Genomic DNA, 72,089 nt, shown 5'->3' on the forward strand with positions numbered 1-72,089 from the left:
ACTGTATGGATATCAGTATCTGACTAACTCACTTCACACAAACTAGATGCAGATACAAAATTACACTGAGTTTGAAGACAGGACAGGGAGAAGCAGTAAGCTCTCTCTTCATCACTGAAGCCCCCGTCATTCTGATTTGTAACTCTGTGCTGTCTGGTCATCCAAGAGCAGACCATTATGGTATCAAAGCTGAATAACCATGACTTATCCAGCTCTAACAAAATCACATAAACAGCTAAGGGTGTTCTTGAGAAGATTACAACTCCTTCAACTGGATTAAAACCATCTTGCCTATACCTCAGCTTCTTGTAGTGGTTGGAGGAAAAACCCAAATCCCCCTCTGAGTAACCTTGCATCCTGCTTTTGTATAATTTCTTTGTAACTGTGATTGCCTGCACCCTCGTCCTCTGACCATCCTGACAAGTTCAGAGCTGGTCCCACTGGAAGGAACTGGTTTCATACATGTTTTTGATGTAAACAGCTTAGCTATTCTACTTGGATTTTTTAGAGGAAAAAAAAAAAAAGTTATTGTTTCAAACTGTTTGTTTCAAACAAAATAGCTGTCCCAGGAGCAAATGACTGAAGTCCTTGCAACTGCTTGCCAGTTTCTACTGAAATCCCACCAGTCTTCTTACTTCTTGATAGATGGGGGTAGCCAGTTCTTTGGCTTTCTCTGCTCCAGCCTCTAAAATCTTTATCAGATAGGTTTTGTCTTCCTGGAGTTTCTTGATTTCATTCCTGATAGGTGTAAATTTTTGAATAACTGACTCTGCTACCACCATTTTGTAGTGAGCGGTGTCAAGACCAGCAGCTTGGTGCAGCACTTCTTCTATGCTAAGTCCAGTTACCGCAGAGTGAATGGACACCAGGTTGGAGACACCAGGGCGACTGGATGGGTCATAAGTCACCTCAGAGGTAAAGTCAGTCACGGCCTTTCGGAATTTCAGCACTATCTCCTCAGGGCTGTCTGCTATGTTAATAGTAGCTAACTTCTGCGGGTCTGACTTAGACATCTTCACTGTTGGATCTCTGAGGGATTTTATTTTCTTTGTTGGACCTTAAAAAAAAAAAAAAAGTATTAATTATGCACATGTATAGACAATTGTTTATAATGACAATTGCTAAGGTTTGGTAGCAAAATGACAGACCTTTCTGTTACTGCTTAAAAAGGAGTTGTAAGCACAGTTATCAACCCTCCTATTTGCCTTCCCTATCTTTGTAAGTAATTTTTCTCCTCCACTAATTAAATCAAAACTTACTTCATTTTTTCTTCCACTCTACATGGAAACTTCTGTGAGGACACAGGAATTAGTTATCTTGAGAGCACGGAATGAACATTAATGAAAGACTCCCTAACAGTAGGGAAACAGGTTAAATTAATTGATAAAAAGAAGTCTAGAGGAGGTAATTACCTTATTTTAGGTAGGAAGCTTTATCACCCAAAATTTCTTGTCAATTCTCCCAAATATCAATAAACACACTAGTTTTCCCTAACCAAACAATAATCAGCTTCATTACAGGGAAGGCACAGTATAGATAAAACAAGTGTAGGGATTGTACAAATTCCTAAGATACACAAAATTAAATAATGACATTAAGGGAATATTAAAAAGTCTTTTATTTAACAGAATCAGCCTAAACTGTTTCAATCTGTCACTAAGAAACATGATTCCTGAGGTACACAGAAGTACCTCTGAAAGTACTTATGCTAAATGTTTTTTAACATCTAATAAATTCAACTAAATTCACCACATACTCTTCATTGACTGATCATGTATCTACTTAAAGAATAATTCAGATGACCCTAGAAGGGGATCTGTTCTGATGCACCTTTTGGAGGAGTCTATCACTTCCCTGTAAATTTGAAGTAGCCCAGGCAATGTAGCTGTCTATAGCTAGTGAGTCTGAATAGCTTCCTAACCACTCCATTTATCCAGGACAGTTCTTTGGTTAGTACATACTTGCTCACTTATGCTTCTCATGAGGAAAGTGAAAAGTTCTTCCTACAGTTTGAGCTTTTTATTTTCTGGTAAACAGCCTCACCAGAAGCACAGACTACATTCATCTCCTCTTTACAGTATTTACTATTTAGCTGTTCATTAGAAACTGCAGAGCTTGCAAAACTCAGTATTTTATAAGACCCACTTTGGGTCTAACTGGATCTAACACCATTTTTGTCACAGAGGCTTGAAAACTGAGAAAGGTTTATTACTGTCTGTCTTTTCTAAGGTGAGTGCTCCTTGCCCTTTCGGGGCCGAAGGTCTCTGCTGTGCATTCCTCTACATTACTTACAACAAAGATGCAATGCTTCTTCCTTGCCCAATTTTTCACGTTTCTTAACAAACACACCATTTGTGCTATCTGACTCTCCGTCACCCCCCGGCCTATGACCTTGTAGCTCAAAAATTGCTGAGAAGATTTTACTTATAAGTTTTGCTGAGTCTAAGGTAAAAAATGGAAAGCCTGAGATCTGTAAGAGAGCCCTAGTGAAATACACAAGTATGAATTAAACACAATTAAAAGATTTTCATGCACCGCAGCAATAAATCAACATACTGTTTGGTATGCTTAATATAAATTACTACTCAGACAATGCAGAATTCTGCTTGCTGGAGATCTTTTGACTTGCTCCTTATACACCTCCTGAACTAGCAACTTGGAAGAGAGTCCCTCCCTAAAAGCTCTAGAACTTGAACAGCAGGACTGACTGACAGATCAGAGCATAACTGTCCCCCTAGACCAGAATAATAGATGCTGCATACATGTCTCTACCAGGAATTTGTAACGCCTTATGTCCATTTTGGGAGTACAATTTCACAGTCTCTTGTTTCTTGTCACTTTTTCGTTTTCTACTCTTTTAGAATCAGTCTTCTCTTTTCCTAGTCCTGGAAATTATTTCCACAATATTTAAATTTATCTTCAGACTTGAAGTGCAATTTAGGGAAAAAAAATAAACTGCAAAAAAACCCACAAAGATTGGCTTACTCAAAATGGCTTTAGGCACAGGAAAGAATTCTCCATATTTCTTGTTAAAATGTTGTGCTATATCTTGGGCTAGTTCCAGGTGCAGGACTTGATCTTCTCCAACGGGAACATGTGTCGACCTTTTAATAAAAGACAGATACAGGAAACTCAGCAAAGCTCTCTGGTCCTGCTGAAACGTTACTCTGCCATTACTAAGGGCCAGAATGAGCTGAATACTCAGCCAGCTAGGTAGAGGTGCTGTGTGAACAAGATCCTTAACTGATTGCTCATACTCATCCCAGTATGAATCTGCTTTTTTGTGGTGAACTGAAGCGTATCTCCAAGGGTAAAAATAACTTTTCTCAAAAACATGCCTGGTAAAGATATCAATAAGAGCAAATAATTAAACTCAGCTCAAAGAAAGGTTTTGGTCCTATCTCCTGCTGTCTCCTTGGAGATCAAAGAGCTTGTGTTAGATTTTGTGAACAAAGCAAATAAGATCTGCCAGGCATAATGTCCTAACTTGCCTTGTCATGTCCCAGCAAGATGTAACTATTGTTGAGAAGTTAGTATTGTGGATTTACCAACGGAAGAAGAGAGTGGCTCTTTCTCATGGTTCACAATTGCATAAATATAACGTGGGCCAGCGTTTCTACCCACGAGTACTATCTTTCCTAGATTAGGATTGTTAGGATCAAAGGATCATTTGATCTTCTGTACTAAGCTCTACAGTATGAATACAGTTCTGGAGGAAAATACAATCTGCATCTGAGGACATGAGGAGGTGAAGATTCCATTACTTCCCCTGGTGATTCTTTCCCACACTTAATCATACTTGCTAAAAATATATGATTCTTTTAGATTAAGCTGACTTGAAGTTTTGCCAGCTTTTGATTACTCTCCCCTCCCTCCAAGCAGATTTTTCCTTCCTAAAGCTTGCAGGGTATTCAGCTCTGAATCTTGGACACGTTCCAGGGCAAAGAACTTCACTGTGCATCTTCTATGTTCCCAGAAAATTTTTGGTCAACATGGTACTTCTTCCTTTGAACTCTAAATTATTGGGTAGACATCCAGAAATCAATTTGTCCACCTTTATCCCCCATCAAATAGTCAGCAAGGCAACCTAAAAAGTTACAGTAGCCAATAGGAAATCACAGTGGCCTACAACTAACAGAAAGAAAATAAGGTACCATAATCAATATACTTTAAGCAGGTCAAAAGAAATGTTTCCATATGACAAAATGGTTCCACATTCACAAAGTTTGCCACTAAACAGAAAACATATTGTTTTTATAAATGTCTCTGCTGCTTTTTTAAAAAATATTTCTGTCCTGTTGCTATTTTTGTTCCTTTCTGTCACATATTTACCTTCTGCCCATTTTCCTTTTTCTTTGATCCTTGGTTCATCTGAATTCTTACTGTTTTCCCCTCCTCCTGCTCTTAATTCTTCTTTGTGACTACTCTTCCCTTCCTGCGTTTCCATTTCTCCCTGATTCCTGTTCCCTATATTATGTTTTTACATTTAAACACTTCTTATTAAAGATACTATGTGAAATTTCTTCAAAGAGATATTGTTTCTCTTTCACTTCCTTGTTTTGTGCTCTGTTTGGACAACCTCCTGTTAATACACATAGTAGCAAACAAACCACAGGCTTCACTAAAGAAGGCTGAATCAAATGATCTTATTAGAGACAGAAGAGACATACAGGGTTGAATTCAATCACCCAAAGCAGGGTAATTTCCAATAAAGTTGTCTACTTAAAATACTGCTTTATAATCAAATAAGCCTTGTTATTCAAAAGATCATTTTGATGTTCAGACTCTTCCTTTTGCTTGCTTATTTTTTTTATCTATTGTTTTTAGATAAAATTCACATAAATTAGAAGTATCATGTACTAGTCTTCCCACATTACTGTCCTCTCCTACTAATGAGCACTGAGGATTAGATACATCTTTGGGGGGTTAACAACTTGCAAATCTTGATCTGTGTTACTTTGGTGTCCCAACAAGCATTCACAACTTCATTTCAAAAAATTCCACCAAGTACATACACTTGGAATATAAAAATAACTAATACACAGTACACTGCCTCTGATACTTATTGAGGCAGTCTACAATGTATCATGAAATACAACAGGGTACGCTACAAGATCTATCAGCTGGGGTGTATACAGCCAGCTCAAGAATCTCTACAGTAATACTGCGTGAAATAAAGTATACTTCATTAAAAAAAAACAAAACAACTTAGGTACAAATGTTTACCCATATGCAATATATACCATTAAAATCAGTGTGCTGTAATTCTCTGAGAGTTGCTCTGAGGTGACCTCCTTTTTCTGTTTACAGCCATGTGAGTTGCTTTTAACCCAGGCTAGATTTCAACCAGCCACTGGAAAGGTAAAAAGCTGTCATCCATTTCCAATTTTCTTATTTAATCACACCCAGCTCCCCCACTTAGTAAGTTGGCATGTTGACCTGATGAATATTCACTTTAAGGCGGCTGAATAGACATTGCCCACGGGCTCACATTCTGCCTCTTACTTGTACAGCAAAATATCTGCTGCTTGAAGAACAGGGTAAGTCAACAAACCGACATTTCCATCATTATTCTGGCTGGCACATTTCATCTGTTTGGAAAAGAAAAAGAGAAAGAAATCACACTTCTGGCTAACAGTGTCAAAGTCCATGACTTTACTTAGTTAGAGCTCTAACTAATTTGAGTGTAGGTTCAGCTACTCTGTTCATTCATCACGTAATTCTAGAGAAAAGCGTGCTACATAGAATCTGCTTCTTGTGAATTTTGCTTCTTTGTTTTATATTCTATATTTATGTATTTTCTTACACTGTTCTAATACAGTAGCAGTGAGAAAACATAAGCTTATGTTTTCTTCCTCTTTGTAATCTTACTAACCAGAACGATTACAAATACAAAATAGTCAGGCTGGGTTATTATAATGATAAAACCTACTTCTAAAATAGTATTTTTTAAAACTGGATTATTATAATGATAATCTCTACCTCTAAAATAGTATTTTTGGCAGTAAGTTTCTGAAACACTTTATAATCAAGATTTAGAAAGGCATTAGCACTTCGTATTTCATTGACAAGAGATCAAGACATAGTGATCACAGTCACCAAAATGGTCATTGACAACCAGGGGGAGAATCCAGAATTGCAGAGGCAGGGTCCAGCATTCTCTCCATTAGTTCTCACTGTCCTCCCAGTCTACTCACTGCCCTGAAGTCCTTTACCATCACAGGGTATGGATCACTTAAATCAAGATATTCTAGCTACAGATAATTTAGTCTGTTCTAGCAACAATATAACTACTTTTTAACAATAGTTAACTACAATAAAACTCTTAAAATCTATGATAGTTCATTACGATTATACAAATACCTTTCAATTTTTCTCACCCAATCATAGAGATCCTGTCTTCTCTCTATATCCCAAGTGCCTGGGCTCAGGGAACCTACTGTGCAAAGCCTAGCACCTGTAACACTTACTTACAGATTTGGAAAGTCAATCCAGTCAAAGTAGGATTTAAGAGCTTAACTTTAGAACCTTGGGTTTGAAAAGGTTGGCTTTAATTTATGCCATGCATTAACACTGGTTGCTGTATTTAAGTTTTACTGTTTTTATTTAATTAAGAAGAAAAACAGGAAAAAAGAAAACATCTGGATGTATTTAAGACTGCTCTGAACTCTGCAAGCCCAACTGCTCTTAAGGATTTTTTTCCCCTTTTTTGATACTTCTCTCTCCTGCCTTTTGTTTTTTTCTGCTTACTAAATGCCAAATAAAATCCAAGGAAATGAAATGTATCTACGCAGTTGATGCGGTAATGCTGATACAGTACCAAGATTAAGATGAGCATGAAACTTATAAAAGCAAACAATCAAGGTTCATTAACTTTATAATTGAGAACAATTTTAATTCTATACTCCTCCTCTAACATACATTTCTTGTGCTGTTTCTTTTTCACCCTATTCTGTAAGATTTACAGAATAGCCACTTTCCTTTATGGAACTCCTTAATCAGCATGGCTCGAAGTTTCCACTACAATATCTTGTAGTTTTATGCATTATTGAATAAGAATTAAAATAACTCCAAACATGCTGAGAAAATCAGTTTAATAAAGTAAATTAAACACTTCTTCCCATTTTGGTACAGTCTACTGCAAGTTTCTGCCCAAGAAGATGTATTTTCTTCTTTTACTGTTGGACTAAAGAATTCTTACCCTTGAACCAAGGATAACTAACATTCAGTTTATACTCAACAAGTAACAAGTATTTCAAGGACAACAATTATAATGAATTCCCATATACTTCATTTTAACTTACTAAACTGTTCATTACCTTCCACTGGGGCAAACGTAGTAACCGTGGCACATTAGTTAAACATCCAAGAATCCAGGCAAGTTCTGTGTGCTCAGGAACCTGAAAGCACAAAGTCAGAACATATTTTAAACTTCTGCATTTTTATGTCTGTTTTCTCTAAATCAATACAGATAATATCTGAGATCAGGAAATCATTTATTTGTGTGTGTATATGTATATATATATATATATATATATATTTTTTTTTTTTTGGTATAGTAAGGCCAGCAATGACAAACTAACAGAAAGTTTTGGATGCAGCACAGACTGAGCAGCAGAGCAAGGCTCTAGATCCTGACAATTCACATTGTAATAAAGAAATAAACTGCTTTAACAATAGTAATAGAACTGAACTTGCATAAAAATTAACTGCATGTTACTATCTATGCCAGAGCTTCCTCGCATCTTCAGATAATCAAAGTCTTTTTCTCATTTCCAGTGTGTATATACTGTAAAAGCCAAAAGTCACCCAAACTAAATTTCTTCTGCACCACAGTCCTGCTTGTACTTGTTTCCCTTACTTGTCCTGGCTAGTCTCAGTAGTGCCCTCCAACGATGGGCCCAGAAGCCCCATTTAAAGTCAGACCTCCAAGTCTCTAACTGAACTATGTTATACTTCAGCATGTCTGAAATTATAATATCAGATAAGCAAGTATAACATGTAGATCCAAACCTCCTGCCATGGAAAGGTTGCCACTCACTAGATCAGGCTGCCCAGGGCCACAGTCAACATGGCTTCAAACAGCTCAAGGGATGGGGCATTCATAGCTTCCCTGGGAAGCCTGTGCCAGTGCCTCACTGCCACCCGGGTAAAGAGTTTCTTCCTAATACCTAACCAAAATCTCCTCTCTTTTAGTATAAAGCTATTCCATTTCTCCTGTTACTATCAGGCCTGGTTGAAAAAAACAAGCAAACAAACAAACAAAAAGCCCTCAAGTACCGGAAGGCTGCAATGAGGCCTCCCCAGAGCCTTCTCTTCTGCAAGCTTAACAAACCCATCTCCAACAGCCTTTCCTCACAGGACAGGTGCTCCAGCCCTCTGATCATCTCCGTGGGCCTTCACTGGACCCACTCCAACAGCTCCACATCTTTCTCGTGCTGGAGGCTCCAGGTGTGGATGCAGGGTACTGCAGGCAAGGCCTCCCAAGGGCAGAGGACAGGGGGACAATCACCTTCCTCTCCCTGCTGGCGTCCCTCTTTTCAAGCAGCCCAGGATATAGTTGACCTTCCAGGATGCAAGTACACACCACTAGCTCACGACAAGCTTTTGTTCCACCAGGACCCACAAGTCCTTTCCACAGGGCTGCTCTCCATGTGTTTTGCTCTCAGTCTGTACACATATCTGGGATTGCCCTGGCCCAAGAGCGACATCTTGTACTTGGCCTTGTTGAATCTCAGTAGGTTCATGTGGGCCCACTTTTCAAGCTTGTTGAGGTCCCTCTGGAAGGCATCCCTTCCTTCTACTGGGTCAACTGCCTACTTCCTTCTACTGTGTCACCTTGGTGTCATCAGCAAACCTACTGAGGGTGTACTCCATCCCACTGTGTCACTCATGAAGATGGTGGAGAGTATTGATAGCCAGATGGAACCTACCTATCACTCACCTGCCTCCACTTGGACACAGAACCACTGGTCACAATCCAGTGGTTGCAACATCCAATTCTTTATCCACAAACAGTCCAGCTTTCAAATCCAGGGGACCATACCAAAGGTTTTGCAGAAATACAGTTAGACAACTTCAGTTGCCCTTCCCCTGCCCACCAATGCTGTCATAGAAAGTCCTGAAGTTGGTGAAGCACTATCTGCCCTTGGTGTGCTGGCTGTCACAGATCACCTCCTTGCTTTGTAAGTGCTTTAACTTATCTTCCGAATCATCAAAGACCATCTCCATGGTCTTCCCAGGTATAGACATGTGCCTGTAATTCCCCACGTTACTCAAGAGCTTCTAGTTTCCCAGGTAGTTTCCCTCTCTCCTTTTTTTGAGAATGGGAGTGATGTTTCCCTTTTTCCAGTCATGAAGGACTTCACCTGACAGCCATGAGTTTTCAGATATGACAGAGATTGGCTTGGCAGTTCTGCAGTCCTACCAGAATGAATGCTCATCTGAAAGTGAATGGTGAAGGATCAGGCCTCAGGCCTCCACTTTCTGCAAGGGTGGTTTTAAAACCACCCTTGTTGGTGACCCTGCCCATTGCAGGAGTGTTGAAACTAGATAATCTTTGAGGTCCTTTTCAATCCAGGCCATTCTATAATTCTTTGATGAAAAGATGAGAGAAGAAGATTACCTAATGTAATCCTGTATAACAAAAAATCCTGTATAACTCTTCATTTAACATTCATTCTGGAGAAAACATCACAACAAATGATTTAATTGTTTCTGAATCCCATTAGATAGATATTCCCCTCTTCCTGACATGAGGAAGGCTTCTTACAGGGCAAGACAAGAAATATGCCATGAAACAATCTTGATGTACTATTTAGCTTTTCCACTATTCATTTCAAAGTTAGTGAAACAGGCAAGCATTGCTGAGGTATACTCTGTTTTTTAATTTACTTTTCCCCCTTTTGTTCTATTGCTAATTAGCTATATATGACATAATCATTGAAAGAACAAGGTGGTCTACATTCTGCTCCTTTGCTTACATACTCTATTCCCTCCTTTCAATATTGGCAGGTTTGGATGTTTAAGAGCATGCTAACAGCCTAAAAATGTTCAAATCATCATGCTTGCTCCAGATGGAAGGCAGTAAGAAGTGTTTGCTAACAAGTAAAAATTAGCATTATTAATGGCAATTCCTTTGTTGTCACATTTTATATTTAGTCATTTCCTGGCTAAAAGTCATTAGACTATTTTGGTTGCCAATGTTGCATAAAGCTATCTGACATCAAGACAAAAGCTCAGTGATTTTTTTAATATAAATTTCCCCATGCATATAAGACTTGCTATTTTCTGTGTACAAGATAAAGTGCATCAAGATGCACCAAATGTGTATTTCACAAAGAAGTAAACTGTGCCGAATTGGAAATACTAACCTCAGACCTCCATTTCTCTTAGGAGGAATCACCATCTGGTTCAAAGTGGTTTCTGATTCCTTTCTTCTAGTCACGGATAGAGAGGAGATGGTGCTCTGTTGCACTTGTGTTGACAAGGACTCCCTTTAAAAACTATGCTGTCATTGATCCCTCTCTGGCAGTTGTTGCTTCCCCAGCCAAAACTGCATGTGTATTTCATTGCTTTAGTGGCTTTGACATTACACCAGTTACCAAAACACCAAGTGATCTAAACAACATTTGTTCAGTCAAATCTGCAGTTCTGTGTTCAAGCAAGTTATACTCACTTCTAATCTTTAAACACAACACAGTCCTTTCCTAAGCAAGGCTAGAAGCGTGCTGATTACTGTGAAGAAAAGGACTAATAAAAAGGGGAGAAAACACAAAAGAGTGCTCAGAAAGGGAAAAGATTTCAGCTGGAAAAAAATTCAGTACTGAAGCCTAATGGGCTAACATTCATCACCCAAACTGCAGTAACTGAATGTGTGTCAGTCTGTGAATCAAGAGGTATTAGGCTTAAACAACAAATCATTTGTCAGGCTAAATCATGGTTTAAGCTGCTGTGTTTTACTTGGCAAAAGGGACAGGCAATTGGTGTGTTTGGTCAGTTACTGTGCATCAGTTTAAATGTGGTTATTCGAGCAACAGAACCACACCAGTTTGATTTGGATAACTCTGTATACCAAGAAACTGGAAGAAGTGAATATGAATACGATACAAATAAATTAAAGCCCCAGCTAACCCTTCCTTTCTGGCACTAAGTAATAGCACTGCATTACAATTACAACAAACAACTGTTTTGGACAAACTCAGCCTCCTGCTACCCCTAATTCAATTTAAAATTCTGAGTGAAGGACTTGATAAAGCAATGGAAACACAGGAATATAAAAAATACCGTACTGGATCACAGCAGAGCACAGCAACAGTTGTGCTTTAGAGTAACATGAGACCACAATTTCCTGAAGAGCCTTCCCTTCACAGTCCACCAGCATCCATAATAGCTGGAAATATCAGAAGATATTATACCTGGCTCAGTCCTCTTAGTATCCATACTTCCTATAAATGTATATAATCATATTTTGAACCATGTGATACTGCCTCAGACTTCTTCTCTTCAAACCAAAGCATTCTATACATTTCCACAAACCCTGCCCTGTAGGTTTTGCTAAACGTGCAGAATGCAAAGCAGGCACTGTGTGAAGCAAGTCTGCTCCACGGAATAACGGGTGCATGGAAGCTGCTCTATCTCTCTGCTGCACTAAATTCCCTTCTCTCTATCACCTCACATTCACCGCATGCTTCTCGAGGAGTACACTCTAAACCTCTACTCAGTATTCAAGATGCAAACACACTGAAGTTCTGTGTAGTGACAAAATGACACCTTTGTCTTGTTCTCAATATCCTTCCTGATATTATGATGATACATTTCTGGCTTTTTTGAACAATACCTATGATGAGTGGATGATTTCAGAGAACTGTAAGCCTTTATTGAGCTGACTCAGCTAAATAATGCGTAAAGAAGGTTTACACTACTTTTAGCTAAATGCTTTACGTTGCATTCCACCACTAATGAGCCTAACCAATGTTGTTCTATTAGTTCTTTTGGTATCCCTTTCCCTTGCCACAACACTTGGCTATTCAAAAGAGCTTAGCACGGCTCACAGACTTGGGCTATCCCTTTCCCGAGAGATATGGATTTTCTAGACCACTGTGTCCTTTCTAGTGATGCCACTGTTCAATACGTTCTCCACATCACAAATGATCAATACATTGATCCAGAACTGCGCCCAGCATGAAATCCTGAAGGATATAAATACTGCTTGTGCCACTCCAAAAAAGTGATCACTATACATTGCCAGACTCTCCAATCTTCAGCCAGCTACAGGTCTACTGAAGAACATTTCCTCCCATGTCATTTTTTTTTCCAGAAAAAATGACTAACATTCTCCTTTGTGGCCAAACAAACCTCATTCTGCATAGTCAGGTTTTTTTCCTCTTTCTTTATTTTTTAATTTTTAATTGTTATTTTTTCAGAAATGCAAGCAAAGGGTAACTATTACAACTGTTATGTGTGTGTATACATATACATGCATACAGCCAACGAAGTCATTATTTACAATAATGCTCCTCAGGGATAATACAAGTATCTTTTTATCTGTTGGCTTGGGTAGCATAAATATCTTGGCTCATATTTCCTTAATTAACGTGTATCTCACTGCCCCATTTTGCCAGCAAACGTTCTCTGCTCTGTGATGTCACTGTGATGCAACAAGAAGTCGTTGTGGTTACGTTTGTGGAGGTCCCACTCCCCGCAGTGTAGGTGCCACTGCGCTTCCTCCTGCTGGTGGCAGTACAAGCCTTGTTGGCTGTGGAAACTTTTCTGGACAGGAATTTCTGTCAAGGTGAAAAATTAATAACTCAAATGGAGACACCTTCACAGGAAACATCAGGTGTTTCTGCGCCAAACACCAACTTGGCAGTTGCGGCTTCTGCTTCCCATCCAGTCCGTCGTAAAAGAACGGCTCGGGATGCTGCCATAGGACCTACCCAAGAAGAAAAGACTTCTCCACTTTCCCGTGGGGAACCGTCTGCCAAAAGACGACATCATGATCTTTCTGAGAAGTGCTCCGCCAAAGCCCAGGACTTGTCATCCTGCAACTTTCTGAAAAACCTCTGGAAAATTACTGAAAGCAATCACTTCCAGTCCATTTGGTGGGGCGATGATGGTGACTTTATAGTGATAGAGGAATCGTTCTTCAGGACGGAAGTCCTGGCCAGGACAGGACATCTCAAAATCTTTGACATTGACAGCATGAAAAGTTTTGTTCGCCACCTTCACCACCATGGCTTCTATATTACGGAAGGGGATTCGCCAAGCTCTGCCTCATGTGCTGGATTCCTAGCAGAGGGAACAGCAATTTCTAGTCCTTGCGAGGTATGCAGTTCCTCTACCTGTAAAATAGCTCTCAGGACAGTGGAATTGGTGGCCAGTCAGTCCAAAGTGAGGTGGCTGACAGCTGGTGATATTTGGGTACTTATATTTCTGAAAATCCTACATTCCTCTGTGGCTCGCAAATGGCAAAAATGCAAGCAAGGCTGGTTGTTAGCAGGGCTGCTCTGAATGTAATGCTTCCTGATTTATGTTGGCCGACGACGTCAGAGGTGGAACTGAATTCTTCCATGTGGAAAGAAATGACACCCATAGATGTTCGTTGATGACTGCTGAACATTTATGGAGACCAAAGAGTGGATGTGAGCACAGTGAGGTGGTGAATGGTTCAGAAGGGTGCTGAGAGTTGACGAGTGTTTTGTGGCTGAGAACTTGCTGTATCAAAAAACACTGTTGTGCACTTAGTAGCTGTTGTAGTTTCCCTGGAAATAAACAGGAGGCATTAATTTTGGAGAGACCTATGTTCTTAGCCATACCTTGATGTTTCATACCCATGTATTCCTGTTTGAACTGCCCCTGAGAGTCCTCTCTCTCAGTCTCTTGAAATTCTAATTATTGGTTATTATACCTTTGTTTTTCCAGTCTTGAAACTGTGGTAATAAACTCTTCCCCTTTGTGTTTTGCAGTTACTCTGCTACTATAATCCCTACTTCAAGAAGGACTATTTCCTCCGGCAGAAAAGATTCAAGCAGAGTGTTGGTGTTAGAAGACCATCTGCATCCTCAACTGGCCCTGAGTACACAGAGTAGAGTAGTTTAAAAAATAAATGTTTGGACTGTTTTTCCATTGTCCTGCCTTTCCATCTACCAATCTGAGCCACGCAAAAATGCAGGCAAGGGTAGCTGTTACGTGGGCGGCCTCGAAATCAATGCCTTCCATTTTCTGACGTTGGCCCATGATGTCAGAAGTGGATGTTGGTAGGATGGCAGTAGACAAAATAATGTTTCGATGGGACATAGGCTGGGTTTTTGCATGAGCAGCCTTCTATTTCTAGAGGAAGGCTTTTTCACAGAATCACAGAATTGTAGGGGTTGGAAGGGACCTCCAGAGATCATTGAATAATCCAACCCCCCTGCCAAAGCAGGTTCCCTACACCAGGTCGCACAGGTAGGCATCCAGGCAGGTCTTGAACATCTCCAGAGAAGGAGACTCCACCACCTCCCTGGGCAGCCTGTTCCAGTGCTCCGTCACCCTCACCATAAAGAAGTTCTTGCGCACATTGGTGCAGAACTTCCGATGCTGCAGTTTCCGGCCGTTTCCCCTTGTCCTGTCTCCACTCACCACTGAAAAGACTCCGTCCTCGCCATTCTGCCCCCCCACACCTTAGATATTTATAGACCTGGATCAGGTTCCCTCTCAGTCTTCTTTTCTCAAGGCTGAACAGACCCAGTTCACTCAGCCTTACTTCATAGGGGAGATGCTCCAGGCCCTTCTCCATCTTTGTGGCCTGGACTCTTTCCAAGAGATCCCTGTCTTTTTTGTACTGGGGAACCCAGAACTGGACGCAGTACTCCAGATGAGGCCTTACCAGGGCAGAGTAGAGGGGGAGGATCACCTCCCTCGACCTGCTGGCCACGCTCTTTTTAATGCATCCCAGGATGCCACTGCCCCTCTTGGCCACAAGGGCACACTGCTGGCTCATGGCCAGCCTGTCACCCACCAGGACACGCAGGTCCCTCTCCGCACAGCTCCTCTCCAGCAGGTCATCCCCCAACCCGTACCGGTGCTTGCAATTATTCCTCCCCAGATGCAAGACTCTACACTTGCTTTTGTTAAACCTCATATGGTTTCTTACTGCGCAGCTCTCCAGCCTGTCCAGGTCTTGCTGAATGGCAGCACAGCCTTCAGCCAATCCTTCCAACTTCGTATCATCAGCAAACTTGCTGAGGGTGGCCACTATCCTCTCATCAAGGTCACTGATGAAGATGTTGAACAAGACCGGACCCAGCACCAACTAGAGTAACACCACTAGTTACAGGTCTCCAACCGGACTCTGCACCGCCAACGATGACCCTCTGCCAGTCAACCAGTTCTCAACCCACCTCACTGTCCACTCATCTATCCCACACTTCCTCAGCTTTGTTATAAGGATGTCATGGGAGACAGTATCAAATGCCTTGCTGAAATCAAGGTAGACTACGTCCACTGCTCTCCCCCTATCCACCCAGCCACGGTCACAATATTGTAGAAGGCTACCAGAAGGCTACTACGACCTCACCCACCCTGGTGAACCCATGCTGACTACTTCTGATAACCTCCTTTTCTTCCAGTTGTCTGGAGATGGCATTCAGCACAAGCTGTTCCATCACGTTTCCAGGGACAGAGGTGAGGCTGACTGGCCTGTAATTACCTGGATCTTCCTTCTTGCCCTTTTTGAAGACCAGAGTGACACTGGCTAACCTCCAGTCTTCAGGCACCTCCCCCATTCTCCAAGACCTCTCAAAGATGACAGAGAGCAGTTCAGCAATCACCTCTGCCAGCTCCCTCAGCACCTGTGGATGCATCCCATCGGGTCTCATGGATTTATGAACAGTGGTGTTGCCTAGGCGCTCTCGGGCTGCCTCTTCCCTGACTTCCATTCCCCAGACCTTCTCACTAACCTCTGAGGTCTGGGATTTCTGAGGGAGAGCTTTTTCACTGAAGACAGAAGCAAAGAAGGCATTCAGTATCTCCGCCTTCTCAGCATCCCCCGTTACCAGAACACCCCCCTCACTTAGTAGGGGAGCCACATTCTCCCTAGTCTTCCTTTTACTGTTAACATACTTTAAAAAGCCTTTTTTATTATTCTTTATCACCTTCGCCAGATTCAATTCCAGGCAGGCTTTACCCTTCCTCGTTGCATCCCTGCAGGCCCTGACAACGTTTCCATATTCTTCCCAACTGGTCAGAGCCTTTTTCCACATTTTATGGACCTTCTTCTTTCCTTTGAGTTTGTGCACGAGCTCCTTGCTCATCCACACAGTCTCCTGCCACCCTTTCCTGATTTCTTGCTCACAGGGACGCACCGATCCTGAGCTTGGAAGAAGAGTTATTTAAATGCCAACCAGCTCTCACAGGCCCCCTTACCTTCTAACACCCTAGCCCACGGGATAGCTCCAAGTAGGTCCCAGAAGAGATCAAAGTTGGCTCTCCTAAAGTCCAGGGTAGCAATCCTACTTTTTGCTTGTTTCTTCCACTCAAGATCTTGAACTCCACCACATCATGGTCACTACAACCCAAGCTGCCCCAGACCTTTACTTTCTTGACAAGACCTTTCTAATTAGTGAGAATAAGGTCTAGCAATACCCCTCCCCTCATTGGTTCTTCCACCACCTGCATCAGAAAGTTGTCTTCAAAGGCTCTCTTTCATCAAAGTAGAGTGTGATTGTGTTGTTCAAATGCTAGACATAGTCTAATTACTAGCACTACCAACTCTTACAAATAAATTGCCTTTTCTGGATGCTTTCTGTTTTGTTGCTGAGCTGTCATTAACAGCAGAGTTGCAGTTTTTAGCTGGTTGCAGTAGACATTTCACTATTAATGCCAAAACCATCTCTATTTTATTTTCCAGTTTTGGATCAGTACAGCAAAGCTTAGCTGGCAATCAAGTGACACACTTCAATTCAATAATGTAGTCTTCATTCCGTAAAAGAATAAAATCTACTGTTCATCAATCTGAGCTGATTTATATGTTTGTGTTTTTTTCCATCTTATGCTCTTGTCTGGTAGTTTTGCTTAGGAGTGTGGTGATTTGGGAGTGAAGAAAAGCTCATAAGGTAATCCTATTGGGCACTGTACTTGCCTCAGTTTCCTGTTGCTTCTTGATAGTTTCTTGGCTTTATAGACTGATATTTGCTATTTTTCCTCTGTTCCTTGGAAAAACTCTGGTAGTTGGTAAACACTCTGCATTCCATGTGATCATTTAATTTCTAACCAGGCCCAGGTGACATTACCAGTACAGTCTACTAAATGGTTGGACTGTGACTCTTCATTGGCTACCCACCACTGAGCGTTCGTAAATGAGGTACAAATGAGGATGCTCAGCAGAATAGGTAAGAAGGACTGTTCCATTTTCACCTAATTCTGGAGAAGGTCCAAGTGCGTTGCTGCAGCCTGCCAGTTCCTGCTTAGCTTTTATCCATTGCTGAGTGTGGGCATCAGAAAGTGGCGTGTCAGAAGCTTAAGTGCCTTCCTGCAAAGAGAGATTCCTTGTTTCATTTTGAATACGCTAAGTTTCAACCTATGCCCTTCTTTGAAAGGGACTTCAAAGTGGCTGCATATCTGTTACATTGCAACAGTGTAACTTCACTAAAAGCTATATTTGAAATTTGCACAGAGCTTTAAAGATCTCTTTTTGACAGCGCAGAAGACAAACAAATAGGTCTGGGGAGGTAATCTGGATATCTGTATACTAAAAGAAGTGTGGACAGAGGACAGAACATGACCTAAACTTCAAAAGAAAGGAAATATTTTTAAGAATTTTTATCACTCCATGACATATCAGTTAGTGCTCCCAAAAAATTAAAGAGGTCTTTTATAAGGAAACGCTCCCCACATTTGTTTTTCAAGAAGAAGAGATAAGATTTTATTAATGCCTAACACTGAGAGCAGTACGTTCAAGATACTTGGTAATGCACATTTATACTGTACAGTTAAGGAGCATAATGGAGCCATGAAAAAGACAAATTAGGCTGCTCTTGAATCAAAAGCACACAGCAACTGAAGCACCCACTAAGAAACTTAGACGACTAAAAATATGGCATCCCAAATTCCTGTTCAAAGAAATAATTGTAGGGTAGAATAACTTCACAGTTACAAAAGCAACATATGTCTTAAAGAACATAAGCTAAGCAATATACTGAACTGTGAGGGAGGGGTGATTAGCTTTATTGGTAAATCAATTAGTTGTCACAGCTGTCATTGTTACTTTCGACCAACTTAATAACATTTATATTTGGTTAAAATTGATATAAGTAAGATCTGGTTCTTCTGTCCCAAATATTTGACAAAGAATATCCCCACCGGAGTCAATTATAAAATCAGAACACAATTACTTGGCCCAGAAAACCTTTTTCCTCACTTTTTTCATTACCAAGTGAATTTGTTTTTAGAAACATCTTAGTTGAACCAACAATACTGTCTGAGCAATCAGTTTGGTGTGTCTATAAAATTGGTGGAGACAGGAATGTATAAACAGCTACATTACGGATCTGGATAGACTACATCAATGGGCCAAGGTAAACTGCATGAGTTTCAATAGAGCCAAGTGTCAGGTTCTGCATTTTTGTCACAACAACCCCAGGCAACCCTACAGGCTTGGGGAGGAGTGGCTGGAAAGCTACCAGACGGAAAGGGATCTTGGTGTACTGATGGACAGTCAGCTGAATACGAGCCAGCAGTGTGCCCAGGTGGCCAAGAAGGCCAATGGCATCCTGCCTGGTATCAGGAATGGAATGGTGAGCAGGACTAGGGAAGTAACCCTGCCCCTGTACTCGGCACTGGTGAGGCCTCACGTTGAGTACTGTGTTCAGTTTTGGGCACCTCAGTACAGAAAGGACATGGAGGTGCTGGAGCAGGTCCAAAGAACGGCAAGAAGGCTTGTGAAGGGCTTGGAGAACATGTTCTACAAGGAGAGACTGAAGGAACTAGGAATGTTTAGCCTGGGAAAAAGGAGGCTGAGGCTGCTCTCTTCAATATCTGAAAGGTGCTTACAGCAAGAGCGGGGCTGGTCTCACTGGTGACAGGACAAGGGGAAATGGCCTTAAGTTGCACCAGAGTAAGTTTAGGTTGGATATCAGGAAACACTGGTTTACAGAAAGGCTGGTTAAGCACTGGAATAGGCTCCTGAGCAGCATGGCTAAAATCTATTTGGATGTGGTGTTTAGGGACATAATTTAGCAGAGGATTGTTAGGGTAGTATGGTCAGGTTGTGGGTAGACTTGATGATCTTTAAGGTCTTTTCCAATCTGAGCACTTCTATGATTCCATGAAATAAATAAGGTAAACTAAGACAGAAGAGAGGTGGAAGAAGATTTGGAAAAAAGAAAAAGAAAAAAAAAAAAAAAAGAATTTAACTGAACTATGATTTCTTCCCACTGTGCTCTAGTTATGTCTAGCCCAGTCTTTAGAGGAGAAAATGGAGGAATGAGAGAAGCAGAATAATTTTCTAGATTAGTTACATACATCCTCTTATGACAGGAAGTTTTCAATGGATTATACTAAACTAAATGGACTTTAATAAATTTATAAGCTGTGATGCAATGGAAGCTTTTAAGCCTCACTGAAAATTGGACAAGAAGTATCCTGAATCCATTCAAACTCTGCCCACAATACAAAGCAGATGGATGTTTCTGGAAAATCATAGCAGTACAACAGTTAGCACACACATTTAAACTGCCACATTTTGACTTTTGGAGTTCAGGCTAAGACGAATTGGCAAATTCCCACCTCCCAGAGTTACTATTTCAATTTGCCTTCACATTGCAAGAATACTCAGTTTGCTACACTAGAAAAATAAGTCACCCCATCCAAAAGGCTGATAACTGCAATTTTCCGCCCTGAAATTGAATGTTATGTTGTCCAGAAACTCACAGGACTTCTCAGAGAAGCACTAGGACAGCATATCAACTTCTGCCTGCTCAATCAAGTCAGATGGAATTTTAGCTTCCCTTGGGATATTTAGCATGTGTTGATGAGGATAGGTAGGTGGACAGGAAGAACAGTCCGAGACCACATTAAAGCAACAGCAGTTTCTAAAATTGTTTTGACTGCGAAGCAGATGAGACACAAGATGGTTATGGGTAAGAACTTAAATGTGTATAGTATCCACCAGAAATCAGAGTAAATGGGGTAATACCATACAAGCTTACCATGTGTGCAAATTGCTTACTGTCTTCTTTTTTTCTTCCCCTCACTAGGTTTTTTGTTTTTATTAAAACATTCTATGTTTTATGAAAGAAGACTGTTACAGCTTTTATCAGTTATGGTACAGTTTAAGGAATAAATTTCTTCTTTTTTATAGTATTCTTGGGATTTGTTGCATAAGTCATTATTCTGTTACTCCTCTTTCATGCCTGGTAGGCAAAGGCAGCTACTCAATATGTATCCTGACATTGTTTTCTTCAAGAGGAAAGAGGCTTTCATATATCTGGCAGCTGTGGTCCAAATCAAAATTTATAATTTTGAAATATGCAATTCAATTTTTACAGAAATTGTCTGTCTTTCATGACTTGTTTTCCCACCTAGGAAAATGCAATTAAAAAAAAAAAAAACAAAAAAAAAAAAACACAACAACATGACTAATGAAGATACTCTGCTCACTGGGAGGCCATTCTAGTGTTCAACATATGTCATAATTGTGTTTTCTTAGACTCTTTAACTAGATGTGCTTGCTTATAACTTTTCACAGATAGCATAGCTCCAAACACTGTCCTAAATATTCACCATCATCTTTATAGTTTCTAAATACTTTCAAGTTCTCATCATCTGTTCATTCTAGCCACTGCTTCCAAAAGATGGAGATCAAATTAGTATGAAGCGTAGGAGGCATTTAGGGAACAGATACATCCGTATACACAGACAAATATTCAGACAGCCATTTAGTTTCTGTTTATGTGTGTCATGAAAAACAGTAATTTAAAAAATCCTGAAGCATACATAGCTAATTTTCACTTGGAGATAATGAGCTGTATACATGACAAACAAGAACAGATGCCATATGCCTTCAAAGTCATATAAAAATCAGCTGATCATTCCTCTTACTTGCAAAGCATGGACATTACAGAAATCAGTTCTGGGTCTCAAAAGTAACTTATAACCTCACCATTGCAGTACCTTTCAGATCTGCTGTAAAATTGAGAGCTCTCTCTTCTCCTTATGCTTTTTTTCCCCAATAGTCAATTTGTGTTTAATATTGTTCAGCCTTTTTCCTCCTGCTTGGATTGGAAATTATGATAAAATATGGGAAAACCTTAGAGGTATTTCAGATAGCTCCGGATTAGAGATTTGATCTGCATAAACTATGCTGTAAATAAAAGGCTACTGACAGTGCAACCCCTACCAAATGCACAAGCTTTTGGAGAAGCAAGATAATCAATATTTTTTTCCACATATGGCAAACATATTCCTGGGAAGCAACACAAGAAGCAAGAAAAAGAACAGAAAGAGTAAGCTAAAACAAAAAACTCTCTTCAGCAGCTCTAGACCATTCCTGTCCAGTTTGATCCAAAGAACATTAAAGGATGCAGGATAATTTGCAATAGTAACTGTATGATCAATTGTCTTAATAGGAGCTTGCCCTTACTGCCATATTTTTGCAGTGCAAGATTTTCATTCTGCTCTTACTGCTAACAAAAAAGGGCGCTTCCAGTCATTACTTGTAGCTTGCTTTAGTGATTAAAACCAAGTATGCATTTCATAATCACATAATTGCATGGGGCTTATTGAAAAATGAACTCAAGTTTTAATCAGAAATAACTGTGGTAGCACTTCGTGATCTACAGAAGTGCAATTTTCAAGACAGAACAGAAAATACAGCAAGAACTGTGGCATGCTGATCTACTGAGAACTCTTTCTGATACTGAATTGAACTGATAAAACAGAAAGCCACACCGCCAATCACCAAACATGTTAAGCAGCTCTCTATTCGCAGAAGGATTTCTTTTTTATTTATTTATTTTTTTGCTCTGAGAACACAGCCATGACAATATTCAGCCAGTTTTGGTTATTTTGCTTTTGTACCTAGGCCAAATGCTTGCAAACAAAATCGGGTCTTTTTTAGGCCATCTTAAGGGACTGCTACAGTTGCTGAAAAAGAGATAATCTTTTTTCTTTTGTAATAATTACCAGTCAAAAAGTCAAGCAATAAAATCTTAATTCGCAATAGCTACAACCTATCTCACCACTTTATGCAGCAGAATAATCATTTTAGTATTATGTAATTCCATAACTTACTATTTCTTTATCGTGCTAATGCAATTATCACATCAGCAATGCTCCTGTCTCCTTTCCTCGCATCAGCAGCTACAGGCAGATATTCCTTTTAATTGCTTCCAGAGCCATGTCTGGTCCCGTTAATGCAATTGTAACAGGCCAAAGTGCATCTCTGTGTATACCTGACCCCCACATACAACTTCAAGAGTTGTTTTTGGGAAGGCAACTTCACTGCAGCCTGAACCTAACAGAATGGTCTGGATTCATTAACAACTGGCATAGTCCCGCTGTTTGCAGTATGACAAAAAGCTTACAAAAATCTGCAAAAATCAGCCACTTCTGAAAGCTGTACACTTGTACTAGTAAGAACATGGTTCAAAACATGAAACCATAGAAAGCAAATATTTAATCTAAAGCATTACATAACAAGAAAAAACATATCTGGACAAACAGTAGTACATTTAAAAAAGACCAGCCAACACATAAAATAGAATCAACTTTGGTGGCACTTTCTACAGAAGTGACACCTCAGGTACGTAACAGAGCCCAACAGATTTTTCAAGTTAATTCATTCAGTCCTTTCCTGAATACATTTCAGGCTGCACTGTATCCTGTGCCTAGAAGTCCCACAGCCCAATTATGGGCTTCAAGAAATGCAATACTTTTATGCTTGTGCTGAATTGATTAAGTGTTCACTTATTTTGACACCTGTTCATTATTGTATTTATAACTTCAGTTTGATATGTTAGTTTATATGCTTCAGTGGATAAAAAGGTTTTTCCTTATCTATTTTCTCCGTACCACCTTCAGTTTTATAAATCTTTTTCCATTCCTCTCTAACCACAATCATCTCTCTTCTCACTTTCACATTGAAGAGTACTCGGCTGTGTGTTTAGTTACTGATCAGTTAATTCAAAAACTAAAGGAATCGTTCAGCTGCTTTTAAAAAAAAAAGAACAAGAAAAAATCCAGACTGGTTTTTACTGTACTATTTACTGGCTTGTAACTCATACTGAAATTCTAGTTAATGTCAGAATCAAAGTGGATGGGATTAAGACAGATTAGTCAAGACAAGTTAAAACTCAAATTTTTAAATTAAAGTGACAAACAGATTTGAACAAAGGTTGAATTAATCATATCTCTATTGGAATTCTGTGTTAATGTACTGGGATTTATTTTCCACTACAAAGGAAAAGACAAAGCAGGGAGTGAATCTGTCTTCATCAATTCAAAATGCATCAAGGAGATGGAGTCATGATCATCATTTGCAGTTTAACAATAGAAAACTGTTGGTAAAGAACCATGTTCAAAGGAGAAATGGAATGGCTGGGTTTCATCTCTCATTGATAAAATTCAGACCCTGCATATATCACCTTTGCAGTACTGTTGCAAATTGAATGTCTGTTTAAAGATGTCTTCAGAACAGCAGAAGCTATGACTCATCTGCCTCTGTGGGAAACTGCAGAAGTTTGCCAGTTTACAGAAAGTTAACAGGGCAAGAAATTAAGTTATGTTTCAGGAAAATGCAACACGCGATAGATCAGGTAAGAAGGTAAGTTCAGTACTCCATGGGGTGATTAGATGAAGAAGCAAGTATTTCACCAGGAATTACCTAGATCAAGTTGAAAAAAAGATGTGTATGAAAAGGAGGTTACATCAAAAGAGGGGGAAAAAATCCCAGAGAAGACTCAACTTCCTACAGTTTATGATGTGGAACTGACACAAAGCATCCCATGCCAATCACTCATAGTAGATATTGTGCTGCTAGCAGATTAAGTGGTAAATGCCAGTACGAAAACAAAAATGTGTTTTACTTGCCCTTATGGTTGTACAGACTACATTTATGCATTTAAGCATTAACCTTTTGTGACCAAAGTGAAACCTATGGAGCTAAATTAATGCTTAACAGGTCTTTTCAGTGTGTTATTCATAACACGTCGTATCGGTTTTACACGGCAAGGTTTTGGTGTCAGTGGGGCTGCAGAGATGGCCTCTGTGAGCAGAGCCCTGTAGCTGCCCCACATCAGATCAGAGACAGCTCCAGTTGCTCCAAAAGGAACTTGAGCAAAATATCCAAAGCTGAGCCATAAGTGAAACTGTGTGTGCGAGCAGATTTAAGGAAGGAGAAAACTCAGTGCTGTGTAGCAGCAGCTGGGAGTCCTGTTAAAGAAGAGGAATGAGAGAACACTGTGGTGGGCACCTGGTATCCATCACAAATGCGCAAGCATCCTACTTTGTCTGAGAAATTTGAAACATACTTCTCTCCAAATAGACTTCCTGATCATAGTTTCAGCTAACATTTTCTAGGACCACAAACACAGACAAGAAAAATGAATTTGGTAATAATGCTGTGCTCATTCATTAACATATCTGGAAAGCCACTTAATCAGAAACAATTTTAACATAACAAGCACTAACCAGTGATTGTCGGAACAGGAAGCACTTCCTTGGGTCAATCCCACAGGCAAGGATGGCAGCAGTGGTGTCCAGCACGTTTTGTCGAAGGACAGCTGGCTCCTTGGGCATAGTGAGAGAGTGCAGGTCCATAATGCTGTATAACACTGAGCTGTACTTTTCCTGCAGATTCACCCAGTTCTGAATAGCTCCAAGGTAGTTACCAAGATGAGGCGTCCCAGTCGGCTGGATACCAGAGAAAATCCGATCCATTACCACATTCTGTTAGAAAGTAGTGGTAACATTAACAGAAGCATAAATATACATACATATTTAAAGGCTCTTTTATATTTTAACTCATTAATAAAGCCTTACTTACACTTGTCCCTCCTTTCTGCTTCCCAGTGTACTAGAAAGCCCTATCTAGGGATGCCTAAAAGTAAGTGCAAAAAGTCAGTCGAAATACTCTATCTTACCCCAGAGATGGACAACAAGCATGGTTTTAAGAAATCTGACTATATATGCAAACAAACACAGCTATAAACAAGATAAGTGAATACCAGTTTTCAGAAACCAAGTGGTATATTCATCTTTTTTTCAATTTTTTTGCTTTGTGTTTCTTCTTAATACATTGTCCACTCTGATACTGATACTTAAGATCATAACAAAGAGAACATTTTTATTATAAACATATATAATATCCAAGTTGATTGCCATCTTAACTCCCATGAACACTGCAACCTTATGCTAGCTACAAAGAACATTTGGAGTGGTTCTTGAAAGAAAACTACTTCTTGACTCAGAAGTCAAGACCATCAAAGTCTTGAAACTAACCATCTTGGCAGCAGGTGAGTTTCAAAAGCGTTCTGTAGAGGAACATTACCACAGCTCAAGATCACATGAATACACCAGTACACTGATAAGTAGTACAGTAACAAAATGAACATCTGAAGGGAGTTCACAGAAGAAAAAAAAAAAAAAAAAAAAGATTAAGAAGCTGAGGTTGTGAACAGAGATTAAAAAGCTTTAAAAAAAAAAAAAAAAAAGTATTGCTTGGCTAAGTGACAGTTACCATCTTGGAAAGTTTGTTTTCCTGCATCTTTGCACTCCATCTGACCATTTCTCAGAGCCCTAAGCTGTCACTGTATGATCAATTACCTCCTGACTTTTCCAAAGAATTGCACCATATTCAGAAAGTAATTCAGCAATATTTTATAAGAAAATGCTTGCAACGTGCCAAGTTAGGAGACTATGCAAGACCGCTCAACTTATACATGAGGGTCTCAGCAAAGTCAACAGGCAGTCCCAGTTACAAAGCTGTACAATACAAACTGTCAGACTCAGGTGTGCAATGGGAACATCAATTTCATTGTATTTCTGGCTGCATCATTTCTTTCCCGATTAATTTTATAAGAAATATCTATTAAAAAAATAGATCATTTATTTATTGATATAATCTGTTCCCAATCCTGTGAATCTGTTATAAATGTATGGGCTGGGGGGGCTTAGGGGGAGTGAAAAGAAAAAAAAAAAAAAAAAAAAAAAAAAAAAAGTAGTAATTCAACCATGAAACCACATAAAACGGCAGTAAGAGTCAAGGACAAGTATCAGTATTTTTAACTATTAAAAACAGAACTCCAAATTGACTGCATTCCCTTAATTCTTTTTGACTCAGACAGACAGAAAAATGACTGAGAAAGTGTTTCAAAGTAGAACTTAAAACATGATTTATAGTTCAGAAAAGCCTGGTGAATTTCCTTCAGAATTTGCTGAAAATTTCTCCCTGCTTTAAAAGTAAGACAATTTTTCAAATCCAGACAGTTTTCTTATCCAGTGTATTAGTGCTTGTGCTGACAGGTAAGAGGAAGTATGGGCTGGCAGTCATGCTAATTTCTCTCATAAGTGCCCACACGTTTAAATCCAGGCAATAACGTTCCCACACCATCCCAAATAACAGCTTGACTTTTAGGTGCATTTTTGAGTTAGTTTCTAGGTACTCTTGGAGGACGTCTAGTCTTGTAGCTGTCAGGCAGTCAGTGCAGTGAAAAATCACACCACTTCCTCCAACAGCAATTCTAACTCCCGGTTCTTGTGATGCGGTCTTTGACCACCATACTCCTTTTCTCCACATTACAAGATATGCAATCCTTACACTTCTTGTTTACCTAGGAACCACAGCAGCACATTTATCACCACTGGCTGAAGATACAACCTGGCCCAAGGACTGCAGGTAACTTGCTGTTGACCAAGCGAGGCCAGATGCTCACCTAGAGCAAGAAAGAAGTCCAACATGCAGAAATGAAATGAAACTTAGTAGAAACTCAAGATTCACTAGGGTTCAGAGCTGTGATGTTAAGGACATAGAGCAGTTGTGAAGCAATGCAACAGGTATTTAACAGGCATAACATTTGTCTTTTGCTTTCCATATTCCAATTCTTCACCAAGAAGATAGAGCTCTGAAAAGAAAACAAGATGTGAATAGATGATTACTGAGATAGTGTTCTGGACCCACAGGGATCCCGGAACAACTAGCTGTTTCTCAGAGCACATTTCCTATTCTCATGTTCCTATCTCTCTTCATTCAGCTCAAACTCTGATGCTCCCTCCCTCCTTCCTTTCTATCCACAGTGCTGCTTGCTTTCCAGCTTTCCAGATTTATATGCCTGTTTAATCACACTATTCTACACAAGCTACAGCTGCCTACAGCCCCTCTCATTCTCTTCTCTACATAGTTTTGCACCTCCCAAGTTCTCAGAGTATTTTCTCCTCCTGCTCATTCTTTCCCATGCCCTGTTGCCCAGACAGCAGAGCACATCAAGACAGTAGGGAGGCAGTGAGTTAGGAGGCTACTACTGCTTTGAACGCAGTGACTTTACAGAGAATGATTCCAAGCTGCACTGTTAGAATACTGAAGAAACTTTATGACATTGTAGAAATCTACTGTGGACATGCACCAAATAAAGTACATTTAGATGACTGTGTTAAAAGATGGTGCAGAAACGTGCACATCTTTTGACTGTAGCATAGACAAAGACAGTATCATGTGAGATGTCCTCTTGTTATTGCTTCATTTCCCTTGGTGCTCTGAAGCTCATGCTGCTCCAGAGCACAAACAACTCTACCCCTCGGGGTAAGTGTCTGCTGTACCGGAAAGCTGGGATCACGGTGCACTTCACACAGGTTTGCTTATCAGAGCCTTGACTGAAACACAGCTGGCACTTTAAAACCGTGGAGGACAGCTCTACCCATGAGCCTCCTCAAGCCCAAAGCCTTTTAGACTCTGAACTCTTGTAGTCTCAGTGCCCAAAACACAGTCAGGATCTTCTCAGATCACTGCCCACTTTGTAGATTAAGTCACTATGAACGTATCAGTTGTATTGGCAAAACTGTCCCCTGAGGGGAGTATAATATTCTCAAATAGATGGTACAAATGCAATAGAGACATTTTAACAGACAGTCCAAAATCATTTTTCACTAACAAAATCTAAACATTGATGTCTCAGTATACCTTGCAAGTTCAAGCTCTGCCTTAACTGAAAATACTTGAAGGGTGACAATGAGCTAATTAAAGATGGGTAAAACTATAAGTTAATATTTGCTGACACATTACAAGTTGGAAAGAAAACGTCCATGCACAGTGTAAAATGGACGCAATTTAAAATAAACAGAGAACAAAGTTTTCTGTCTACCCAGGAAACAGTCTACCTGTGAACGCAAGCACAGCATCTTTAATGGTGCCTCTGTGTTCAAATGGTAAACAACTACTTATAAAAGGTTTGTTCAGTGTACGGGCAATAAATAATCAGTCAAGCATGAGAATCAAACAGTAGCAGCATTATAGCAAGTCAAAGCTCAGCAATTTCTTAAAGTATGGAACTTACAGAAACAAGTAAATCCAATAATAAAAACTGAGCGAGGCTATACTAGCAAATCAGTACAAAGAACAAATCCACACTGGCTCCCAGCTGAGAGACCAGTTGACTAGAAGTCTTTCATCTTTAACTCCTTTGATTCTCTTCAACAACATAAAACATGAGATGTTCAGCAAATTGCGTTAGCAGAAGTCTATATTAAAAAATACAAAAATACCCACCCTTAAATGAATCTCGAATTTCCAACTCTAAAAATATACAGAGAACATTGCTCCTTTGGAGAGAGTTTACATTCGCTGTTTGTTCACCCCATGAGAAGCAGCGGGCAGCAGAGCAGCGTGGCAGGGGAGGGCTGCCTGGTACCATGAAATCATAGCACTGGAATGTGCTTCAGCAGAGCTGCTATGTCAGGAGATGGGAGCTGCGTGCACTGAAGCTGGAAAGGGATGAAAACAAAAGGAGTGAAGACTTCCCAAAGGGGCAGAGCGAAAGTCACAAGACATGAAGTTTCAGCCCATAGGCACTCACTCATTCAGATATCTGCAGTGAGCACAGTGTGAGCCTGCTGGCCGTGTGTTTAACTCTGCATGGTGTGTGCACCTACACCATTAATGCTTTATGTAAACCCACACTCCTGTCAAAAGCATGGTATCCAACAAGTGTTTTAACATGTATTACTTGTTTTCTCTCCGTAAGACTTCTGCACGGCAACTTCAGAACACCACGGTGATTTTCCTAGCAGCATTTCTAAATTAAGTTTGGTCTAAAACTTGTTAAAGTGCACATGTTCTCTTACCTCTTCACTAGGGAATCAACACTGCTGCTCCTCTTATTGGAAAACTGACAACATGGAAATGCTTCTGAACTACCAGGACTAAGTGTTGTGTTCCTGTCCTGACGCAAATCCTCACATCTACTTTGAAAGCAAAAGGCCATACTGGAAAAGACAGTTGCTTCAAACTCCAGTCCTGCTGTCTTGGGCCAAAGCTCAGCTTTTCTCAGTAGGCCACGCTGCAGTCAGGAGTCAGGGCCTCACTTTGGCCGTCAAATACACCCTCATTCCCTGCATGTATCAGACAAAGAACTAGAGAGCTCAGCAAAATCCCTTCTACAATTCTAGTAAATCCCCCTTTCCTTCTCCAGGCTGAGCTGCACACCTCAGAAAGCAGAGACAGGCCTCTCTTGATGAGCCCACAGAGACACTTCCAAACTCTTCAAGCAGCCCAGCAGCACAACCTCCCAGCACAGCCATGCGGTGCTTTGGATGCTACTAGCTGCACACGTTGCTTTTCCAATTGTGTTTAAAAGCTTTTTGCAACCTCCAGAGCAGGATGTCATATGCTCCTTAAACTATTTGCAGCTGTAGAAGAAATTTGACAAAAAGTTTCTCTATTTCATTCCATGACTTTCAGCTGACTCAAATTTACTTCGTTAATAGCCTCTAATTTAGACATCTGTACAGTCCAAATACGTGTTATTCAGATATATGTGTATTTGATATCTAGACAATACGACAGTTACAGAATATCTTTTAAAAAGTTGTACTGTCCACATGAAACATTTACAAACATAAAATTTTGCACTTAAATACTCTGTAGTCTCTTTAAAAGAATCTGTGGAAACGTCTTTCTTTTGAATTAAACATTACAGACTCTGAAAAGAGCTTAGAAGTTAGGGAAATATACAAGTAACCACAATCTAAAACTGTTTTTACCAAACTAAAAATTCAGTGGAAAGCAATAGAAGAGCTCATCGCTGCAAACATTTCATTCTGTCACTGATCATAACGATAAAGGGCTCTTTCCATGAGCTCAGCACCACATCTGCAATGCTTAAAAGGGCAATTCTTCTTTTGTTTATTAGTATAAGAAGCCACCTCTGTCTCTTTTAAAATTACAGGAAGTTGCTAATTTTATTAATTTTTTTTTTTTGTAGATTCTGCACCAGGAAGAATTTATTATTATTTTAATTACTCAGGATAAGACCCAGGCAAATATGAACTGTCATCATACCAGAAGGCAAAGAAAGCATGGACACAAAATCCGGCAATTTAGTGAGGGAACTAGTGATTGGGAAGCTTCAAACTGCACCCACTCGAAAGAAGAAAACAATTCAAGCCTCTGAAAGTGCTGAGAATGATACTGAAAAGATTCAAGCAGATCAACAAAATTTTGGTAAGCCAGTTCTTAGTATCCTGGTTATGCCTGTCACATTTAGCTTGAGGAATTTGAAGAGAGCTGGATTTAAGTTAGGTACACCTATCAGGCACGGTCAACAGATAATTGCTTCTCACATATGTTGTAAAAGCAGTCATAACACAGTTCATCTGTTTCTCAAAGGAGTTATGCAATAAAATCAAGTAAAAGCATTCATAGAGATTAAGACCCGCTTCTTCATAACTCCACATAAATATTGCCATCACACACTTGAAATGACATCAGATGAGTATACAGCTAAATGATAAGGAAAGCTCATGCTACTTTCATCTTTTACTTATTTTTAAAAACTGAAAAAGCTAGCATCCATTCAAGGAGATAGGAGAAAGCTCCTGATAGGACTGCTTTTTCCTTTTCATTCAGGATAGGGGAATGCAACAGACCATAAGATTATGACATTGATTCCAACCTAGAACAATGGAAGCAATACATCTCAGCTTTTCAGTCTACTGGTACTCAGTGAGGGGGGAGATGGACATTTTCAAGACCTCCCACTGGCCAGATATAGAGAGATACAAATCAACTCTTCAAGAATCTTCTGCTAATTGTATCCCCTAGGTAACTGAAGGTAAGGACAAAGCTTCTAAGTAATTGATTTCTTTAGTCTATATTCATAATTCTAACCCAAGAAGCTGATTGTTGGGAGATACACCTCTGCAGCTATGTAACGTATTTAACAAATATTTTCCATTTAGTTTAATTTAAAAAAAAAAGTTTTGCTCACATGCTCACCTTCGGACTGAAGAAGCAGCAAGAGATTTCAGACCTATAAACTTCACTACCACAGAAGATAATGGCAGCATTACAATAGCTGTAATACAACAACAGCTGCAGCAGAAATCCCTCTGCAACCCACCCTGCTGTGAATGGTGTCCATTCACATGCTATAGCATTTAGCCCCCTGCTTTATTTTGATAGCCATGCCGTCGGGGCAGAACAGGTGAAGAGCCAAGCGCAGCCCACAGCATCGGAGCTAATTCTAAACACAGGTGGTGGGCAGGACGGCAAGAACAGGAAGTTGAGAGGAGAATCACTGCTGACACGAACGACAGGCAAGATTGATGGCTTCCCTCTCTAGTTTTCCCCACTGTGTTGGCACGCAGGGGGTGGGGGAAAGGGACGGAGAAGCTGCTGTGCCGGCGACATAACACACCACACAGCCGCCTCAGTGCGAGCACTGATTAATGAGGCTGGAACGACTCAGGAAACAGCAAAGGATCATTCGCAGACGTTGCTCTTCTCGTTACAGTTTTATCTGCGGCGGTTCATTTAGCTCTCATTCTCCTGAGCTGCAGCAAGTTCAAAGTTGGCAGAGGAAAAGCAAACGTGAAAGTCAGAAGGAAGAAAGAGCAGTATTAAGTAAACACAGACTAGAGTTAAACACACAAATTAGGTATTTGGAAATTTCAAACATGAAGATCCTCCCAACAGGGATCAAAAAGGGAGGAAGAAAAAACAAAAATGAAAAGCTTGCCTCAGCCTCGGAGACAAAAGAAATTCTTAGGCTGACACAAGTTCCCAACTACTGCAACTCTTGCATCTGTCTAGGATTTTTTATTTCTCTCATTAATACTTTGCAACTTCAAAGCTCTCGTTTCTGAAGTCATATGCTGGCCTGCTAATCTTGGCGTAGCAACAACCTGTCTACAGCCAGTTATTAGGCAGCAAAAAGCAGGGGACCCAGAAGAGCCAGATTTTACTAGCTAAAACATATATTTTAAAACCTAATTGGGTCAATTTAAGTGTTAATGTTATTAAGATAGAAAAAAAAATTAAAAAGGAAACCTTACAACCTCTACATACTACAACCTTTTCTTTGTTTATTGCTTCTTAAGCAATTACTTCTCCACAAGCGTGGTGCAGAAGCCGTTAAAATGTATTTATCTCGATCTCTTAATGCAATACATCAAATTCATCTGGTACAAATGCCATTTCATCACGCTTAATTCTTAAAATTAGCGATTAAAGAGCTAACACTAAATCAGAAAGAAAACATATTTATGCCAGGGCAAGTTTTCAGATAAGTATCTTCTAAGAAGGGATTAACTCACCCTCAGAAACCGAACAAATTTAAGATTTAAAGAGCACTGCCTGGTACCCTTTTCATGAATGTCAAATGTATTTATATTTAAACACAAGTAAGATTTTAATATTTATATTTAAAATGAGAAACACATTTAATGGAGAAACATTTACAGCATATACTAACCCCACTCCATAAATTTAACTCTGCCCTCTAGGGCTAGCAAAAGACTGCAGCACAACTGTGCTGGGGTTAGGCTGCCCTCTCATGCTGCCTCGTTAAAGATGACTAAGCAAAGAGATCCTTTCATGTGGTACGCTGCGTCCCACAGCCGTATTCTCCCATTTGCCTTTATGAGCCCCACGTGCCGCTCAACGTGCTCGCAGCAGCTGTACCGGCAGACACAAAGACTGACTGCCCGCAGCACAGCGCCGCTCCACAGCAGGTACCCCTGGGCCAAGGGCACTCAGAGAGCCTTTCCTCCAGCATCGAGTTAGCAGGTGACACAAACTATGGCTGGGGGATGCTGAGCCTACAGAACAGAAGAGCTGGCCACAGAGGTCTGAGGGTGAGAAATGGAGTTTGTCACTGGCAGAACTGCAAAGGTCTATGAACACTTGGCTCAGCGTACGTTGGTTACATCACCAACTGCTGTAACCAATCTCACCCTCAAAGTCTCCCGTGGCAAAGACAATGCTTGATTAGAGTCCTATTTCTTTGGGTGCTGTACCCTACCACTCTCCTACTGGAAGGACAGCATTCCACTGCACCAGTTTAAAGTAGAGGCAGACTCTGGAGGGGCACAGTTAGAGTGCACTGTCTGGTTTGAACAAATAGGCACAGAGCTGCAGACTGGCTTAAATGGTTTACGACAGGCATTGGCCTATCAGCCTTAAAACCATTTATTCAATATAGACTCATAGCACACCCCAAGTTAGAAGGGACCCACAAGGATCACTGAGTCCAAGTCATGGCTCCACAGAGCACCAGCAAAACACAGACCCTATGTCTGAGAGCAGTATCCAAATGCTCCTTGAACTCCAACAGCTCGGGGCCATGCCCACTGCCCTGGGCAGCTTGTTCCATGCCCACCACCCTCTGGTGCAGAACCTGTCTCTAACTCTCAGTTGCTGGACAAGTGGAACAAGATTTGAGTCTACATTTTGAAAGAGTGATAAAAAAAGGCCACGGTGTGACCAAGTCTAATGAGAGATCTCAGAAATAAGACTAAGGAGCAAAGCTTATAAGAACTGAGGTTTAGTCCAATGGAAGGAAGTGCAAAGATAGACAAGATCTTCAACAAGCCTTAAATACGTAGTCTTAAACATATTGCTTTCGGGATCATGGTTAATAGGATCACAAAAAATGAGCTTAAGTTGCAGTAAGAATGATTCAGACCAGATGTAAAAAAGTCTTTATCAACAGTAAGAAAACATATCAGTGGTAAGAAAACATTTCACAAGAGTGTTTACAGAGGTTCTGACTGTCTGCACTAGTGAAATCTTTGTAAGACAATATTACATGAGATATGTTGATAAAGATGTAGGGGCAGCTCATTTTAATTTTGATATAGGAGAATGCCCAGATCATTTCTACGTGGGTCTCTTCCAGACTTCCGAGTCTATTATTTTATATAGGGATGGTGAATGTTGAAGTTAGATGACCAAGGAGTTCCACTTAGATAGGCTAAATATCATGGTAATTAAGTTTTAAGTCTTTCTACTCATATTTAACAAAATTTGAGAATTAAGGCCCTGTCACAAGTAGCAGCTAAACACTGAAATGCTTTGAAAAAACACTGTGTAATGTTGAAAGCTGCCAAATACCAGTTAACATTTACAGCTTGTAGCCTAATAGATACCTGTATATGCGCTGCTTTAATAGAATCAAACTGATAACCAGTGAAGAACTAGCACTTGATTTGCCACAAGAGACAGGCATCATGATCAAAATGTAAGGTCATACTGTATTTATAAATACAGGCTATTAGATATATGAAATTTTGACCTGCCATTTTAAGTATAAAAAACCACTGCAGTCTTAAAAAGAAAAAAGCTAAAGAAGATCCCCATAACTAAATGCTTCCCTCTCAGAGAAAACTGAGAAGTTTTATGTTTTTGATCACAGTAGTATCTAAATGGCTTAAAAACATCTGATCACTGTTCTTCTTCCTCTGACCTCCAGCTGAAATTCAGTTTATTATATCTCTTACATACTTTGCTTGAATGAGGAGTCTGCATGCTACCAAGATTGCCCTATGAAATATAAACAAAAACTTACAACTAGAGGGATGCTTTTTAAAAAATATTTTTTGTTTGGAATTTCCATGTTTCTTGAAAATATTGCCCTAGAAGCTCAAAGAGCTGCTGATTTCCTCTCCATTATTTTATTAGGTGATTACCTATAGCAGAAAAAAGTTGCCTTCATTTCACATGGGGGCCAAAATTAACACAGCTGTTTAAAAGCTTTCACATTATGGTCACTGGCTGAAAAACAAAGTTTTAAAATCGCTTGAAAACTACTGAGCAGCCTTATAAAGTGGGAGTCTCAGTCAGTTCCATAATGGTGCACAAATGCACAAAGAAAAATGCCATAAATGGCCCTCCTTGCCTACGCTTAAGAGAACTTTATCAATTTAAATACTTTAGACTTAATGATCACTTTTACCAAGGACTTCGACAGCTTTTAAAAAAAGAACTTTTCTTTAGTGAGAAAGGTAGTATTCTGAGACTTCATTTAAACTGATTTTAATCGCTGGAGCTTGGTCCAAAAATCACCAAGTTTGGCTGTTTCCACAGAAAGGACAAACAAGAAATGAAGAATGGACGAGAACAATAAAATCAGGGAGGTTCGTTCATTCTCAGGTTTTGCCCTCGAAGAGCATGCTGCCAAAGCACATTCCCGTGCCAGGAACACAGAAGCTCATCTGGATGCTTCAGCTAAGATCCTAACACTGATCCCTGAGATTAAATGCTCAGTTGAAGCTGTATTCTCTTCCTAAGGAATTTAAGTTTGGATTGAAGATAGGATGCACACAGTATCTGGATTTCTACTGCCTATGCTTGAACAAGCAGGCAAGCATCTATCAAATTTAGAACTGCTGAAAATTTCGGTATATAGAGCATATTCTTTGCTTACAAGAGAAGAAGTTCTTGAAGGACTGATATCCAACATGCACTAGCATTTTTTGTCACTAGTACAATCAAATGCTGTTTAAAAAACAGTCTGCCCTTGGTCATGAACCATTTAAAGAATGTGAAACAAAAGCAATACAAATAAAGACTTGTAACAGTACAATAGCACATAGAAGTTTGCATAACATAGCCTTTGAGATTAGAATAGCTGCAGCACACGCCATCCATGCTGTGGCATACGATAGTCACAATCCAGCTTGTGATGCACCATGAGCCCAGAAACATCAAGTGAAAAGATCCCTAGCTCTGTGTGACACTCCCTTGTTTTAAAGATGTGATCTCCATCACTGACTTAAACTGTACTGCTCAAGCTTGCCGATAGGAAACCAGACAAAGTGCCAACTCTCCAATTCAAATGTACTCTTCATATGAAGTAGACTGCTTGTACTGAAGCTGTCCATTCTTCTTTGAGTTCTTGTATGCATCTACTACAGACTTACAACCATAGAGAGCAGAAAGCATATGCATTCTTGGTGGTAGCTATTACATGGGCTAATTTGTTGCCAGCAGAGATGCAAAATGAGATTCGGTTAGGAATTCAGAGGGCTGGACCCTTCATTCCCCTTGCATAAGCAACAAAGAGGCTTTGAAATGTCTGAAACTGTTTTGTTCTTCCATGCAAAAGGAAAGCACCCTATGGATGCCTATTAACTAAAGTCTTTCCACATCTTGGCAAGTATGTGATTTCAAGAAAAATATTTGTAAATGGATAACCCAATTCAAGCAGAAGTCAAAGACCACCTTTGAAAGGAACTTTGATGTGGCTATAAAAAGATTATATTTAGAAAGGATAGAATAATGTGGTTCTGTCATCAGAAGTTTGTAACTCCCTGTAATTCTTTGCTGATGGTAATGTAAAAAGCGATGCTGGTAAGCAGAAAAGAGAATGCCCATGAGACCTTCTAGGATTAAGGAAGAATCCCTGAAAGAACTGTTTCTGCTGTTGTATAAGCTCAAACCAGGCCATGTTAGCAATCTTGCTGCCAAAGGTCAGAAATATTAGAGTATCTACAAGCATAAAAAAAGCATCAGAAATACCTGTGTGAATCACTTGGAAATCTGAGTCTTACTAACACGAGAATGTTGAAATATTGCTTCCAAGGCACAGCTACATGGCAAATGTCAAACTACACACCCGGCAAAAGGAGAAGTTGTGAAGATACTAGAAACTCAAATTCCAAGTGACATCAACAGTCAAGCATCTGGACTGTGAGGATAACATTGCAAAAACCAAGGTATAACAATGTTTGATTGTCACAGGCAGTATGTGACCAGAAGCAATAGTGAGAACACTGCACTGATTGGGTTCAGAATCAGATATTAATACTCCAACTGACACAGTGGGAGTACAGATGCAATCTTATCTCACTCTTTTTTCTGAATCTTCTGAGAATTAGAAGAGTTATACAGGAGTTCTGAGCCTCAGAAATGGAAACTCATCACTACCTAACCTTGGGAACTTTTTATACAGGAACTGAATAATTGACACACAGCTAGGTGCGATTACTCCTTCTTGAAAGCTCAGTGAGAAGCACTAAAGTCATCTTCTAAAGTCACCTTCTAACTTGTACTGCATGGCTCCAAACTCCTTATCTGTAAAGAAGGCAATTAAACATTTCTAACTTGTTCAATTACGAAAGTGCCATCTAAATACAAATGGAGAATAACTGAGTTTTCTTCTGGTTGGTTACAAAGAAATCATCATCATACTCGTAGTTCATTATAACATAACCTGTGTGCAATGTACAAAATATGAGGAAACCTCTCTCAACAGTCCTTGCATGTAACGCTAACTCTTTATTCAGGCATCATGCAGACATCACTGAAGCTATGAGGTCAGCTTTAACTCTGCACTGCTTGTGACATCTCCAGGCTGTGCTAGGGCTTGCTTCCACAATTCAAAAAGCTCTTGAAGTTAGAAGTTAAAAACAGACATTTTATTTCTAGTAGAACCATGTATAAGGCTCACATTCCTCCTTCCCGCTGCAGGTAGAACTGCAGCATAAGCTCAAGGTGGATAACTTCAGAGGCAAAACTGCATTGAAGTGTGTCCACTGGACGCACAGATTTGCTTGATACAACATAAAATGATAAAATCTGCCTACACGATTTGTCTGAGCTAGGGACTCCAGGAATGACATTGTTAAAATTAGTGACAGTCAACGGCTCAAATAATGAGAAAGAGAACAATTTCAATTCACTGCTTACAACCTCAGCAGAACTCAAAAAATAAAATAAAATAAAAAAATCAATGAAATAAAATAAAAAAATCAATGATCTAAAGTGACTTAACTGACTTCATGTTTTGGAGTTTTCTTCAGCTTCTGATTCTGCCGTAATTTGAGTTCACTCCACAAAATATTTGTTCATTTAACCCTAGAGTCCTAGCATAACCACAATTTGTGTCATGGAAAAAGCAATTGTTGAATGTCTAGAACAGCACTTGCCCTATTAATAAATGGAAATCCAATACACCAAAGAAATAGCAATAAAATAAGATCCCCTTTTTGTGATCTAGAGACAGAAGTGATCCACCACAGACTGTGTAATTCACAAAACATTTATCCAATATACACCAGAAAAATTTATGCACAACTTCAACATCCAGGACTGCCAGTGTAGCATCTTTCATTAAAGCCACTCTGCAAAACCAAGTTAATAAAAACAGAAGTCTCTCAAGAGAAAAAAAACAACAAGAGACTCAAAGCAAGAGCCAGAGGGGAAAAGAATGGTGGGACTCAACCCAAGCTCTGCCAAGACACAAGAATAAAGGGCTGTTTCCTGCTAAAACATTCTACATTTGCCAGACTTTGTTGTTAGAACTCTACTCTGGAAATGAATAGGGCCACTTCACTCCTCAAAGATCCTTCATTTTTGTCTACATTGGGGGGGCTCTCTCCTGTGCAGCTGTAACAGTAGCCAAAAATCTACTACAGACAAAGCATTAAGCAAGGCAAATTAGGAAAAGTCTCTCTACAATAGGAATTCCTAATAGCTTTGTGTGGAAACCTGAGTTTTCTCAAATCCAACGAAGACCCAGTAAATGCTCACTGCATACTAACTTTCGCCTCTGAAAACAGCATGCAACCTCAATGTTTTGCTCTAGCATACAGAACACCTCCAATACTATCTGAAAGGTAAGTCAGCTTTCCTAGAAGATTCAATACAACTTACCTAGTGATTAAAATTAAAACCAGTGATTAGGAAAAACTTCCTTTCCAAACGGGATAGGAGATGCTGAAGGTTTCAACCTCTGGATTAAACATGTTGCTAAATCCAGGTGGTTTCAGGAGGAACTGAACTTCAAATATCTATGCCCATCTGTGCATGAACCCACATAGAAGCTACTCCTATTTGGAAGGCATTTCTCAGGTCTCTTAGATCTTTCAAAAAATCCCACAGATCAGAATATACTGAACATCCTCATACTGGATGACTGTACAGCATACAGCATAGGTGTTTACTACTCTTTTTCTGAGCCAAAAGCACTTTGCTGCCTCCAGGCTTCTAGAAAAAACAGATGCTATGCCAGGGACTGTCACAACCACAAATCCAAAGTGGGCACTTCAACCCTCTGCTCATCCATCAACCTGAGTACGACTTCTTCAAAGGCTGTTCTGAAGCTTATCTGCTTCAGCAACCTGTGTACAAGTACAGCTTGTTCCATGCATCTGGGGATTAATTTCCCCAATGGATGAGTGACCCCTTTGTGACAGCAACAAATTCAAGATGGGAGCGCCTTGAAATAGTTTATAGAATCATAGAATCACCAAGGTTGGAAAAGACCTAAAAGATCATCCAGTCCAACAGTTCACCTATTACCAATAGCTCTCACTAAACCATGTCCCTCAACACAACATCCAGCCTTTCCTTTCCTTACAATTAACTCAGAAAAAATCTGAATGATAATAAAAATTATGCTCTATCCCACTACAGTTTTAAATTCAACTTTTTAGGTCCTTAAGGAGCGTGTGGTGATTTCAGTTACTGCCTTTCTCAATAACCCATATTGTACTATAGATAAAAATGTTAAAGATTAAATTTGCAATCTGAAAAAAGGCCTTTTAGTGGTTGTCTCCATTTTTTTTTTTTTAAATCTTCAATGCCTTTTTCACCATCATATTCATTAACAAAAATACGAAAAATGACCGATCATCAATACAACCAGTATAGTAATAATGATGTGATCAGGCAGCCTGAATAAAGAAGGAACAATACTTCATCAAAAAATGATCATATATGATCACAGCAACTAGTCTGAAGTTCTCTTCTTAAATTACTAAGAATAAAGGTCAGAACTGCTGAGGTTCACAAAGGGCTAGTAAAGTATCAGTAGACCAAAAAAGGACAAACATCTCTGTCTCCAAGATAACAAGAGAAGAAAAGAAGCCTGGGAGGTATTCTACTTAACATCAATTTGTAATCCTCCAGAATATAACTACAGGAAAAAAAAGAACAACATGCAGGCTCAAAAACAGTCAAAAAACAACAGCAAACATAGATTTGTTAACAGCAAAGCATGCCAGACTAAGAGTCCAACTTTAGCCTCAAGACACATTAGGCATACAACTCAGCAGTAATGATATTGCCATAGTAAGAGGAACGTGTGAGGGCCAGGGAAGGCTTACCTATAAAAGAAGGAAGACCAGGATAGGAAAAAAAGCAGCAGAATAAAATGTTTCTATTTACTTTAAATGATGCTCTCAATATGAAAGGTCACAGAGGTACTGCAATATTCTTACAGTAACATTAGCAGTGACGACTGCCTTGCTACTAGAAAAGAAAAGCGATGCCAAAAGCTCCTGACACCTTCAGGAAGGCAAATAACATCTAAAAGTAGGTTTCACTAGAGAGTGGAGAGGCACTGGAATAGGCTGCCTAGAGAATCTTGTGATGTCCCACTCCCAAGGCGTTCAAGGTCAGGTTGGATGAGTGCCTTGAGTGGCAGGGGAGTGGAACTGGATTGGGCTCTTAAAGTAATTTCCAATCCAAACCATTTTGTGATTCCAGCTGTGAGCCTGGAATGCAAGCTACTGATGTATGAGAACCTATAATCAGAAGCAAGACCATATAAATCTTCAACTTTGCTGAGTTAACATCAGAAGTAAACTAGATGTATCAAACACGTTCTGTAGCAAGATTAATGTAGATCAAAATGTCAAATGGCTCCAGTATATGAAGGGGTCACGTACAATGTTTACTGGACTTATCCCTGACTAATTTAGAAGGCCACTGTGGGATACAGGGAAGAGATAGCTGTTCAATAGCTTAAGTTCACACCTGTACAAAAATGCTTGGCACTTAGCCACAGGCATTGGTAGTAATGCTGACAAGCGAGATTTTCTTCCCATTTACTGTAAACAGTTCATATATTTACCTCATTCACATAGATTTTTTCATCGGTACCCATATACACTTACACTGATAGCAACAACTAGAGCATTGCTGACAGCACTAGATCTCTGCTAATTCACGTGCTATCTGGTCATACACCAACACCTGACTGACTTACCTTACATTAAATTTTCCTACTGACAGTTTATTTGGATTTCTAAGAATTTTATCTGTAATTCCTTGATGTACCTATCAGTTACTGTTTTTAAGAGCGCCTCATCAAAGAAACAAACTTGATGAAAAGATCTCCCATTGATGAAGAATAAATCAAGGAATTTGAAAAGAAGGTCTCAGAACTCAAGATACTCAAAATATAATTAATCTTTCCAACAAACGGTATTTTCTTCTTAGGTACATATATTAGTTGCATATTCTAGCTGTGTAGCAGAAATACACAGAACACTAGGTAGAGAAATTTTTCCACAGCCAGAAAAACCTAGCCTGATGGACTGCACACTCCAGTGAAACACAGCTGAAATCACAGAAATTGTGTTTTCTAGTAACCATGACAGGACTGCCAAATGCTTAAAACATCAAATCTTTAAGGGCGACAATAAGTACATACTGCTGAAACTTGAGGACAAATGCATTTCCAGCTTCAAATTTGAATATTCTTCATTAGCACACAGCAGATATATGATGCATTCCAAGCTGTCAATAGTTGAACTACGCAAAGCCTGGCAATAGGAAGAGAATAAATTAAGAAGACAGTTTTTCTTTCTTCATAATAGAGTGCAATTCATTCCAGATAGCCATAAGAGGGCACTTATAGTGAGAGGAAAATGACAAAAGCCCAGAGCATATTGGACTTGCAAATTTGAAAACAGAATAACAATTTAAAGTTCCACTGCTGTTTGAGGGAGTGTCTGGGGACAAACAGCAATACAACACTAACTTTGAGCTTCTTGGCTTTTAAATTAAAAGATTTAAATGATAATACGAAGGAAGTACGTTCTCACATACAGATCTAATGTAAATTAGATAACAGTAAACAGGTGATAAAAATCCTGATGAGCTACTTAGAGCAACAGAAGAAATTCAAGTCAGAGAGAATAGCTATCACAAAGCCAAGTCTGCTCTGAGCACACCTGTCTATTATGTAGAAGCCTTTGCTAGAGGAATGACAGCAGGAGAGGTTATCTGCTAGGATACCAAGTGAATCCCAAAGAGCTACCAGCAGTAGTTGGAAAGACATACAAGCCTTTTTACTATTTTGGAGTTTCCTATCCTAAAAATGAGGAGACATTTGAAGCACCTTTGCAAGATCTGCATTTGCTTGCTTTGGCAAATTACAGGGACACTGTATTCAAAACTTGAGGTGTTACAAAGCTAGGAAGATTTACATAAAATCAAAACACCTAAAGGAATGGAAACAGCTATCAAGCTTATTGAGTATCCCACGTCAAGACTTCAGAGTAGTCTTACACATAAACTATTTTTGAAACAACAAAAATCTAAAATATACGTGAAAACCTTATTTCTCACTCATACTAACCTCCAGTAAATCATAAGAAGCCTTCAGTTACTAAGTGAAATACTACTTATGAAAGTTTTCTATCGGATAGCAGGTTCTCCTTTCCATCCCATTCTGCCTCCTCAGACTACTCCTCTATAAAATAGGAGTAAAAATAAAATAAAATACTCCTATAAGATAGAGCAGTCAAAGGCATTTGCATGCCATTAACTGTGTTGATAAGCAACTGAAATGTGCTCTCATTTTTAAAATATAACCTTAAAATTCCTAGTTCTGAAATCATTCATACATCCCCTCAACTTGTAGTTTACTCAGACTTACCAAAATATACACAACTTTTTTGTGTATTACTATGTTTTTCACTTGAAGTTTTCAGAATTACAATTTTATGATTGAGAGAAATAGAGTTTCTGCAAGGTCACAGATATATTAACAATGAGAAAATGAAAGTCATATTTCATCTTCCACTTTTCCTACTTCTCCTCACAAGCAACCTGAAATGCATCTGCCCTGACACCTATTCTAGATGAAGTGTTCCATTTCAGAAACATAGAATATCAGTCAGGATCTGGATGGTGATTTGCATGAAAAAGGCAAGTGTCCAGATAGAGAAAACAAATATTCTCTGAGATGAGGCAACATTAGTATTATCTGCATGAGATTATTTTAATCACAGAATCACAGGGTTGAAACGGACCTCGAGGATCATGAAGCTCCAACCCCCCCTGCCACAAGCAGGGCCACCAACCTCCCCATTTAATATTAGACCAGGCTGTCCAAGGTCCCATCCAACATAGCCTTGAACACCTCCAGGGACGGGGCATCCACAACATCTCTGGGCAGCATGTTCCAGCACCTCACCACTCTGTAAAGAATTTCCCCCTGACATTCAACCTAAATCTCCCCTCCCTCAATTTAAAACGAGACCTGGACAGACTGGAGAGCTGGGCAGTAAGAAACCATATGAGGTTTAACAAAAGCAAGTGTAGAGCCTTGCATCTGGGGAGGAATAATTGCAAGCACTGGTACGGGTTGGGGGATGACCTGCTGGAGAGGAGCTGTGCGGAGAGGGATCTGGGTGTCCTGGTGGGCGACAGGCTGGCCACGAGCCAGCAGTGTGCCCTTGTGGCCAAGAGGGCCAATGGCATCCTGGGATGCATTAAAAAGAGCGTGGCCAGCAGGTCGAGGGAGGTGATCCTCCCCTTCTACTCTGCCCTGGTAAGGCCTCATCTGGAGTACTGCGTCCAGTTCTGGGCTCCCCAGTACAAAAAAGACAGGGATCTCTTGGAAAGAGTCCAGGCCACAAAGATGGAGAAGGGCCTGGAGCATCTCCCCTATGAAGTAAGGCTGAGTGAACTGGGTCTGTTCAGCCTTGAGAAAAGAAGACTGAGAGGGGACCTGATCCAGGTCTATAAATATCTAAGGTGTGGGGGGGCAGAATGGTGAGGACGGAGTCTTTTCAGCGGTGAGTGGAGACAGGACAAGGGGAAATGGCCGGAAACTGCAGCATAGGAAGTTCTGCACAAACATGCGCAAGAACTTCTTTACAGTGAGGTGACGGAGCACTGGAACAGGCTGCCCAGGGAGGTGGTGGAGTCTCCTTCTCTGGAGATGTTCAAGACCTGCCTGGATGCCTACCTGTGCGACCTGCTGGAGGGAACCTGCTTTGGCAGGGGGGGTTGGACTCGATGATCTCTGGAGGTCCCTTCCAACCCCTACAATTCTGTGATTCTGTGAAAACCATTTCCCCTTGTCCTGCAATATTAATTAATACATTAATTCTTCCACTCATTGGCATGTCAGATGTCAAGCTGTATAAAGAATCAGATTGCTAAAGCAAATAGCTCACAGAAAGCAAACTTTGTGAAGGAGGATGACTCCAAATTGCATGCTCATTGGGTGCTTTCCTGTATACCTGGATGATTGCTTCGGGAATCTCTCCAAATGCAATCAGTGCAATTGATTGCTCCTTTCCCAGATAAATCAGTAACTCTTATATACCAAGTTAGTACAGGAGGATGAAGAAAATTCCTTATGGTTACACTCAAAACACATGAAGCAGTTTAAGCACAGTCATAGAATCTGAATCACATGAATTGGAAAGGGCCTTTAAGGATCACCTCGTCTAAGTCCCCTGCAATGAACGGGGACACCTATGGTTACATCACATTGCTCAGAGTACAGCCCAACCCTGAATAACTCCAACAACTGGACATCCATCACCTCTCTGGCCAACCCATCCCTGTGCCTCACCACACCTATTGTAAAAAGCTTTTTCCTTACATCTAAATCTAAATCCCGCACCTCTGGACTCCTGGCCCCGTAGCGACCCAAACGCTCCAGAACAACCGGCTGGAGGCGGGCTGCCGGAAGACACCGCACCGCCCATCAGCCCCCGCGCATGCGCACAGGCGGTAAGAGGGAGGGCCGGCCGCACGCTGGGCAGGCGGCGGATGGTCTGTGCTGCGAGCTCACACACAGCCTGAGAGGTCGCGAATGTCCCGCGCGGCGCAGGATGCGGGCAGAACGGCAGGTCGTTACCTGTGCGAGGGTCCCGCGGTGCAGGGCCCGGATCACGCCGCCCGGTGTCGCCATGGCGAAGGCGGGAAGGGGCGGGGGTGAATCAGGCCTGAAGTGCGGAAACGTCGGCGCATGCGTCCTAGTGTGGTGCTCGTGCGGAGTACGCATGCGCAGCCCTGAGAGGCAGTTTGTGGGCGGAGCTGCAGGAGGGGCGGTGACGGGGCGCTGCGGATGGTTAATAGCTTTACTTTTAAAGTGGTGTTTTTACCGGGCGTTGGGTCGTAACTTAGGTTTATTTCCCACTACTACAATATAAAATTTCAAATAATCTGCTTTTGCAAGTGTGTAATTACCAAGGAGAAAGCTTTGCAGCACCGCCTAAATAGAAATGCTGTAATGTTGCTATCAACCGGATGTTGGTTTCAGGCAGAGCGATGAAGAATAAAGCTCTGTGGGTTCCAGTGGTAACAGGTTAAAGAATGAAGGTACAGATCATAGGTATGAATTTAATACGTGTAGCTGTACAAAGGCAATACTTCTCAGGCGTTTTCGGTATCTTTGAATTAGTACCACAGAGCATTCTAATTAAACTTGCCAGGAGAGCACACATTTAACATACTAAGGGCTGATTAGCTGACAGCTTTCCAAAAATACTGGTTGAATTTGAATTGGGAGACTTTTTAGTGGACTTCTGTGGTGAACTTCTACAGTAGCCCTTGCTTTACCCTACTCAGTAGGGTCAATGGTGATCTAGAATATACTGAATAATTCATAGTTGAAATCTTGACACAAGTAAATAACAGCAGAAGCTTGGCCATCACTCAATTCATTCTGATAATCAGAGTATACCAAAACAAAATATATTTTAAAAAAACTGAAACTGGAATAAAAACATGAATTCAGGTACTTGTTTTTTTTTTCCTCTTCAACCAGAACCAAGTCTGAAATATTACTTTGAAGTCTTTGCTGAAAGACCTAGAATTTGTGTTGGACAAATAATTATATCTACTGCAATCCTGTTTCTGAAATGATTAATTAAGTTATTTTTCTTACTACTGGAGTATTGAACAGTAGATACAAAGTTCACTTTGTGTGTCCTTGATTAGGAAAAAAATACTGAAAAATTGAGGAAAAACCTGAAGAAAATAGCCATCAAAAGATTGAAGAGATGACTTAGGGATATGCCTAAGTGATGAGTGAAAGGCATGACAGTGCTATCAGCAGAACAGAGTCTACATTTTGGAAAGGGTCCAGAGGAGGGCGACTAAGATGATCAGGGGGCTAGAGCACCTCCCCTATGAGGACAGGCTGAGGGAGTTGGGCTTGTTCAGCCTGGAGAAGAGAAGGCTGCGGGGCGACCTCATTGCAGCCTATCAATACCTGAAGGGAACCTACACCCAGGAGGGGAGTAAACTCTTCATAAGGGCTGACAATAGCAGGACTAGGGGAAATGGATCCAAGTTGAAGGAGGGAAGATTTAGGTTGGATGTTAGGGGGAAGTTCTTTACGAGGAGAGTGGTTAGGCCCTGGAACGGGCTGCCCAGGGAGGTTGTGGATGCCCCGTCCTTGGACGTGTTCAAGGCCAGGTTGGACGGGGTCCTGGGCAACCTGATCTAAATGCGTATGTTTGGTGGCCCTGCTAGGCAGGGGGGTTGGAACTACATGATCCTTGAGGTCCCTTCCAACCCGGGTGATTCTGTGATTCTGTGATTCTGTGATTTTTTGGAGGGAGGAGGGAGCGGGGTTAAAGTGGTGGGTGGGTAGAAAGACCTCCGTGATAGGGCTGTAGGTAATAAAATACGTATTTTCATAAATCTTTTAAGAGGCAGTGCCTTACACAGGATTCAGCCTTGGTAAACTTAGGGATGTGTGTAGTACTCTAAAGTTTTTGTCCACAGCCTCTTTCTCTTGTTTGATGTAAAAATTAGAAGTTGTTTGGTGGCAGTGGCAGCTGACTATAAAAGGGAGAAATGATTAAAGAAAGTGAATACATTTCAAAAATCTAAATTTATTCCCTGCCACTTGTCCTAAATTCTTGTGTGATGCTAGGCGAATTGTCCTTTGCTATCGTATTTCTCTGGTACTGTCTAAAATGGGGCATGTTCACAACATACCTTGTTCAAGCATATGATGTACAGGGTGATAAATGAGATGGCAGACATTGCTGTATGCAAAATTGTGCATTGCATGATGTGATTTGCATTCTTTTTTTTTTTTTTTTTTTTTTTTTTTTTTTTTTTTTTTTTTAAACAAAGGATGCTAGAAAGATATGAACAAAAAAAGCAAGAAAAGGGCATTTTGGCAAACCTGAAATGACAGAGATGGGAGACTAGGTAGGGTGGAATCCAAAGAATACAGAATCAGAGGTGAAGTTGGAACAGGCAAATAAAAAGCACAAGGAATCCAGTCCCTCTCTTCACATTTCTATACAAAGAAAAAACCCCTTCAGACATGTAGGTTGGTGTGGTTTAAAAGCACATCTTTGAAATTTTGGAAAGCCTCGATTAATCCACTACTCTTACATTTTTCATTTTACATATGCTATGGAGGAGTTTGTCCATTTTTATAAATCTGCCTGCTCAACAAAGCTTTAGCTGAACAGCCATTTGAATGCACTGAAGATCTGGCAGAGTGAATGAAATGATATTATCCTTTGTGTGCTGAATCTGCTGATAGTATCATAACATCACAGAAAACTATCTTCTGTGAAGTTCATGGAAAAACATTATACTGGTAGCCACTTGGAAACAAAAGCACCTAGAATCTTCTGAAATCTGTAAACCTTTTCTCCCTATGATATACTGGGAAAAAGAAATCTTTCCTACATGTTCTTTTGTATTATTGTCAGTTGTGGTGGCTGTGTTCTTTACATTCATTTTGAATCTGTGTTTCCTGTCATGAGCAGATTAAAAACAGAAGAGAGCAGAGTGAAAGTTTTCTATTGCAAACATCTGTGTCTGAAAAAGGATTGTGTTTCCATGCCCTGGAACATCAAGGGGAAAAGCTTGCCCTCCCCAGACACACACCTTTAGTTTGCAGCAATAAGGAGTTTATAGACAAGGTTGGTTTAGTACAGTAAATAGAAAACCTAAATCTGCTATTGTTTCTGATGCTTAATCCAGCCTGGATGTCTGAGGAGACCTTCAGTCAACATTCCCAGCAGAGATCTATCTTATTTTACATCTGAGAGAATAACTGAATGCTTAACATATTTTAATGTAGGCAGTGCTTTTAATAACTCATATCCTCTGAATGTGATACTCAGTTTTGTATGCAAATATTGCTTGTCTAGCTAGTGTTCTTAGGAACTGTTATTAGAAATGGAAAATGAATGCTCTTGTCTTCCATAAATTAAATTAAATCCACAGGAAGAAAAAAAGTCTGTCAACGAACTTCACAAAGGAAAAACTAGTGCTAATGTATCATCCATATCTGTCTGCTTTGAAAGAACACAAGACTAGAAAAGATGTTGCAAGATCCACAGGGGGCCAGATATACAGTATGCTCTCATATTACCTGCTATTCCTGTAGGAATTTAGCCCTGAAATAAAGGAAATTTATTAGTTTAGATAGTGCCACAAGACCTTCTTATCTCATACATAAATGCTCTCATGTCAAAACCTTTGAATACCAATATTCATTCAATGCAAATACTACCCAGATTATATTTTTCTAGATTCCTGAATTTCCTTACCCCATTGTACTTAGAGAATTGGTAAATTGTATGCAAAGCTGTAACAAACCTGGGAAACTGTTTAATAAAATCATTCTTTGAAATGGTTATTTAGTCATAATTTTGTTGGGCTCTGTGGAGATTTTGCTGGTAAGGAATAGGATTTCTGAAGTAGAAATGTCTTCATGGTCTGGTGTTTTACTTCGGGTAATGTTATTAGTCTTATCTCTCTTGGTCACTTCCTGAATCTGCCAAACATCCTTCAGACATACCCAACTGATGGTGACTGATATTTTCATACTTGTGAATATATTAAAAGATTCTTAAGACTGCAACTATTATTACTAGAATTAATAGAGAAATTAAGCATACTTAAAAGCTTTAAACCAATTTGGCAAAGTTAGTTCATTATCTGTTAAAAAAGAATCTTCTAATTAGTCAGCGTTGGAAATTGTAGAAAGGGGATGGAATTCACACAGTCTGAAGCTCTCCTTTGTAACTCCACTTCTTCAGATAAGAGAATCTCCAAGCTGTTATTTTAACAATGGCAATTAGCATAACTATCTCTTGCTTACTCTAAAGCATATATTAGGGTAATTTTCCTGTGTCTTAGTATGTCTATCCAAAAGTTTCATAAAATGCTACAAAGAAAATGAAATTAGTCCCTTAAACTGATTCTGGAATAAGGATGTTGGGAGAGTAGGATATGAAGAGATCTGATCACCGAATTCACATTTAAATCAGGGGTCATTAGGTGTCAGTACTTCTAAAAAGTCACTCATGTGAAACTTACCATACATTTTTATAAATTGTTTCAATTTCTAAAAATTATGCCCTATTTCCAACAATCTAAATTGGTGTAATTTCACTGTTCAGTTTTAGATTGCAGAACTTTGTTGCTTTTTTAAGCTAAAATGCTTTTTACTTTCAGAAATCCTCACCCATTATAATTAAAAAATATCTTTTTTCTTAAGCAAGTAGCATAGACTATTTTTTTCATAACTGTCATCATAAAATAGGCATTATTTATTTTAAGTTACTTGTAACTCCCTAATCTTTGCAGTTTGTCAACCTCTTCTGTTTGTATTAAGTACCAAAATGTTTCACAGTACTATTGCAATATTCAATATAATACAGTACAATATAATACCATATGATTATACTAATTTGCCTGCTTCCAATGATCTGCATTAGGAGAAAAAAAAAGAGGTGCTGCTGAGAAAGTTTGCAGGAAGATTGCTGGAATAATAATAGCATGTATATATCTAGAGAACAGTGTTGCCTGCTGCACTGCACTGAGGGCTCAAGTTCTTCCTGCATGTCTACCACTTCCTGTGTGAGTGCTTTCCACAGTATTCCAACCTGTAAGTGGCTTACAATTTTTTGTTTTCAGGTGTGTGACCTGCACATGATGTTCACACACTTCTTGATACGTCCCTTTCTTACAAAAGAATCCATCTGTGTATAGCTGGCTGTTTCTCAGTGCTGTTTATCATTCCACAGAGCTGTGCATCATTTGCAGACTTTACTAGCTGTGCTCTCATCTTTTCTTCCATGTTGATAAAAATACTAATTACTTAACTAAGAGACTTAACACCTGTTAAACTGGTAGTGATTTAACATCCGTTTAATGTACTGCTCAATATACACTTCACTGATTATTTTATGTCAATCTTAAAAATTAGACTGTGGTGAGATACAAAAATATCAAAATGTAGATGTGGCATGGCCAAGTGTATTTTGAGATACTAAAAAGTCTGAAGTACATAAAAGACAAAGTTGTTACTGTATCTCTGAAAAAGAAATAAATTCAACTGGGTAATATCAAATAATATCCCCAGATAAAGATTTTCAAGATTACTTTTAAAAAAAATATTGTATTTTACTGTTTATACAGACATCTATGGTTCTGCACTGACTATTTTGCTTCTGTCTAGGGAATACAGAACACCCATGGCTTTTGAGATACTTCCATGGGAAGCTGCTTTGTTTCACCAGAGCAGCAAAAAAAATACTGAGATTGACATACAGACAGACAGATAGATAGATGATAGATGGATAGATACAGACAGACCCTAGCATTCCTTTCTTTCTGCACACTGAATCCCAGATGTTCTGTCACCTCCACTGCTGAGGGAGGAAGGTAGCACAACCAAGCAACCTTGTTCCATGTCCCTTGCTTTTCTGTACTCTTCGTGATAGTGGCAGTGGCTCTTCAGTTCCCCACACATTTTCCCTGAGCCCTCTGCTGTAGCTGGTCACCATTTCTCCGTTGCAGAGTTGAAGGGACATTGTCCCTCCTCCTTTGAGCAGAAGAACAGTATTTTGCCCACAGTGCTGTGAGCCTGGAACCATCCTTCTGCACGTGCCCTCTCCATCCTCTCCATCTCTCCTCCAAGGTCGGTGCTCCTGGCCTCCCATTCACTGTGGCAAGCAAGCACGCTGCCTCCCACCTCCCTTTCAGCTTCTCCATAGTCTGGCACAATAGGCTATTTCCTCACAGATGCTTATTATGAATGGCCACACTCACTGTTATTTTTGTTGTTGTTTTTTCCACATGCAGAATTGTTTTTAGGCTGCCCATCATCATTCATTGTTCTCCCTGAAACAAAAACTGCCATTGCCCTTGGGGGAGATGGTGACTGGCTATTCTGTGAGGCTTCATAAAACACAGACCCTGTTAGGAACAATGGGAAAAAGCCTTCTCAGCGTGGCCACCAGCTGAGGCTTACTGCCGCTTGCCGCCTGTCCGCAGCACTGGGGAGTGGCAGCCATGTTGAGGGAGGGCCTTGGCCTCTGAGCAGCCTCCAGGCCTTGCTGGGAGGGAAAATGCGATTACACACAGCGAAAGAAAAAAAAGCATTAGCATTATGATTCACAGAAACAGGCAAGATGCTATCTCATAGAAGTTCAAACTCTTAAAGTCATTAAAATCGTAGTAACATACTCAACCAAGTCAAACTGCAATCTGTTAAAATCCCACCTACACAAGCATGCATTTCTCCTTAGTTTCATAATTTTATAGTATGAGTAGTCATTTTCTTTCATTATTCTTCATAGCAGGAAATTTCCTCTTGATTTAACCCTGCCATAGCTACACTGAAGATCTTTATGGATTTAAGAACTATAGCTATTTCAGTTGTTTTGTATTTAAATTGATAACATTTATATTTAAAGATTCAATTTATATTCTCTCCTTTTCAGAGTGGAGACTTATTATTTAGATCAAGTTATTCATCTAGAATGATGAAGCTGCATTCTCAACTGAAACACTGAGGTATACTAGATCAGTACACCAAAAAGTGTGTTGCTGGGAGCTGAGCTTTCTGAATTAGGGCCAGCCATCATTCCCAGAGAGGTTGCTAGGTGTGCTTACTGCCTTACATGCCAGCTAGATGAGGGAACAAGCAGGTGTCCATGTGCTCAGTAATAAATTAAACTGTGGATGCCGCACCCAAACTAAACACTGAATGGATTAATTAGAGTGACTAAAACAGTGAAAAGCAGGAGAAAACTGGGAGCAAAACAAAAATCATGATACAAGAAATGAAGTGAATACACAATGGCCTTGAAAGAAAGCCAGAGGAGGGAGCATTCAGTGCAAAAAGCAGACCGCAAGCAGAACTGGATCATGAGCAAAGCATTGGATTCTTTTTCCATCTTACTATATTTGAAGAAGTGGGACTTTGTCTGTAGTAAAACAGGATTACTTCAAAGAAATACCTGGCTCTTGTAATCAATTTTTCATTCTAATGGAAACAGCCTGCTATGTTTTGAGTACTGGCTTACTGCTCAGGCCATGATAAAGTTGGACAATGAAAACACAGAAAACTGAACAATGAGGAAAAACAGAGAGGGAGGATGGAGAGAGATTTTGGAAAAAGACATGGCAGATAAAGCACAGAGAGATAAAAGGTATGGATCAAGTACATATTCTTCAGTGTGATAGCTGGGAGATACTTGTGGCTCTGGAAGAGAGTAATCTCTAAGGTATACCCTTGTTTGAATTTCTGATAAAATGGAAGACCCTGTCTCTCCTGTATCCTTGCCATTTCAAAAAATTAGCCCTCTCAGGCAGGCCACAAGGCATCATGATGGAGGGTTAAAACACATGAAGCTGCTGCCCATTTGGAACACACTCCGTCTTCTTTCACATCTGCAGAGCATTTAGCTACTTGCATCTGGTTGTGTTTGTGCAAATATAATTCCATATTCGCTAATAATTCCCGAGGCTAAAGGCCCCTCTCCTGTAACCTTGTTAATATTCTCACAAGGCCTGGTGTGAACGCCTCACAGCATTTGGATTAGAATTCAGTCTGGTGGTTTTTTTTCCTCCCCCTGTCTCTTACCCTTCTCTCTCTCATACTTTTCTGGCCTCCAGTTTCCTGGCCACCCACATGACGAGACACTCTCCCTCCCTCTCTCTCCCCATTCTCAGTTTCAAGGAATTTCCTTTTGTCAAAGGCAAAGTGTGATTGACATATTTTCCCCCTCTTAAGTGCAGTCTTCTTAATACTTGATTTAACTATGTCCTTATGGGGCTCGTATAATCATTACCTAGGTGAGAAAGAGACCCCCTGCTCCCTCTCCGCCATCCGTTCTTGGTCTTCAAGCTCCAGATTGCTGGCTATTTAGCACTCCTTACATATTTTTAATTCGCTTTTTAAATACATTTTTAATAATTTGGTGCTGATGTTTGATGACTTCCAGCATTGGAAACTAAGGTCATTTGTTTCTCCACAGAACAGGTACCATCAAAGCAGCAAATCTACCAGCTCCTCTATCAAAGTACTTTGGACTCCCTTTTCAAAGTATCTTACTCAGGTTAAAAACATGACCTTCTTCTCTTCCCTTTTTGAGGAGAAAGAAATTCAGTTTCCTAATCAGGCCTCAACCCTGATGCTAGGATTGTTCCAAAAATGAGTCAGAGCTCACCCTGACTACAGTGTCACAGGAGTCAGGGACATGCATATACAAGGTAAGAGCCACTTTTATTAGCTGTCTGGACTTCAGTAAGACCTTGGACACAGTCCCCCTGATATCCTTTTTCCCAAGTTGAAAAGAAATGAATTTGACAGATAGACTGTTAGATGGACAAGGAACTGGTTGTGAGTTTGTACCCAGAGAAAGGTGGTCAATGGCTCATTGTCCAGTGATAAGTGGTGTCCCTCAGGGGTCTGCACTAGAACTGATGCTCTTAAATATCTTCATCAGTAACATCAACAGTGAGATTGAGCGCACCCTCAGCAACTCTGCAGTTGATGCCAAGCTGTGTGGTGTTGACACACCTGGGGGATATGATGCCATTCAGAGAGACCTAGACAGGCTGACGCACTTGGCCGAGGTGAACCTTGTGAGATTACATAAATCCAAGTGCAAAGTCTTGCATTTGGGTCATGACAACCCCTGCTATCAGTACAATCTGGGGTATGTAAGGATAGAGCACAGCCCTGCCATAAAGGACTTAGTGGTGCAGATGGATGGCAAGTAGGACGTAAGCCAGCCATGTTTCATCATAACCCAGAAAACCAGCCATATCCTGGTCTGTATCAAAAGAGGCATAGTCAGCAGGTTGAGGGAGGTGTTCCTGCTCCTCTACTCTGAGCTGGTGAGACCTCACCTGGAGAATTATGTCCAAATGTGAAGTACTCAGTATGAGAGAGAAATAAACCTGTTTGAGCATGTCTAGAGGAGGGTCACAAAAATGATCCAAGGCATAGAACACTATCAGAATCTAAACAGGGCTACAAGAAAGAAGGGGACAGACTCTTCAGCAGGGCCTACTGTGATAGGGCAAAGGGAAATGGTTTCAAACTAAAAGAAGGGAGATTTAAACTGGACATAAGAAAAAAAGTTTTTTACAATAAGGATAGTGAAGAGGAAGAGGATACTCAGAGAGGTGGTGGATGCCCCATCTCCCTGGCTATCCAAGGTTGGGCTGGATGGGGTACTGAGCAGCCTATGTCCCTGTTCAGTGTAGGGGAGTTGGACTAGGTGATCCTTAAAGGTCCTTTCCAACTCAAATTATTTTATGATTCTATCATTTCACCAGTTCGCTACTGGTCACTCATTTCTATATCACATTTAATGATGGTATCTGTTGTACTCCAGACTATTTTCTACATAAGGCCACATAGCACAAACCCAGCCAGGACTCGGTGTACCACCCCAGGCCTGCTGCCTGCCCTAGGTAGAGACTGAGGTGTGCCATGGTGGCAGGGCAAGGAGTGGAGAGAAAGTGACAGTGATGCTTGGGCAGGCAGATCAGTTGCTAGCAGGAGGAGAGGAAGGCAAGCCTTCAGGCTAATAGCTTGGATTTTTTCATGATCCCCAGGTAATTTGTATTGGGCACCCTGCAGTACTGTTCTGACTGGTCTGGTTTTAATGTTTACATGGAAGCAGGTTTCTGTCTCCTTGCTGCTGAGCAGTTGCAGTGAATACCTGTAACCTCCAACCTGGCTTTCCTGATATTACATTTAGGTCTGAGTGAGGCTCCTTGAAGAAAACCTGAACATTGCTTAGGTGTGCTTAATCTTATAGCCTTTAAATGCTTCTATACAAAATCAAATCCCTCCTTTGACTGTTTTGATCCGTGTCATATAAACTGGGACAAGAAGGTCTCCTGGAAAAAAATCTGCATTTATAATGACTGTGGGCTGGCTGTGGGAACTCAGCGGAAGAGGTTGCTCAGAGCCAAACATTTTCAGTGTGACAGGAAGAAAGCGTAACGAGTTTTTTTTACTAAATATTTGCAAGATTTTTCTGTACTTTTTAGTCATTATAGTAGGAAAACAGAGTTTTGTTTTCCATTTAGCAGGAATAAAAGGTTTTGAGGAAACTGTTATGTAAAAGTAAACGTTTATAATTAAGCATGTTGATAATTTGTGTGGCATTATTATAATGGCTTGGTTTCAGTTAAGTTTGAACTTTGTTACATTTGAAGTAACTAGGCTGAAATTTCCCATGTCAGGGATTAACGTCTCCGCCTTGCATCCTTCTTTTTCCCTTCCTTTGAGAAAGGGAATAATTAATCAAGTTTTCAGAGAAAAATTAGGGAGACTTTATTCTCATGTACAAAATAAAGTCCTTGAGGGGATATTAGAAAGAGTTCATAATCCCTACCTAATTTTGACGAAAGACACGGTTTTTGATCAGCAGTTGGGGCGGGGATCCCTCTGATGTCAGGAATGTGTGCTTGCTTATTTCTGTGAAATTTTCCTTGCATTTACTCAAGTTATGAGCCTCAGAAAGATTCACTTTGCAAAAAGATGTTAGAAATGCACATTCCCTGAAGGATGGCTTTGTATTCTCAAACCCAGGAGTGAAATGCAATCTTCTCTCCTACCAGAACAGCGGAGTACATGTTCTGGTTTCAGGTCACAGGAGATGAACAGCAGTGCTGCATCTGCTCTGTTTTCAGTGTTCATCTGACAGAGCATGGGAGAAGACTGCTGAGGTAAGGAACTGGGACTGAAATACTGGGAAAAAGGACATTGGGACAGTCCTGTATTCAAGGAAGGGTTTATGGCTAGGACTGGAAATATGACAGAGGAGGGACCTCAGATGCTTATTGCCTAAAGTAGAGCATGCTGTAGGTAATTCAAATTGGCAATTTCAAAATTGAATGTTACAGGAAAATAATCCACAGAAAATTAGTGATTCAAGCTTCGAGGCAGAGCTTGGCTGATGTGCAGTAATATGTGAACCACCTACAAGTAGAAAACAAGATCTCAAATGTATCTGCAGCACTGATCCAGTGGAAAACTGGATTATGTGAATATGTAATTAAAGACTGTAAGGTAGCTCACAGATAGGCTGGAAATAAGGTCTGACTTATTGCTGATGATCCTTAACATCTGAATATTTCACTTTGCAAGTTAATATTTTCTTAACATAGTATTATTTATAGAATACATAGACCTGGAACAGCATATGGGCCAGAACCTATCCTGCTGTGAAGTGAGTTAGAATCAGAATCTTATTAATGGCTTAAATGAAATTAATTAACAACTATTTACCTTGGCTCTCTCCAAACTAAGAGGATTCAAAAGAACACAGCCTTTGCTGAGCCAGCTTCTGGTATGGTGTAGTGAGATGGGGCCAAACTGTAGTGATATAAAAAACATCCTTTCATTCTTGTCTTCCTTTCTTCACACAAACATGTGCAGCTGCGGCCCATCGCTGCTGAAAATAGACATCATCACAATATGGCAGTGAATATTTTCAACCATTCTTTTAAGAAAGCTTTTATCTTTTTTTGGCCCCACAATGTCTCCAGGCGATCAATCTCTATTGTCAGGGCCCTGCTTAATGAAGTATTGTTTCAAGAAGCATAGTCCAGCACATTCTTTTTCTGGTATGTGCCCAGAAAGGAGTTATCTTGTAGATGGCTTCAACGTCTTATCAGATCACGGTTCTCAGCCTTGCTGTTGCCATGTGTCAGGACTGCCTCACCTGCCATGAAGAGCCTGCTCTCTGACTTTGTGCTGGTTTGGCTTACAAGCTGGTAAAAAAAACTGATAATGGATACTTTATCACAGCTATTGATAAAAACCCTGAATTTTCCCATTTTGGGAAAGTGCCAAATTCCACTGCTGCAGAGTAAATGAGTTCATGAGGCTGTGACTGAAATGCTTGGAGAAGGTGGAGTGAGAACTATTGTTTCCAGCGCTAAGACAGCTCTTCATTGCTACAGTGGTTTACTCTTGGTTCACGTTCTCACAGTTACTTCTATAGCTGCAACTGTCAAAAGATTTCTAAAACATTAGCTGTGATTTCTAGAGCATGACTGGGCTCCAGTGCTGTGGGAATCAGCGTTTCTGACCACAAAGTTGCGCAGACTGCATCCCCTGGTGTAGCTCTTAGCACCTGTGATTGTTGTCCTGCACTTTCCTCCAAAAAGTTCCTTTTGAACACGCTGTGCCTCACAGTCTCGTGCACATCTTCTCCACCCTTGTGACCTGTTGGGCCTCTGTCTAAGATTTGGTGAAGCACGTCTCACCTTCATACTAACCCATCTTCAGGCTTGTGGCATTCTGCTTAAATGGTTTCTCAAGCTGGTAAGACTGCCTTGTAAACAGCAGCACTCTGTATGAAAACACAGAAATCAAATTCTGCAAACTTTGAGGAACCTTAGCTTTCAGAATGACTTCAAATATTTCAGAAGACAAGCCACCTGAAGCTTGCTAGAATATTTGTACAACCTCTTCTTTTCTGAAGAAAATCCCCTCTGTTCTCTGATGTCAGAAATTGTCAGTAGTAATTATTTCTTGAAGCCTGAAGAAGCAAGTAAATAATCCAGAACCTCAAAATAAAAATATCTCTAGATCTTTTATGCTTTTAATGAAGTATTTGGAGAGAGTGGGGGGAAGAAGGAGAAAATAGTCTTGAGTAAGTTGCTGATGGAAAGTCACAATTTATTAGATGTTTTCCAGGCATTGTGTAAAAATCGCTGTTGTCTCAGTGTGCTTTAAGCCCCAAAGAACAAAATACAGAAAATCTGAAACTAGTAACTGGGAATGGGGCTAGCAGCAAGCAGCATCACGGTGTCCTAGAGAACAGAGCTGGAGAGATCTATCACCACCAGAGACCAATTGGTGAAAGTGGAATACAGTACAGAAGAATTTGACTCACTCCACTGTCATCAAGTATCTGTGAAGCCCATGGATGAAGTACGTCACATCCCCCTTTTGGTGGTCAGACTACATATGAAATGAAAATTTACTACTGCTGCTAGTAAACTGAGTAACAAAGACATTTCTTTGTCTCTATTTCCTTAAGCAAATAGCAAGCATAGGGGATGCTGGGTCTTTTGTTATCAGCACTTCAGCAACTACAGCTATTGATAGCAAGGACATATTGCTCTATGTTTAGATGGGGAACAAGGCAGAAAAGGAAACACGAAGCAGAATGCTTTCTACCAGGAATACTGGGGTGTGACATCTTTTGTGATGTTTCTTTTCTTGGCGTGAGTGACAGGGAACTCCCTTCTGCATCTGATTTTGAGTTGTTTCCAGGAATGTAGGATTTGGATTTTCCAGAGGGAGCTCCTGGTGCTGCTCTATGGATGCTTTGGACAGTGAAGGGCATTGTTCTGGGAACTGCAGCTTGCACAAGGAGGATTTATACATCAAGTCAAGTCCCTCCTGTCCTGACCCCTCCTGCCTCCCAGACATCTGTGAGAGAACACCCCTGAGATGGAACTGGTGAAGAATGGTTTATTTTGCAGTGAAGGGATAATCTCATAATAGCCAGGGAATTCCTCCAAGTTCCTGGGACTACCAAATGAACTCTGCCTGGTGCTGCTGGCTGAAACACCGCAAACAATGGGAGCTCTGAAGAAGGCAAAGCTGCTCAGCACCCACAACCCATGTTTATTTTCTCCAGAGATGAAGGGGGGACTACAGGTCAGCAGGAATTGTGCATTCTGACTGGTATTTATTGACTCAGAAGTCCTTGCTGACAGACAGACAGACAAGTAGAAAAGGCTTCCATTACAGTGACGTCATTTCTTTCCTTCTTCGCCCCTGAGGCTTTCACTTCTGACACTCTTTACACAGAGTGTCTTTACACACTCTTTTGCTGTGGCTTCTCCAGCTGCTGTTGGGGTGAATGGCAGCTGCCTTTCACCATTCAGGTGCTGGAAGATGGGATGCCTGGGACTATCAGGCTGCTGGTGACATACTGTAACACATCCTTCAGAGCTGCAGCAAAAACAGAGCTTTGGTGTTCAGTCTTCCCTCTGAGATCTGGATGAGGCTGTAAGTCTGGGTCAGATGCTGGGTATGAACACTATGTGGCCACTGGGGGTCTGTATGAAAGAGAAATGTATCCCTGTGCTCTGCTCACCCTCCGTTTTCACCTTCCGTAAATTCTTCCATTAGGTTTTGTTTTGGTTTTGTTTTGGTTTTGGTTTTTGCCGTGTGCTAATACTGTGCTCTGGGAGAGCTTTCAGTTGTTTGCATGAGTGAATGTAAGGCACACCTACAGTCAGCTATTCATGGGAATGCTGTGCTGCAACATTGAGCAGCTTCCATTTGAGCCAGGGGTCACATGTTCAGTATTTTTGATTCCTAATATTTTTTCTCCAGAGATTTTAAGACCCTGCTGGAGACTTCTGTCTGTTGCCACTTGTTCAATCACCTGTGCTTTTAGCCCGACAGGGAAGTCTCCTATAGTGACAGTACAATCAATATATTGGATACTTCATCCTTTGTCAGAATGGAGAAGTAAATGCCCATAATTAAATTGGGTAAATTGTTTTTCTGACCTCTGCACTTTGCTTTTTTTTTGCTTTTTTTTTTTCCTTAAGATGGACTGTCTAATTTTCAGTAAATCAGAAGTGGGTGTTCCTAGAGGATGCAACATGCTGGAGTACAAGATCCTGAAATGTTTGCAGTGAAGATCATTAACAGTAGATCCTTTACTTGCTTTTAAAGAATCATACTTGTGGCATGCATAAATGAATCACACTGATCTTGGTTGGTGAAGCATTGAGATGCTGAGAAGTTTCAATAAAAGGATGCTCTTTGACAAATTCACTCTAGGAATATGCTGTCCATGCAAATACAAATGCATATAAATGAGAACCTAAGCATCAGCTAATTTTGTCCACTTCTTGATTGCCAATGCATGCTTTGTTTTAACAAACTTCAATGATGAGATATCTTATATATTCGGATTCTTACTGTATTTCTAGTAATTTTGAGAAAATGAAACAAAAAAATGTTTCATGCAGTGAGGCATGGTTAAAACACTTTTGTTCTGTGACAGAATGCTTCTTACATCACCTAACATATGTGAAATTCCTTTCAGACTCTGCTTCATTAAAAACTCATGCTCATACCCCCTGCTTTTTTAATGGACAGGGACAGATCTGGGCATATTTTCACTTTGAAAAATTTCCTCTCCTTTTCATTAATGATTACTATACAGCTGTCTAAAGACTCTGGAGATTTCCTTCTACACTGCTGGACGTTTACTGTCTTGGTGATCTTGTTTGTGGAGAGCCACATGCTTTTGTTCTCTCCATAAAGCTCCTGTAACCATAGCCTGTTTTCCTTACTGTGACCTTTCCAGTAAATAGGGTGAGGGGTTAAGTACTCAGTGTTGCAAGGAAAATGAATTTTCCTGGCTATGACTGCTAGCTGCTAAGAATGTCTAATGTCAAGTAGTGTGCAAGCAGATCTGTCCTTGCAAGTGTCCTTGCATATAGCACCTTCAAGGTTCTCACACATGCACATCACCTTGCATGTGTGTGAGTTCTAGGAGTAAAAGGCCAAAACAGCCTCCAGGTATTTTATCATACGGCCTTTCCTAGCTATAGTTGTAACAAAACGAAGTGTGTTGCAAACAAGTAAAAACTGATTCCAGTTATCACCATTCCAATGGACTCCCATGCCTGAACAGAGGATTACTGGACCCTCTAGTCCATACCTGAGGGCTAATAATTACTACTCAGTTTCCCTGAGTTAATAAGGAAGAGCACACACACAGAAACAAGCAAACCTTGATGTGAAGGTAAACCTGGTGATTACCAAACTGTTACACAACTGGGTCACCTTAACTTTCTTCTCTGTATCTTTAATCCATTGTTTTTCTCATCTTTCCCAAGTAAGTGTGGTGTCCTCATTCAGTGATTTTCAACATCTGATCCACAGATTTCTGGGAATCCAAGGACCTCTTCTAAAGGATCTGGGAAAGAAAAGCAATTTATACATGCTGTGCTGTAATCTACATATGTGAAATTTCTAAGGAACATAGTATGTCTTCAAGAAATCATTTTAGGAATACAAACAATCAAATAGTGTTTTTCAACTACTGCTCCATGTGAATTAATGTTACCTTTTTTCATTTTTCTCTGATCTTAATGGGAAATGATGTTAAGATCTAAGGATACTCCTTTTTTCTTTCCCTATTCTGAAAATTTCCCACTGTTCTATAATTTGTTTAAGTAATGCTGCATGGCACAGGAACTCTATCGCTTTTGAATCTTGAAGAATCCTGGGCATTTTAAGCACCATGTTGTTTAAATGTGCTTAGAGTTAAGCATAGTGGTGGGGGAACAAATGCTGATCAGATTCTTTCATTTGTTAGGGCAGTATGTTCTGCTACAGAAGAAAGTCTTGTAAAAGACTCTGAATTTCAATGTCTCATGTATTGGGGTTTTCGGGAAAGATGAGTTTTTCACAAAGGAAGAAACAGGAGATTTAAATCCTAAACTTGTGGCAGTTTTATTATCCTAAGATTCCTTCAGTTTTCTGTTTCAGGAATGCCATGCTGGTTGACATTTATTTCCTGGATGTGTCCTGTCTATGCAGAGATAGGCTGCACAAAACAAGGAATGTTTGCATTACAGATTTTCCACTACTGAAGTATACTGTACCTGTCTCAAATTCTTATGTGAGGACATCTTGGACATGAAATCCATGCACTAGAAAGATGTTGACAGAAAAGCGTGAAAGTCACCTCCTTGACAAGATGGACACAGGTACAAATGTGCCCTGGGTCAGTAGGCGAACTTCTTTGATCCTGTAGAAACTACTGTAAATCAGTTTTATGTTTGACCTCTATTTAATCCCACTGAATTACATTCAGTTGTGTTTTCTTTCTTCTATCCTGTCTCTTGGTGCTACCATGGACTGTTCAGCAAGGATGTTTACCCCTGATCCTCAGCACCTCTAAGCCCCTTTTCATCAGAGCCCAAGCCATCCATTTCTTTTGCTGTTTATGCATTCACTCCAAAATAAAAGACAGCCAGGCACAATGGATGTAATAGTAAAAGCCAATATGCATCTTCACCTGTAGCTAGATCTTAACTTTTCCTTGCGAACCCCAGTAAAGTCAACTTGGAGTAGTTATCTCTGTTGCTGAAGAGAGGAAACAGATGATGTTTTTCTTTCTATCAGTGAATCTTTGCCAACAAAGGATTCTGAACACACAGACAGCCTACCCAGTGCAGGTTCAGTGTCTTGCTGACATTGTTGCGTTATTTTAGCCTAAGAAAAAGAGCATTTTGTTAATGAGATTAGAGCCAGATGAAGGCATTTTTTAAGCAGCAGACCTCTGCATAATTCTTTGACAGACTCCAGTCTGTTTGCCATTCTTCTACTGTGCTTGTTTCCTTCGAAAAAGCCTCTTGTGACTTTCTGCAGTGAAGCAGGAGAATGTCAGGTATTGTGAGATATATACAATGTGATGCAGCTAACTAATTCATTATAAAAAAAGCCATACAATTTTGTTGGTTTATGAATGTAGATACCTTAACTGATGATGAATATCCATGGATACTGTATGCTGGATATGTACAAAATGAAACAAAGATATATATGCTGAAAACTAAAACCAGCCCTGATGGGACCAGATTTGTCTTTCAACATTGCTCAGTAATTTATATTAACATGCATTAGTTAAGCATATTAGCTGAGTATAGATCAACAAATTGAATTGAAGTTGGGCAATAGTTTGTTTTTTTTGACCCATTCTACTCTGGACAAGTTGAGCTCAGTGCAGTTACATTTATTTTTGCTAGCTTTGCATTTTGCCTGGCCCTGAATTTCTGAAGGGCCATCAGTTTCCCCTCTTTTACAGCTCAAAGAAGTGAAATACAACCTTTGTTTTGTATATAGATCACCCCCACTTTTAGCTGTGCTGGTTCATCAGACTCTGAAGGAAATCAGTGTAAATTAAAAGATACTCATCTGAGTAAAGGAAAATAGTCCTCAAGAGGTGAGTCTGGGCTCAAAAATCAGATATGAAGAATAAGGAAGTAACATTGCAATCTGGTCATTTTGTTGAATGTTAGTGCATTTTGACAAATGCAAGAACAGGTAATTAAATTTTGTTATCCAAAGTAAGATTGCACTCTTCTAATCCTGTGTAGAACTGTAGTTTTTGTATGCCTCTTATGCATACATATTTAAATGGATAAGCTCAAAACTTGTGGGTTCAGATTTTGCAACGTAGTTCAGCTGGATTATGAATCTAAAGTTATGAAATCTGAAGGGGCAAGTTATTGTTGTTGATGCTTTTCTTTAAAGGCTTGGGTTTAGGTTTTCTTTCGTGCATATCCTCTACATCTTTCTTTTATTTCCATGTCTCTCTCACCTGCATCTAACATGCCTGCTATTAACCTAAGCAGTTAATAATAGGAAAGGCTGCACAAAACAAAAGCAGCTGCCTTTGGTTTCAGTTGGAGTACAAAACCTCTGAAAGCCGGGCACTAACATTTTTCAGTTGGAAAAGCGGACTTATTTCCATAAAACAAAGCTTTTTTATTTACAATTTAAAGAACTCTCCAACTGTATATATTTTAAAATGCTGTGTACATGCTACATTCCTGTAGGAATCTGGCAGCCATTTCTAGGGAGCATTAAGCAGTGAGATCTTGTAGTGAACAACGGAATTATTTTTTATTTAGAGATTACATAACTCTAACAAAATGGAAACCAGCCCCTGTGCTTCACTGTAGACCAGAACTTTCTCTTCCCAGATGGAGGATGACCTTTAATTGTGTCAGTTCCACCCCACATCCTTAGAAAACAAGGGCAGCTGCTCTACACGTGAAGGGAAGCAGAGACTGTCGCAGCCATATTGATCAGGGATAGATCATTACTGAGGCAACCTTGCAATAGCTACATGAATTAGACCCCATCCATCAGTCAGGCCTATTAGAGTCTCCAGACAAAAAGAATGGATCTTCAACATTGCAGATTGAATTAGTTCCTGCCTATACCTTTCCCTTTAGGCAGCCGCTGTCTCAGCAATCAAGGGGGAAAAGCAAGACGTAATGCTAACGGTACAAAAAGTGACAGTGCATCTGGGTTTCTCTAGTCACTCTGGAATGGCTGTGTGGAAAAGGAGGAATGAACTCATAGGGAACTAAGTATCCTTGTTCTCAGTCTGCTGGAGAAGAAGCTGACTTCAGGTAGCTGAGGCTCACAGCAAAGACACATATTCTAGAAATACACCAACCTTGTATTCTACCCCTGATTCTGCATCAGTGCTCCCATACACAGCTTAGGAATAACTGTCTCAAAAACTCTGATACTACTTATGTTTTTCTGCCTTTCCTTCCTCTCAGTATAGCCACTCTGCTAAATGCGTAGGTTTTTATTCTCTTTCCCTGTTCCTTTAATGTATTCTTTGTACCGAGGGGTGGGTAGGCAGAGTTTTCTTGGAGTCCTTCTGTCGAGCAGCTGTGATGGTTTCCCTTGGATGTGTGAGAGTTGGGAAAGATTGCAAGGCATGATTTTTCTGTATGCTGAAAGGCTTTCTCCATCAACCTTGGAGAAAGACCTGAAATGTGGTGAAAAGGTATAGAGTTGTCAGCCCCCAAACAAAAGTGTTTGCACAGTTGGGAAGTAACTGGACAGTGTCTGCATCCTCTGATGAGCTGAGACAATTCCATTACCCACAACTTGCCATAAATCAGCAGCCTGCTGTTCTGAAATAGGCATTCAGTGTTTGCTCTGATGTTTCTTAAAGTCAGAGAAATGACTTCAATGCAGCGGCTGGCATGGAGTCACAGCAGTAAAGACTTTATCATTGCTTTTGACAAAGTTTTCACTGAACGCAGTCACATGCTAAAATACAATTTTAAAATTTGAATTCACTTTGACTATGTTTATGTTAACTTTCTGTGAACAGTCAAGCAATTTAGTTTTATTGACAAGAAAATCTGTAAAAAGTCAATGTCAAAGATACATATGTGTGCATTTAAGTAAACTAGTTTTAAGTTCTCATGCATAAGCATTCAGTTTTGAAGTGCTTACACATTCCCCCAGCCGAAGGAATGGAAACAATACAATGTGATTTATCTGACCAATCAAACCTAACACAGACAGCTGCAGCACAGACTCTCTTGCTGGCTGTTATTTCCATATCGGCAGAAGAACAGGGTAGATGCCTCAGACTGCATTTGTGTTCTGAGCTGGTCACTTGGCTCTTCTGCTGGTGACAAAGGAGCTAGAAAAAGCGTGGCTCTCTGAGAGACACAAGGGAAAAGTGTGGGAGCCCACAGCTGTGAACCTGTCACTCACCAAACAACTGCATGCTCATGGTATTCTCTGAAGTTAGTCTTTTTCTAAGGAAAATATTTGTATTTAAATATGAATATGTTGGTAAGGAACAATTTGCATGCTGCGCTGAGAATGAACTCTCATACATCCCCAGATAAGATAAAATTGTTGTAAGCACTGTTGACAAGTTTCACAGGATATGTAGCATATTAGGATAAAATGGTGAAAAATGTGCTGATGTGGTGTCACAGTGTAGCTCTAAGGTAATACGGGGGATGCATGATGTCATCAAGTGATATTTGCTGTATCTCTGTAACATTCCTGTAAGAACATTCTTATGAGCAATTCAGAAATGAATATCAAGAGCCTCATTAAGAAGAAAAAACATGCCACAAAGAACCGATGATTTGATCATTCAAGGATATGTCAAAATCACAGCAAAACTGCTGCCAGGCTTGGAGATGTCCAAATTCTGCACAGAGCTACACTTTTCCCTGCAGTACTCCTTGGGATAGGGAAAGTCTGCTGCTGGGCACTTAAATCTTAGCTGCACTAGGCAATACAGCACACAACCTGCAAGGTGATGAGGAGAAAATCTGTGTGGTGTGTGCAGGATTTGTGCACTTTTAGGAATCTGTGAAATGAGAAGTCCATGCCTGTGGTGGCACAGGCTGTGTGCATGCTTGTCCATCATGTCAGCTGCCCGTCATCTCTCCAGCTGTCCCAGTTCATCTGCAATTCCCTATCCATGCTAGTTTATGCCATTTCTCTTGCTTGTCTTTCTTCTGTCTTCTCTGTAGAAGGCAGTCTGTGCCAAGGATGTGGGAGGGCAGGTCATATGAGGATGTATCTTCTATAATTTCAAAGGGTGTATTCTGACTGAGGTGTGGATTTGGGGGAAGAATAGCAATTAGAATACTCCTCAAGTCATCTACTGAAGTACTTCTGGCAGCATGACCTTCTTGCTGTCTGAAGTAAATACTAAGCATAGATCTTGCTTTTAAAACAAATAACGATTTTGAAAGCAGAAAAGCGATCTTTTTTCTTTAATCCAGCAATGAGAACCAAATGGATTTAGAAATCTGTGAATACCACGATTTTCACTTTGCATTGTACTGCCTCCACCCTTCAGCTTATTGCAAGTACAACCCAAGCGCTGCCCTCATGTGGCAGCAGATCCTGTCTCGGCCCAGCTCGACCCAGTTCAGCCCGACTTGGTGTGGGTGGCTGGCCAGGTCAGTAAGGGGAGCTTCTGCTGCAGCACACATCTGCTGCACACATTTTATTTATTTATTGTTTGGAAGGGCTGTGTGAGCAGCGCGGTAAATCTCACACGTTTTCTCAATCTGTACCCGGAGCAGGTAGGATTGACAGCTGGAGAAAACCGTATATTCCGAGCGCTAAGTAGGTTATCTGCTGCCTGTAAGAAAGAAAAGCATTGAGCTTTACAACTGTGCCCCCAAGCCATGCCCTTGTTTTTGACTTTGCCACTGGCAAGGCTGAGTGCCTGACCCCTGCTAAAGTGCGGTGCCTTTAATAAGCAGAGGGAGAAAAGTAATCTTATACTCAGCATGTGATTGATTCATGTTCTCAAAGGGGATAAAAATGTTATTAGAAAGTTCTCCTGCCAAATGAGTGGCAAATGAAACCAATTTATTAATGCTGTGAAGCCAATGTGTGAAATTGGGATAAAAGGTGAGGTGTGGTCTCACCCCTGTGCTTGCTGCAGCAGAATGTGCTGTAACACAAAAGCCTCCTGTCCGCAGAAAGTGGGTGCTGCTGTTGTGACCACAAGCAATGGCAGCGAGCAAGCAAATGTTTTCTTCAGCTCAGATGCAATTTGAAATGTTGGGGTGAGACATGCTGACTCTGCATGAGCAGACCTCAATCATGAGCCATCTAGCTGCTGCTTAAACTGTGCAACATTGTCAGGACACCTTTGAAAACTCTTTTATTCTTTCCAGAGGTCAAGGCTTCCTCTTCATTTAGGGCTATTATAAATTTTATTACCTGTTAAACAGTTTTAGTGTGCTCTGTGTTGAACAAGGCACAAAACAAAAACAGTCACAGACTCCAGAATACTCTGGATTTGCAGCAAAGTCCACAAAAGAAAGGCTGTGATTTTGGAGCCAAGCAAGAGACCCAGACATGGCTCATTCTTTTATACTAATGTATTTTACATGGGGCTAGTGGTGAAGGCGACCATATGTTCATGAAGTATCCATCAAGCAGCTACTGCACCATTGACAAAAGCAAGGTGAAAGAAGATTATTTCAAAGTAACTCTGAAAGGCCAGGAGTTCTTTGCCTGGTGCCCTTAAACATGAGGGGCTGCCACCGTCTGGATCCCTGCCCCCAAGTTTTTGCTCTCTTTGCCAGTGCAGTGCTTGATGGAGGCAAATAAAAACAGAAACAGTGTGTCTGTGGTGCCCTAAGCAGGCTAGCAAGGCTCAAATCTTCATCTTTCTACCTCATGTACAGATAGTATCATCTCTGTTTGCAGCACCTGGAAAAAATCAGAATCTGGACAATGAACAGCCAGGTAGAGCCTGGCAGGACAGAAATCTGTAAGGGAATTTCTGCCCTGAAAAACAAATATTCTCCAGAACAAAACGTATTCCCTTATCTATAGTATGTCTTCAGATTGTGAAGTAAATAAGCATGCTCTGTTCTTCTGGATTTCTTGCTCTTCCAAAATAGCTCCCAAAACATAGATATTAATAACTGTATTTCTTCGCTGCAGGTACATTTTAGTTCTAGGAGAAAAACAATGTTGATAACACACTGATGTTTATAGTTGCTGGTAAACAGTGTTATACAGAGCCAAGGCCATTCTTAGCATAGGCCTCAAGAAACTGGGGAGGAACAGAATTAAAACAGCTTACTTAAACTGGACAAAGGGATATTCCATACCATATAACATTTAGTGGAAGGAGTTTTGAAGGGATGGGAGTTCATTTCATTCTTTATTGCTTCTTGGGGGGCCAGCTGGGCATCAGCTGGGTGGTGGTCAGCAGTTGTTTATGCATCACTTGTTTACACATTCATATATACACATATAACTATTATCCTTCTTTTTCTCTATCTTAGTAAATAGTTTTATCTCAACCCATGAATTCTAGTTGTTTTTTTTTTTATTCCCAGTTCTCTCTTCCATCCCGCTGGGAAGGAGGGAGTGAGAGAATGAATGCGTGGTGCTCAGCCACCTGCTGGCTTAAACCACAGCAAAGTATCTAGAAAGCTAGGTTCAAAAAATGTTCAATCAGATTTTGATTTTGCTGTGGCAGTCATCATCTTAAAGATAGTTTACTCACCAAGAATCAAAGCTGGGTATTGCTCTGATTCAGTTCTGGTGAAATATAGGAAAGCCATTTGTTTTCTTAGCAGCACAGAACACCAAAAATGAAGAATCACAGCATCACAGAATGTCTTCAGTTGGAAGGGATCTTAAAGTCCATTCTGTTCCAACCCCCTTGCCATGGGCAGGATTGCCTCCACTGATCAGGCTGCCCAGGGCTCCATCCAACCCCCATCTGCCACCCCTGCCTGTACATCTTTCTTTTATGGGGTCTCCAGGCCAGGATGCAGTACTGCAGACAGGGCCTCACGAGGGCAGAGTAGAGGCAGACAATCACTTCTTTTTCCCTGCTTGCCACCTCTTCTTTTGATGCAGCCCGGATACTTCTGGGATTCAAGCATACACTGCTGGATCATGACCAACTTTCGTCTGTCAGAACCCCCAAGTCCTTCCCCACAGGGCTGTTCTCAAGGAGCTCTCTATCTCCACATCTGTTCTCTAACATATAACCTAGTTGAAGGTTCTGTTATCGACATTCAAGGCTCTGTCTGAGGCTGAATATGACACAAAAGCATCATCTCTCACTGAACAAGGCTCTTCCATGGGGAAGGCTATTCACCCATGGAGAACAGTTTTTATATTTCAGAAGCTTATTCACATAGAAAGTCTGTTTTAGCTTGTGCACGTCTTCAGCAGGAGCTAAGAAATTACAGAACATTTATTATTTTTCCCTTCCATCTTGTTCTGGGGTAGTGTGAAGGGGTGTTAAACTGGAATCTGTAATGCATAGTCTGGAAAAGTTCATTGCCAGGACCAAACTACTTATATAAAGGCTTACTATATACCGTGGAGTAGAAAGGCTGCATGATTGGCATGTGATGAACTGAGTGGTGATGTCTTACTATGAAACACACTGTGTATTATGCACATCTCATCTCAATAAACTACAAAAGAAAAACCTTAGCCAAACCCAATCTTTCAGCTCACCTTTCATTCAAGAAAGCATTTCTCATATTATCCTTAGATTCTGGCTGGAGGGCAGAAGACATGATGTGAACTAAAGCTTGGAAGAAATAAGGGATATATATTCACAGCATCTCTGAGAAAGAAGAAGTATGAAAAATTGTCTACTGCTCTTTTAAGCTAATGAGGAATGCTTAGACAGTTGATGAAAGATTATAAGGAATAAAATTTAGCTTCTGTAAGCACACATACAACACAGTATGAGTAGCTGTAATTTTTCATTTACTTCACACCCATGATCTCTGAATAAAGTTGTGTGGATTTAACTATTCTTAAAAATCTGAGACTGTTTGTTTGTTTGTTTGTTTTTGTATCTGGTTTTTATGAATGAATTTTGTACCGATTCATTGATTCAGAAGAGGGATTTCTTCAAGTTTTCCTCACTTCCCATTGAACCACCTGCCTGCCTGCCTTTGAATCAGAAAACACATTCCACAAGATCTTAAGATTATTTGTATTTTGTCTACAGCAGGGATAACTTAATTAGTTTCTTACATCATATTAAGTATGTAAGACACAGATCATGGTTTCTCAGCCAAAAACAGTGTCTCAGAAGTCTTCAATTTCCAGGCTGTCCAAACAATTCTTCAACAGCCTTTTAACCATAATTCCAGCATTTTTCTCTTTTCTTTCACTAGCATGAGGCTATCACTACAATCTACTTAGACATCAAGAATGCCAGATTATCCCTACTATTGGAGGAACCATAGTCTTCTCCACAGAGTCTTTGGGGAGCATTTTCTCAAATTTCATGGGATTTAAGAGGTTTAAGTCTATTGCTAATTCTGGAAATGCATACCCTTAAAAGATGTCATTTTCTAAGCTCCAGTTTGCAAACCTGTTATTTGAATTCACTTATTCCATGCTAAAGCATACCATGAGTCAATGATTAGAGAAAAATGTAGGCTGATTAGCAGCCTAACATAATAAAAGACAAATGACTTATAACAATATAACAAATATAATAATAAAAAATAAAATAAAATAAAAATAAAAAAAATAACAAATAATGAATTCTGGAATTAAAGAAGCATGGTTGGCATCTTGTAGTAACGTCGTTGTCTAATACTAACACCAAAGAACTGAAGCTTTTCCTCTAATTGTCTTCAAGAGTACATTCCTGAATGGATTGCTCAGGGACAATGAAGAACTAAGCTTACCTTGCCATCTCAGAGCAAGGTATCACAGGTCCCTCAGGTCCCTCAGGGGTCAGTACTGGAATCGGTGCCCTTTAACATCTTCATCAGTGACATCAACAGTGGGATCGAGTGCATCCTCAGCAACTTTGCAGATGACACTAAGCTGTGTGGCGTGGTCAACATGCCTGAGGGATAGGATGCCATTCAGAGAGACCTAGACAGGCTCAAGCAGTTGGCCTAGGTGAACCTTGTGAGATTACATAAATCCAAGTGCAAGGTATTGCACATGGGTCATGATAACTCCTGCTATCAGTACTATCTGGGGTATGTAAGGATAGAGCACAGCCCTGCCATAAAGGACTTAGTGGTGCAGATGGATGGGAAGTAGGACGTCAGCCAGCCATGTGCTCCTCAAAAAGCCAGCCATATCCTGGTCTGCATCAAAAGAAGCATAGTCAGCAGGTTGAGGGAGGTGTTCCTGCTCCTCTACTCTGAGCTGGTGAGACCTCACCTGGAGAACTGTGTCCAGATGTGGAGTCCTCAAAACAGGAGAGATGTGCAGGAGGCCTGCTAGAGAGTGTGCGGAGGAGTGCCACAAAAA

General features: G+C 40.4%; 2 protein-coding genes across 2 annotated transcripts; one reads left to right on the forward strand and one right to left on the reverse strand.

The window, feature by feature from the left end:
- Nucleotides 1-608: 608 nt before the first annotated feature.
- On the reverse strand, nucleotides 609-45,422 carry WARS2 (tryptophanyl tRNA synthetase 2, mitochondrial; the record flags this gene model as incomplete). Its single annotated transcript, XM_079536875.1, has 6 exons — nucleotides 45,360-45,422; nucleotides 24,670-24,927; nucleotides 7,320-7,400; nucleotides 5,506-5,591; nucleotides 2,986-3,104; nucleotides 609-1,057 (listed from the first exon to the last, which is right to left on the reverse strand). The coding sequence occupies exons 1-6, from the start codon at nucleotides 45,411-45,413 to the stop codon at nucleotides 609-611; spliced, it is 1,047 nt and encodes a 348-aa protein (XP_079393001.1). The 5' UTR covers nucleotides 45,414-45,422.
- Nucleotides 12,814-14,090, forward strand: LOC306953414 (heat shock transcription factor, Y-linked-like; the record flags this gene model as incomplete). The annotated part of the gene is made up of 2 exons (XM_079544313.1): nucleotides 12,814-13,326; nucleotides 13,968-14,090. 2 exons carry the CDS (start codon nucleotides 12,814-12,816, stop codon nucleotides 14,088-14,090), a joined length of 636 nt encoding a protein of 211 aa, XP_079400439.1.
- Nucleotides 45,423-72,089: the final 26,667 nt, after the last annotated feature.

The sequence above is a fragment of the Tetrao urogallus genome, assembly GCF_951394365.1.
Source record: "Tetrao urogallus genome assembly, chromosome: 1".
NCBI classification, from domain to species: Eukaryota; Metazoa; Chordata; class Aves; order Galliformes; family Phasianidae; genus Tetrao; species Tetrao urogallus.